This window comes from Equus caballus, chromosome 18, assembly GCF_041296265.1.
Source record: "Equus caballus isolate H_3958 breed thoroughbred chromosome 18, TB-T2T, whole genome shotgun sequence".
Classification (NCBI taxonomy): Eukaryota; Metazoa; Chordata; class Mammalia; order Perissodactyla; family Equidae; genus Equus; species Equus caballus.
In genome coordinates this window covers 69,397,478-69,460,327 of record NC_091701.1, presented here as the reverse complement: position 1 = coordinate 69,460,327, position 62,850 = coordinate 69,397,478, and the positions used below count along the sequence as shown (strand labels likewise).

At 35.5% G+C, this 62,850-nt stretch overlaps 1 long non-coding RNA gene across 1 annotated transcript; it reads left to right on the top strand.

Annotated features, from left to right (window-relative positions):
- The first annotated feature begins 3,067 nt into the window (after nt 1-3,067).
- Nucleotides 3,068-49,088, top strand: LOC111768844 (uncharacterized). Its single transcript, XR_002801430.2, has 4 exons — nt 3,068-3,211; nt 4,145-4,209; nt 44,847-44,936; nt 48,832-49,088. It is a non-coding gene; the product is annotated as an uncharacterized lncRNA (long non-coding RNA).
- The last annotated feature ends 13,762 nt before the right edge of the window (nt 49,089-62,850 follow it).

Genomic DNA, 62,850 nt, shown 5'->3' with positions numbered 1-62,850 from the left:
GGCCAGATGTCGCGAGATCTGGGACTTCCGGCTCGCCTGGCCCGAGCCCTTCGGAAGAGAGAAAGTGGGCAACCCTGATGGTCAGGGACTCCCGGGGCTCCTTATTGCAGGCTGCAGCAGGGCCACGTGGAGTCTGGCGCTCACACCCTCTCAGGGTTTGAGGAAGGATTTTCGTGACGGGGTCATAAAGCTCTATGTTGAAAACTATGTTTTCCATATGTTGAAAAATAGCTTAAATGACATTCTATATAGCATCTCCATGAGTTATTTTCTTCATAGAAAGGAAAGCAGAACTATGTCTGAGTACTCATTTTCGATAATATTCCTAAGGATATTTTCTTTGCTGGAACATGTCTATAACTGCTCTTGTCTTTGACAAATGCAGGCCCAGTTCAGGGACACTTTACATCTAGTGTGAAAACAGGTGCTAATGCCTTCACAATGGCTCATCAACCGTCTGGAACCCCCAAAGATTTCTTTCTCTGGATACTTCATTGAATAAAGTTTATTAAACCTGGTAAACTTGCCTGTCTCTAGAGTGCTTTTATAAGGTGCTTGAAAAATTCTTTGATTGCATTTTTAAACTGATTTGAAGAATAAAGAAAAACAAGCTAGTAAGAAATGAAAATCAATCAAACTACTTTGAGGGCAAGTTGGAAATAGGAGCCGCATATAATGAGAACAAAACTTGAGCCCTATTGACCAAAAGGATTAAAAGCACAATTGCAGGTCAGGAAATAATTATTTTGTGATTGCCACGGTTTAAGGGTTTTTTAATGATTACTAATTTAATCAAAGACATAAGAATCAACAAATCAAAATCAAACAACTTGCAATATATAAAGTTTTCATAATCCATTAGTGAAAAATTTACACACACATAAACACACACACATTTAATGGTTTAGAAATTATAACCGGTTCAGACTATAAAGAAAAAAATGTCTTCTCTGGTTAGAGAGTATTCTTAATTCTTTGGGGTCCATTTAGAAATATGATCAAATGTGCAAAAAAGAAATGCCAGTAAAATTTATTTGACTGAATTTTATCTTCAGCATGAAGCAGATGTTTAAGTTGCATATTTTCTGCCTTTTTTTTTCTGTGCCAAATGTGTGAGAATGGCTCTTGAGGGAAATCCATTTCCAAAGTGCATTTATTAGGGCTTTACTCAAGTGCAAGGAAAGAAGAGGAAGTGACAAATCAATTTTAATATAATATGCGTTTGAAAGGAATTTTTTCCACCTTGAATAACTATGGGACTAATTTACCAATGCTCTGCCTATTATTGTGCATAGAAAACTCCTGATTGCATATTAAAATAAAACAACAATATTTTTAGGAGCACAACATTCGAAGGCCTAATTTTGGATTGAGAAGCTTATGGATGTCTATGCACAAAGGCAAAATCTGATATGTATGGAGAGAGAGGAATGGACAGAGAAAGAACATACTCACTCATCACTGTGGTTAGGCAAAAAAACTGCTTCAAATACTCTATCTTCAACAAAAACTAGCTAAATTGTATTTGGAAACTGATTTAATCCTATCAACTTTTTCTCCACATATGTAAAATGAGATTATTAATGCTTAGCTTGTACAGTTGAAGTGATGAGTAAATGAAATAAGTGCAGAGCCTTGGCATCTATCTAAAAATAGACCCTCAGTAAATACCATTCCTCCCCTTAATCCTTTCCGTAACTTAAAAATTTAATGACAAGATTTTGTCTACTTCAACTGCTCACCAATATGACCATATCCCATTATCAAACAAAATATCTCTACCTGTATGATTCTCAAAGGCTGTAACTTCCCTCCCTGAACACAAGACTGTCCTTTCTCTCTGTCTTTTATTACCATTAAAATTGTTCTTTGGTTCTTGGTTTTTTAATCATACTTTGCAAACAGGACTAAGCATCAATTAGTGTCAGGCACTGGGCAGGCATTGACAGAAATAAAAGAACTCAGTGCATGAATTAGATGAGCTCACAGTTCATTTAAACATAAGCAAATTAAATATCTTAGAAGGAGACTATAATATAAAAATGTGGGCAATTATATTTTATCTTCCCATTTTTATACCCACAGATACACGTAGAAATATACACGCAAAGCCCACCGATTTCCTAGCAGCTCAAATCTTTCATGTCCTGCCTTCCAAAGCACCTCTCCTTCGGTCCCATTGAAGCATATCACTTCCTGACCTCTCCTCATTTTTCTAGTCAGGTGATTCACCTCGGATTATTCGACTCCTTGTGGCCTTTCACTTTAATGACACTGACTAGAAACGTCAGTTCCCTGGTTCTTCTGAATGAGCCTTGTAGTTCAAGATGGTAATCTTTATACCATATTTCGGATGGGTTGAATTTACTTCCCAGGCGTTATATGCCCATTTTTAAAGATAAGTATTTATTTAACATTTACTAGAAGCAGAATTTATTACAGATACAGGGAATACAAAGATAACAACATAGATTGTTTTACTAGTAACCTTGGACTGACTTAACCTGTCAAAAATTAACTTTTCTTAATTTTAAAATGGGACTAATCATACTTACTTGCTTGGCTTCCATGAAGATTAAAGCAGGGAATGGATGTAAAACATCTGGAATATACACAAATTTGATATTTTTGTTTCTGTTATTTTTAATACTAATTTAGGTATTTCAATTATAGAGGCAGCACAATCATCCTGATATGTATACTAAAAAGAAAACACAATAAGGCTATATTTACCCTCTATTTTAAGTGTTTACTGTCTACCTGCTCATCTACTTTTATCCTATCTCTCAATAAACCATTACAGATATGACCACATATGGTCGAATTATCTAACATTTTAACACTATTGTACATTTTCCAGAAGAACAATTTCTAGGAAGAGAATGTAAAGGTGCCGGAATACTAATGTTCTAGGGGGCTGGCATTTCTCCCAGAAGTGTTACAAATAAACACCTGAACACTTTCTCCTTCAGAACCAGAAGGTTTAAATAGAATTCTATTTAGGTTTTTGAATTGTGACATATGTTAATCCCAATGAGAGTCTCTGCGTGAAAGGAATGTTAGCAGAATTTTAACATGGTATTATGAGGATAATTTGCCACTTTGAGTAAAAATGCTATACATTTTCTGACCTTTGGGAGTTTAAACCTATAGGAAAGAAGTCAACAAACTATAGTTTGATGATCTGAGACCAACCATTATGCATTAAGAGGTGAATAACACCTAACATATTTTTGTAAATCATATTCAGATATAATATTATATATTATTATTATATTATAAAAATTTTATGATAAAATATTTTAATTTACCAGTACTCTTTTTATTCGCAAGTTGTATCAAATAACAAAAATTATTTGCCAATGAATGTGGTTTAAAATGTATTTGAAATTAAAAGTTCTACTAATTTTACAGTCAAGTTTTCTGTATGTTTGTCAAGTGTGTACAATTAGTTTTGATATTTGTTAAACACGTTTTAAATATAGGGAACGATGTAGAGACTTTTTTCCAATGAAAGTTCATCTCTTAGGGCTTCCGTGTTTAACAGTCATGCCCATACTTTTAGGCCCAGAGCCAGAATCAACAAGAAAGACTGAAATTCTGTCCATCTCAGTGGATAGGATGGAGGTGGCTTAAGCTCAGTGCTTCAGTCTTTAAATTAGGTTCCTCTTTCACACAAAAGGGGGAGAGAAAGAAGTAGAGACAAATAAGGAGGAAGGAAGAGGGTGAGAGAGAAAATGGGGAAAGGAGAGAAGGTAGACAAACGGAGAGAAAACCTGGTCAGCTACTTAGAGTGCCTTGCCTTTCCCTGACTGCAGTTTTAAAGAAAGAAACAGACTCAGTTACAAACACTGATCTCTTAAAACTAATGATGACCTGCTGTGTTCAAGACACTGTGCTTGATGTTACTGTTCTTTCTTTCTTAAGAGGAAAGCTCCTGATTTGAGTTGTCATGGAGGAGAATTGGCTACTGAGCATGAGTATGGCACCTCCTCCTGCATTATAGATATAGTCTCAGCCAGACCCATGGTAGTAATTCAAACGATGTCTTGAGATCCCTTCAATATCACTATTATAACTCATCTAAAATTATAAAATAACAAAAAGAAATAATTTTTATAACGTGTGGTTTCCATATTATCAGGAGTGGGAGAGATTAACATACACAGTGGATGTGTAACAATGACGTATGTGACAATTCAAATAAATGTAAGTAAAAGTTTTAACTGGATGCTCTTTGCAAAGTGGATTAGCCTCCATAAGACATGATCATAAGACAGTCATCACTGGTATTACAAATGTGAGTAGTATCAAAAAGTTCATTCTTGAACTTTTGCTACTAATATCTTTTGAATTAGGTACTTTAGGAAGGAAGAGATTATCGTGAGTTGGGGATGATACAATACACTCTTCCAAAATGTGATGTTGTTTAACCTTACAACAATTCTAGGAATTAGCTACAAATATTGTTTCCACTTAATAAATAAGGAAACTGAAGCAGAAAATTTTTAGAGGGTATTTTTTTCTAATGATTATGGGGCACAAGGAATAAAGAATTCTTTTGAAAACATAATCAGATGAAGAAAAAGATCTGAAGTTTAATTGCATATTATTATCATTATTATTATTATTATTATTACGGCTTAAAGATTCTTGCTCTCTTTTTGTTTTGGTGAGGAAGATTGGCCCTGAGCTAATATCTGTTGACAATCTTCCTCTTTTTGCTTGAGGAAGATTGTCACTGAGCTAACTTCTGTGCCAATCTTCCTCTATTTTGTATGTGGGATGCCACCACAGCATGGCTTGATGAGTGATGTGTAGGTCCACACCCAGGATCTGAACCCACAAAACCCAGCTAAGCAAAGTGCACAAACTTAACCACTATACCACCAGTGGGTCCCCTTGCTCTGATTTTTTTTTTAATGAGAAGGAGCAATAGGCCCTGCAGATTATTCAGCTCTTGTCTGACAAAGTTCTTCTTTTATAACCCACCCTTGTGATAAATACAGTGCAGGCAAAATGTATCTATGAGCGAAATTGAACTTGTCTACTGAAATTACAAAATAATTTTTAAATGAAATTAAATTTATTCACCTAAGTCACAAAACAAATTCACTGACTTGAGTTGAGATGTAAAGAAGAAAAGTTTTCTCCAAACCAGAGCCACAATACAAAGTAAAGTATATATACCTAGCCATTTTTGCATAAATATATTTGTGAAATATATTGACACATTTGTTTACATATATGTTCCAAATATGCCCAACACATCTCACATTCAAAGTGCCACTTTTTATTTTAGTTTCTAAGTAGTAATATACCTGTTCCAAATCTCATTTTGCTCAATTAGGCAGGAATGAATATGCTCCTGGTAAAAATTGCCCAACTCTAGCCTCAGCAGCTTCCTCACCAGGGTTTATGGGGCATCCAGAGATTTCTGTGTGCTCTCCGAAAGACGAATCCTCCCTTGGTGTCCACCCAGCCCCCTGAGATTGGAGGAATGATCACTGGGAAGGCCACCACTGTGTACGACACCACCGCAAGCTCCCTGCCTGGCCCCTCCAAAGTGTTCTCCAAAAATTTTGATCCAGAAGCCTACTAGGTGAAAGAAAAGAATAGGAATAGAAAATCACAGAAGAGAAACTGTTAATTATTAACACATGAGCAACATTTTTCTTACATTTATTTTCATTTTCTTCACTGATTATTCTCCTTAACCTTTGTAATTTAGTTTTCTTTTTCAGTATGCTTCCCAAATCACTGTATTGAAGGTCACTGAAGATCTTCTGAAGACTAAATCTGACCTTTCTTGAGATCTCTTGATCTTCCTGAAACTTTTAACCTTATGACTATACCTCTGTAATTTTTCTTCTCTGGACATTTGTTGCACAGGATTATCCTACTTTTAGTGAACTGTCCTTTTCTTTCTCTATCCTCTCACTCAGGAATCTGATTGATTTTACCAATTTTACCAATGTCTGTCTATTCTAATTTATTCCATAGCATTATCTCTAGACCTGAACTTTTTCTGAAAGATCAGTCACAAATTGCAAATTCTGATTGGCTTCTGGTGTCAATATGCAAATATGCTAGAGTCGTTTCGCTGGTAACAAATTAAACAAACAAAAAAAGACAAAAGTCATTCTGTGCATGGTGTTTCTGTGTGTGTGTAGTATACATAGCTGGTGAATTTGAGTGAAGGGTATATTGAAGTTCGCTGTGCTATTCTTGAAACATAAAAATTTACCAAAACAAACAAGTATCAATTGAATCTGTACTCCCTTTTCTCACACATCTGTAAGTGATTTTCCATATTTCTCATAATCTGGATTCGAGATTATACTTGTTAAGAGTCAAGGCTCTAACATTAGGTTATTTGTTTCAAATCCTAGTTGTTCCACTTACAACTATTATGACATTTGTTTATCTGTTTAACATCTCTAAATTGTATCCTTCCTGTAAAATAGGGGCAAAATTAGTGTTTATTTTATAGGGTTATTGTGAAGATTAAGAGAGAAGACTCATATAAAATGGTTAATTATAGTAAGAATATAAGCATCAGCTTATACAATTATTAATATTGTCACTATTTGTCCCATGGAAAATCAGTTGCCATGTTTATGGCTCCTACCTCTGCAATACCATTATTCCTTCTCTTGATCTATTCACATTATATGGTTTGACTCTGTGAGTATTATTGCAAAGAGTTTTTCATTACTCCCTGCTGCCAAACCATGTTATTTATAGTTGCTAGATTATTAGGCATGTACTACAATTCAAATTCTGTGTTTTCCTTTGCTGATAAGCCTTTGTTATTTCCCCATTACCTCCAAAATCATGTCAAGGGCTTCAGCTTGGCACTTGAAGCCTTCCAAAATATGGCCCCAATATACCTTATCCTATTACTATCTTCCATTAGTCCCTACAACTATCGGATAGTGCAGTCAGACTACCTGAGACTTTCTGATGAGTCTTGTGCTTTCTTACATCTGACCCATTCTCATGCTGTGCTGACCCCATCTTTGTCTTGACTCCTCTCCCAGTTCCTAACTTCCATGCTTACCATGCCCATCTGCGTCCAGTCAGGGGAGAGAAAAAGAATGTGGAAGATTTTATGGGCCAGATCTGGGGTTGCACATGTCATTTTTGTTCTCATTCCATTGTAAACAACTCAGTCACGTGGTTACACTTGACTTCACTGGAATCTAGCACTGTAACCTGGCTCTGTGCCAAGGACGAATAAATAGGTCTTGATCTATACTCTCTGCCACACTACATTCTGGGCACATTTCAAATAGTTTCTCTTCTATGAAGCTCTTCCTATACCTCCCAGGCAGATATCATGTATGGTACATAATACAAAGATGGGAGCACAGCAACAAATTTACACTTCTAAATTTGAAGTTACTTATTACAAGATGTCACTGGTGAAAATTTCGTGCTAAAATTGCTATTAAAGTAGATTGTAAAATAAGATCATGCATTCTCTTTATGGAATCTGTATAGAACAGAATATGTATTCACACCAGATGGTGAAAGGATGAGTTAATTAATCTCCTAAGGTCCCTTATGACCTTCTAATTCTCATGATTTAAATGCTTTTGAAAAGGTATTTCCAAGTGTCATTTTATTTTCTATTGTGGCAATTTACACAACTTGTATCAGGTTTTTAAGCATTCCAAATGTCAACACAAGTGACATTTCCATAGAGTAGATGTTTTAACCAATGTTCAGATTATTTTGCTGAATTAAAGGGAGCTAAATAAAATTGAAGAGCATGCTGTGCCTTTGTCTTATTATGGAGAACTAAATTCTACTGCAATTTAATAATCAAAATCTTATTGCACAGATTTTGAAATTATGCTATGAAAGCCATCTGTATTGCAAACTGAATCAGAAACTGTAGAATATAATGGGCCTTAGCAGACAATGCCGCACTTGGTGTTTTCACTAGCTTCACAGATAGCTTTCTCCAGATGTTGCCAGGCAACAATAGCTCATATCAAGAGATTTCTTGTTCATAAACTCAACCTCATTGGTAATACAATGAGACTCAAGATTGTTACCACCTGTACAGGTGGAATTGCCAGCAAAATAACTTTAGTCATACTCTCAAAGGAAAGAATCAATGCCTGGATTTTTATTAAAAAAATATGATTGTGAACTTAGTAGAGAGATCTGCAATCAGAATGAGAGCCAACATATTAGTTATATGCACACTGTCTATCAAGGGACAAAATAAGAGATTTCAAGAAGAATCTTTCAAATTATATAAATACATACATTATACGAATAGGAAATTGATAGGAGACAAATTGATATAGTGGCCTTTGTGAAGAATTATCAGACTTATAGTCACAATTTAATAGTAGTTGATGCTAAAGGATGTATGGTCTGATAGAATTTTGCATTTAAGAAGAGTGCAGTCACGTGAATGTTGGAGTACTTGGAAATGAAATACAATGCAAAATATAGAAAAATGGATGTATTAGTTCTCCATATATTGGGCAGTGGTAGCTGTGAATACATAACTGATATGTTATGGTGGATATTTTTCAAAATATCACATAATAGAATAATCATTTTTTAAAATGATCTCTAGGGCCAGCCCCAATGGCCTAGTGGTTAAGTTCAGTGCTCTCCGCTTTGGTGACCCAGGTTCAGTTCCCAGGTGGGGACCTACACCATTCGTCAGTGGCCATGCTGTGCTAGTGGCTCACACGCTTAAAAAATAGAGGAAGATTGGCATGGGTATTAGCTGAGGGTGAATCTTCCTCAGTATTAAAATGATCTCTAGCAATAATTAAAAATATAAATCTTTCCTATTCTCTCTCTCTGTGTATGTGTGTGTTCTGTTTGCATGAAAATTTGTTCAAAGGAAAACTTTGAATAGTTTGTTTATTTTACATATTTCTAGTTATAAGAAAATGTTACATGTCCTTGTTAGATACAGAACTACAAAAGGAAATAGATCAGCTGAGAGGAGAAAATAGGGATGTTCTTGAGTGTGTGTCAGGAAAACGCAAATATAATGTATTGAGTAAGATTCCAAGTAGAGAAAATTGTTTTTTAAATATTTACCATGACTACCGTGCATTTATAACTTTTAAAATTCCTGATATGTGTAAGCACTTTACACATATTTTATTATTTAGATGCAGGTTTGTTCATATCCTGCCTTTCATCTTTTCATATGCACATAATTTTGAATGCAACTATCTTTATCCCACAACCACTCATAAACTTATTCCTCTCAATTACAATCAGGTCTCTGTTATTTAGCTTGGCAGGGAACTGTTATGTTCTCGTTATTCTAACTTACTTGTTCTAGTATACATCGTACACGGATTACTAGTTTTCAAAGCACAATACTATAAAAATTACCTAGCATTAAAATTATGCTAAGTAAAATTACTGCTTTTTATATGTATAGAGTTTTACAGTTTTTCTTAATTTAATCATCATTTATTCAAAGCTTATAGTATGCATTGGCAATAATTTAGTGTGTTTAAAGTTACTTTTTCCTCAGGAAGCTATAGTGTATTGGTTTTACATAGTAAAATTCAAAGTAAAGTAAAATTGCAAATACAAAAGGTATACATGCTCAGTGTAGACACAGATCCATTCTCCAAAGAGATTTATCCCAATGACATCCTTTACATTATTGTGGAATCAGATCATATTATCTTTCTCCGATGTCCTGAAGGCTCCATAATATTTTATAGTATTCCTCGTGTTCTGTAGTTTCTCAGTTTTGTTTCCATCTATTCACAAACGTCTTTGGAGGACAATAAGTAGGCAGAAAGTTTTCATTTTACTGAGGCACGTTTTAATTTTCTAAACTTTAAAATAGGTATGTCACTTCACTGACAAGCCTTACTACAAAACTAACTTCTCAGCATTTATACCTCTGTGCTGCATCGTTGTTATAGTTCAATACTCAAATCCATGTAATCCACAGTGTCATCTAATGAGGTATCTAGTATTATCCTCATTTTGCATCTGAATAAAGTGGGGAAACTTACATTGCAAAGATTAGGGGATGAATCATTTGTGAATATTGACTCTATTTGAGACTTCCAGTGTGAAGGAGTAGATGGTATTTGGATAACCTTCTGCTGAGAACAACTAAAAGGTTGGATAAAGTAGAGAGAGAGAGAGAGAGAGAGAGAGGACAGAGAGAGATGAGCAGGACTTGAGGAGCCAAGATCCAGGAGAGAGTATGGATACATTTCCTATTGCTGCTGTAACAAATTACCACACATGCAGTAGCTTACAACATCCCAAATTTACCATGTCACAGTTCTGAAGATAAGAAGTCTAAAATGAGTCTCATGGGGTTAAAATCAAGGTGTTGGCAGAGTTGCCTTCATTCTGACAGCTATAGCGGAGAGTATGTTTCCTTGACTTTTCCAGCTTCTAGAGGCTGCCTGCCTTCCACAGGTAGTGATCCCCTTTCAGCAATCACATCACTCCGACTCCTGATTCTGTCCTTCACATCTCTGACTCTGATACCCCTGCCTCTCTCTTATAAGGACCCTTGTGATTACATTGAGCCCACCCGGACAGTCTGAGATAATCTCCCCATCCCAAGATCCTTAATTTATTCACATATGCAAGTCCCTGTTGTCCTAGAAGGAAACAGTCAGAAATTTCAGGAATTAGGAAATGAACATCATTGGCGAGCTTACCACAGAATGGAAGGAAAATGGCATCGAGATGAGGCTGCAGCCCCACTGCTTTTCCCTCTCTTGGAATTTGGGATTATGCAGCCTAAGACACAGTCAGAGTCTAAAGAGTCACAGTCAGCTGCATAGAGGATAAACAGAACGAGGCAACCTACAACTCCAGCACCATCTTTGGCTGGAGAGACAAACCAGGTTTCTGGACCACCAAGAAATGCAAGAATTGAGGGCCCGAGATCATAGAGAAAGGAGACTGCAGAGAAACCACCTCAATATTCTACACACAATTTTCCCTCAAGACATAAAATGATCCTTAATTTGTGTTTGTGTAAAATTAGGAACCAGTTAATTAGAGAGAAAACAAGTAGAAAGAAAGGGACAAAAGGTTAAAAACTCTTATAGACAAACCCTGAGGTTAACCCTCCCACTCCATGATCCCAGCTTTGGGGTTCATGATCTTGTAAAATCCCCTTCCTTGAATACAAGTGAGACATGATTTCCTACACAATGAAATAAGGCAAAGGTGACAGGATGCCATTGTTATAATCACTCTACATTATGAAAGACTTAGTCTGATTAGCAGACCTGCTCTGGAGACTCCCTTGTTGGCTTAATAATGTAAGTGGTCATGTTGGAAATTTCAACGTGATAAGGCCCTGTAGATGACTTCTGGGAACTGCCGGCAGACTCTGGAAGCTGAGAGAGTCCAACAGCCAACAGTCCTCAAGCAGCTGAGCTCTTAGTCATACATACTGCCACGTGGAAGTGAATTCTGTTAGCAATCTGAATAAAAATGGAAGAGGACGCTCCTCAGTCAAGCTTTCAAATAAGAATAGTCTGCTGACACCTCGAATGCAGCCTTGTGAGACCTGAAACAGGTCGCAAAGTTGTGCTCAGACTCCCAACCCACAGAAACTGAGAAATGATAAATGTGTTGTGTTTTTTTTTGAGCAGTTTTAGGTGTACAGAAAAATTTAGCAGAAAGGACAGAGAATTCCCATACACACTCTCACAGCCCCTCCCCCATTTTCCCCTATTATTAACTTCCTGCATTAGTATATGCATTTGCTACAATTGGTGACCCAGTATTGATGCATTATCATTAACTACGTAGTTTACATTAGGGTTCACTCTTTGTGTAATAAATTCTGTGGGTTTTGACAAATGTATAATAACATGTATCCACCATTACAGTAACAGACTGAATAATTTCACTGCTCTAAAATTCCGCTGTGCTTCATCTGTTCGTCCCTCCCTCCCCCAAACCCTGGAAATCACTCATCATTTTACTTTCTCCATAGTTTTGCCTTTTCCAGAATATCATATAGTTTGAATCGTATAGTATGTAATCTTTTCAGATTGTCTTGTTTCATCTAGCAATATTCATTTAAGTTTCCTCCATGTCTTTTTGTGGCTTGATAGCTCATTTCTTTTTATTGCTGAATAATATTATTCAGCATGCATGTACCACAGTTTATTAGTTGATCTATTAAAGGACGTTTTGGTTTTGACAATTATAACTAAAGTTGTTGTAAACATTCATACGCAGGTTTTCGTGTGAATGTAAAGTTTTCAATCAGTTGATTAAATACCAAGAAACACGACTGCTGGCTCATATAGTAAAGGTATGTTTAGTTTTGTAAGAGACTGCCAAACTATCTACCAAAGTGGCTGTACAATTTTTTATTCCTACCAGCAATATATGAGAATTCTGGTAGCTCCATATCCTTACCAACGTTTGTTGGCAGTGTTTTGGATTTTTGTCTTTCTTTCTTTCTTTTCCTGCAAAGGAAGATTCACCCTGAGCTAACATCTATCACCAATCTTCCTCTATTTTGTATGTGGGTCACTGCCACAATACGGCCACTGATGGGTGGTGTAGGACTGTGCCCAGGAACTGAACCTGGGCTGCCAAAGTGGAGCACACTGAACTTAACCACTAGCCCCCGAATTTTGCCTTTCTAATAAGTGTGTAGAGGTATCTCACAATTGTTTTATTTTATAATTCTCTAGTGACATATGACATCAAGCATCTTTTTATAGACTTACTTGCTATTGATATATCTTATTTGGTGTGTTGGCTCTTTAGATCTTTTGCCGATAATCATTTGGTTTCCTATTGTTGAATAGAAATGTATTATTTAAGCTGCCAATTTTGTGTTAACTTTTATGCAACCATAGAAAACTAACATAAAGATATAAACAGAGAATGCGATACTCTCAGGGTATTGTTGTAAAAAAAACTTGGATTTTCTGCAAAGTGGTGAGCCTTGGAACAAGCCAAGGAAGGCATCAGAAAAGTTACCCCCTAGAAGTAAGAGCAAACCAGAAATTAGAACAGCCTCTACTAGATCAGAATTATGAGTGAATAAACTGTTTGACTGCAGTAAGAAAATTAAATCCTTCTGGAAGAAAGTAATATTATCAAGAATCTTCAGAATTCTAATATATAATTTCCATCATTTAATTAAGAAAAATATTGAAAATTGGTTCAATCTAATCAATATTCACCAATGTGTATCTTACAACAATTTTAGATAGGTACATTTAATCATATGAAAATTTATAATATATAGTATACAGGAATTGCTTTTCTGTGTTTAAAAAAAAATATTTGTAATAACTTGTTTTATTTGTATATCTAAAATGGATGAACTGCCAGTTATGTTCATATAGATGTAGTGACCCAGGCTTACATCTAACGTAATTAATAATTAGTGTGGTAAGGCAGAACCCAGTTAGAACAGATCCTAGCACTAAGGAACTGACGTGGCTTACCAGTGAGTATAACTGAATACCAATCATGAATGTATCACATTTTTAATAGCTGCATAGTATTCCACAATCTATGTAACCTATTTTATTCAATCATTTTCCTGTAGAATTATTTTGTATATATTTGTGTTTTTTGTTTAGTCACATCAATATGAAATGTCTTTGTAACAGAGACTAATGAAATAAAAAGTTATGAATATATTTATAATAAAACAAAAGCAAAATTATAATATGGCTTAAGGTTTACAATATTTCCTTAAAGATTTGTAACTATGTGGTTGTCTTATACATAATTTGTACATATAAGGAAAATTGAATTAACATTTTTATTCACCCAAATGTCAAGTATTCTACCAGTGAAACAAGATGAAGAGAAAAAAAAAAGAAAATATTATTTGTTTCTAGCCCCATCCTTCAAGAAAAAGACACATTTTATATAGTAAAATGTGCAATGTGGAGCACTGCTTATGGGTGACATGGATTTTGTTTAGAGGGAAGGTGAAAAATTATTGAGTTCTTGGTTAAGATTGACAAAAGGAATTAATTTTGCCTTCAGAACAACCCTGTAATGTAATTATTATCGCCTTAATTTCATCCACAAGAAATATGAGAATCCAAAATTTTAAATAAATTTCCTATTAACCACACAACTATTAATTCAAGAACTAAGATTTTAATTCACCTCTTTCAGACTCCAGAGGCTGTATATTCAGGGATGTTTAAAAAATATATAATTTTATGTCCCTTTTGGAGATAATAGGAAATAATTTCTCTTTTTGTCTAAAAAAAGAAAAATACCACTGGGGGAGGCTTCAAGGCTCCTTATGACCTAGGCTTAAAAGTATGAATTTATTTCTGGAGTATTCTACTGATGAAGCTAATCACTAACACCAGTGCAGATTCGAAAGGATTGTAGGAATAGACTCCATCTCTTGATGGGGAAATTGAAAGTAAAAGGACAAACATATTGATGACATGCATCTTGAAGACAGGTTATCACATCCTGTAACTTCTGGTTGACTGTAGTCAATGGGAATTTGAGATTAAGGACAAGAGGAGAGAGGAGAGTAAGTTCTAGTATTTATTCACCTGTTCATTCCTGTTTGATCATGAGTTGCCAGTACCTTTCTTCTTCTGCCTTCTTTTACCAATAGATGTCATCTCTGTTAGATACCTCTTCCACATCAGCTATAAGTCTTCTGGGTTCTTTTAATGTCTCCCTATTCTTGACCCTTCAGTCTTAAGTACTACTAAAAGATTTCAACTATTGCTAAACCACAGGATTTGGGGCTGAGTTAGGGGAATCAATATTTTGTTGCTTTCCCTGCACCCATCCCACACGTTTGTAAATAACTCATTTTTTATATTCTTTTTAATCATCCTTTTTCAAAGTACCATCTGTTTACTGCAGACTTCAAGCAGTACACAAAGAAACTTCAATAGAAATCAATTTGAGAAAAAATCAAAGTAAGAATATATTATTATTTGTATTCAAAATTATTGAAATTTGTTCTGGAGCTTATATTTCTTTCATTGAGGTACACGTTACATGTGATAAAATGCACAAACTTTAAGTGTATAGTTAGAAGGCTTTTGAAATTATATACAACTCTAACCACCAATCCAATCAAAATATATAACTTTTATATCACACTAAAAAGTTCTCTTGTGTTCCTTTCCAGTCAACCTCACCTATTATTGTATTTTCTAAAGAAAATTTAGAATAGTACAATATAATGTATTGAACATCCATATAGGGACAACATGTTGGAGTCTCTGTCAGTTTAGAAAGTGAGAGTATTTTATAATATGAAAGAAGTATTATGACTTGGTGTAGCAGGAAATGGCAAAATAATAATAAATCAGAGAAAAAATACAATTCACTGTAGAAGAGCTATGTGCAGACAATAAAGGAAAAATTTTCATTAGATGAAGCACACCTCTGAAGTCAGTAAGTGACGCTACCTAAAAAGAAAAGAAATTTCTTCAATTCAACTAATCTAACTATTCATTCCATATGATGACGGTTTAGAGTTTTCATCAAAAGTGGACTCAGTCAATTTTGGAAACAGAATATCGTTAACTTTTTTATTAATTTAAACAACCACTGCATCTTTCAATTTTCTTACCTATTGGGGTTTTCTATTGACTGTGTGTGCACCATCATATAGAGTACAGATCAGATGGATAAAAAGTAACTGGAACAGCTTGAGTTAAAGACAAATTGTATCCACAGACAGATAAAGCTGCTAGAATGGGCCACTTGTTTGATTACTATTGCAGCAAAACAAATTACTTCAAAACTTAGCAGCTAAAAGCAACATGTCATCTTGGTCATTATTTTGTGAGTGAGAAGCCCTGGAATGGTTTAGTGAGTAGTTATTGCCTGGACTTCCACTTATCAGATGTTGGATGGGGCTGCAGACATCTGCAAGCTCAAGTGGTTTGGGCTCCAAGATGGTTTACTCAAGTGGCTGGCAGTTGAGGCTGTGACAGTGAGAACTTTACACATGGCCTCTCCAGCATGGTAATCTCCTAGTAATCATCATTCTTACATGGTTAATGCATTTTCCTAGAGAGAACATCACAAGAGAATCACAGAGAAACTACATGCCCTTTTAATGTCCTTGGAAGTCACAAAGCCTTACCTCCACCATGCTCTATTAGTTGAAATGCTCACAAGGGCAACCAGAGTCAAGGAAAGGGAATATAGACTCCCCTTGCCTTCTACAAAAGGAAGAATGTCACCTCACGGGTATGAGCTCAGGGGTAAAAGTCCAAAGATCATATGTGTTCAGATAATTCATCATGAGAATGTACTCCTTGATAAAGTCCACAGAAAATCACAGACTTTAGAACATGGATCTGTGAAGCTTGGGGTTTTAGAAAGTCATTGTAGATACCTTAGTTTTAAAAGGCCAGACTGCAATTGTATGGTGGTGTTAAGCTACTGAGTTTGGAAAAATGTCTTACTTTATCTAAAAACAAAATGACTTATTCGTGTTTTCCCTCCTATTTGTATATTAGTGATTATTGCAGAATAACAAATTACCTCAAAGCTTACTGGTTTAAAAAGATAATCTTTATTATCTCAGTTTCTGTAGATCAGGAACGTGGTTGTGGTTTAGTCAAGGCTTATGGTTCAGGATCCCTCACAAGGTATAAACCTGGGCGGAAGTCATCTCAAGGCTCACTAGGATGGGGCTCCCCTTCCCAGTTCCCTCATGCGGCTATATTTTATAGGCAGGATTCAGTTCCTTCAAGCCTTTGGATTGAGGGTCTCAGTTTCCTAATAGCTTTGGGCTGGAGGCTACCTTCAGTTCCTTGTCACATAGGTATCTCCACAGGGCAGCTCACAACGTGGCAGCTTATTTCATCAGTGCTAGGAAGCGAGAAGAGACAGAGATAGAGAAAGATGTCACAGTCTTTCATAACCTACATTAGAAAGTGACGGCTCATCACTTTTGCCATAATTGTTTATTTTTAATTAGAAGCAAGTCACTAGCTCTAGCCCACACTCCACAGGAAGAAATTGTACAAGGGCATGAATCCCAGGAGGCAGAGATCATCGGAAGTCATCCAGGAAGCTGCTATCAGAATTCATATTTGATTTCATTTGGGTAATATTTTCACATGTTATTTGTATGCTCTAAGCCATTGGTTCTAACTGTATGTTGTATCTGAATTGTTCTTACCTTGTTTTACTTTATTTCTTTTTTTATGTTACTTTCTTTTAGTTTTTTTTACTTTGCTTTTCTCACCATTCATTTAAAAATATCACATTTCTGTTAGAATTTTTGTAATTTGTTTTAATTATTCTTTGTATTACTTTTTTGTTTACTTCATCTTTTTTATTGACAACTAGTTATTTTTCTGCTGATCTTTTGTTCTGGTAACTTTTTAAAAGTCAGGCAAGGAGCACAGTGAAACACTGGACATTTAAGAACAGTCTGCCTAAGCAAAAAGATTGGACATATAAGGAGTATGTTAGTTCTACAACAATCTTTCGAGATTCCCTTATTTGGAGCTCCAACACATCTTCTAAATACAGTTATTCCTATTTTTTCTAGTATTGAATTGTCTTTTATTAGAATTTTAACTCATGAACATCTTCTGAATTCTACTAAAAATTTCATCTTTTATTACATTAATTCATCTTTTCTGCATGACTTATGTACTTTCACTCTGGTAAGAAAGAAGAAAAAAGGAATGAAAGCTCTGTTTCTGCACATTAAATTATAAAGATATTTCAAAACCCAAGGGCATCCTGTTGCGGGAATGGATTCATACACAAACTTTAGTATAGATGAACTAAACCCAAGGATGATATATATAGAGGGATAACATCTCATAAGAGAACATAAAAATCAAGTTTTGTAACAAAGATTACATACATTTGTGACTAAATTCTGCCCCTTCCACTTCCCAAGTCTTTCCTTCATTTCCATATCCACTATTAGATCAGAATATGAAAAAGCGGAGAGAATGCATATTTTCCAGCCCTCATCTCAAGGTTGAAGGGAAGAGAAAAACTGACTTCATGTTCAGTGAAAATAAAATCAAATCCTGCACATTATATCAGAGTAAACGTAATGTCAATAGAAAGCCTTGAAACATGAACAAAATTAAAAGAACTGGTAATGTAACTATGAACACATACTAGATTAAACACATATTCACAATCAGTGTGCAAAAGGTAAAGCTCAAAATCTAGAATAAATATATCTCATGGAATAATAGGAAACGTCATAACTTATTGATATAGAATAAATTAAAAAATAGTAAATTCAGTGTAACAAGAGGTATAGAAAACTAAAAGAGAAATTAAAGACCAAATTAAATAGACTAAACTATATCATTAACAAATTAATAAGTACATTAAAATCAGGAATGAACAGAATAGGCACCACTAAAAATCAGGTTTTTCAAAAAAAAATTACTTAGGCAATCATAATGAATAGGTCGGATAAAGACAGAGGTTAAAGCAATTAGAAAGGTACTAAAAGATGTGAAATAGAAAGCCACGTAGCATATGAATATTTGATGCCTCTAAATTTGAGAATAATAAAAAGTAATAGAACCCATAAAATTGAAAATATATACACTCATTGTTGTAATTCCAGAAGATTTCTCTAGCTGGAAAAAAAAAAGATATTTCAGAAAATTTTGATTTGAAAAATTCTCAAAAGAGTTATGTAACTTCGTTAATCTATTGAACCTTAAAGAAATAATTCTTCAATCATCATGACAGAAAAAGTCAGTGATGTAATAGGGAAAAAATAAGTGTGACCTCAAAATTATCTAAAACATTATTAATTCCAGAAGTCAGTGGAGCAATCTACAAAGTCCACAGGAAAATTCTGACCCACATGCATTACCAGAAGCCACGACTGTTGGCAAATATAAAGGCAACAGACAGACATTCCCAAACACAAAATAATTAGTATAATAAAAATCTTTGACATGATGGGATTTTTGGGTGGGCTGGGGGGTGGGTGAGGAAGGTTCACCCTGAACTAGCATCTGTGTCAATCTTCCTCTATTTTATACGTGGGATGCCTCCACAGCATAGCAGCCAATGAGTGGAGTATGTCTGCACCCGGGATCTGAACCCATGAGCCAAGGCTGGCAAAGCAGAGCTCATGGACTTTAACCACTCAGTCATGGGACTGGCCCCATGATGCGATATTTTTAAATACATATTTCAAAATCTATGTATTTCTAGTGAACAAAAATAAAGAAATGAGGAATGGAAAAGCAGGTAATAGAGCAATGGTGACTACTAATTCATTTAGAATATAATATGAATGCTAAACTCCTATAAGAATTATAGAAAACAATGCAAATACTAAAAAACCTAGACAGTATATAAATAATAATCTAACTGAAAAACAAGAAAGAATTGAGGATAAGTTTATAGGAGAAAAGCAGATGGCTTTAAAGCCCTCAGATTTCATAGCAGATACTTATTTGATTCTCCCTCGAAATAATTTCTCTATTTCAATATTATCTATATGCTTTCAAGTCATATTTTCATCTTTTTCTCTGTCCATGCATTCTACATTGGATGCATCTTATATACACAAGTAAAGATTCCTGCAAACATGCTTACCCAACATTAATGATGCTCGGGATGTTATGGCAGGATTTGTATTTTTTTTAATATCCTTTTCTGACTTGTTTGAAAACAACATTATTTGAATGTATGAATTTATAAAAAAGCAAAGAGGACTTGTTTTAAAGAAAATAAAGACTGAAGGCAAAAGATATTAAAAATATATTGATAATGGCTAAGTCCATCTAGTGGAGATGGATTATTTTCTTCTTTCCTTTTCTCCTGAATTTATGTCTCTATATGAATAATAATAATAAAATATTGTAAAAGAAAAACTGAACAGCATTGTGATATCCATTCTTTCAAAACTCTGCTCTTTGCAAGTCTCAGGTATTTATATTAAAATCCATTGTCGGTATTCCACGTAGGATCCATACATATTAAGAGGAATTTGAAAACGACTTCCTTCAGTGGCGATGAGGCAGTCCAGAGAGGCTGTCCTTCAGGAGCTGGATTATCTTTTTATAACCCTTAAATCAGACCTCATAGGTGACTACTCTATCTAAATATAAAGATGAGTTTTTATCTCTCAAGTGCTGTATGCAGCAGTGTTTTTTAATATGAAGGAAAACAATCTCCTCTTATGCATATTTATGTACTTGCTCCCTTTATGATTTTCCAGGAATCAGTTTTCTTTTTACTTTCTATCTTAAAATGCTTAAATATTTATTTGACTCAATTATCTTCAAGTCTTATGAACACATGACTTAGAACAATTGAATTCAGAGCAAGGAGAGAAATCCTCTTTAACATGCTATTTTACTAACTGATTTAATGTTGAGGTTTTTTTGCAGCAAAGAAAGGCACTATACAGGGAAAAAAAACACCAGGAATGGGATGTCCTCATACCATATGTGAAATTCATTGTGAATTAGAACTTGAGAAAGATTTAAAATGTATTTTAAATGGTGAACATTGACATTCTGAGCTATTTCATTCTTTTTTAATCTAGATTCTTAACAGCCTGTAGCAGCATTTCAGAAGCACTACAATTTCTGCCAATAACCTTTCACCAAAAAATAATTTCAGGCAGCATTATCACTCAATGCTACCAACAGAAACCAGAAATCCACTTCAAATGTCCTTCAAATAGCTAGAAGATGAATTTGAAGGGATACGAAATGTAAAACTCAGAAGATGAGGCCAGACTTTGATACTTAGTTGGTCTGATAGAGTAATTTTGTCTCTATATAGATCTCACTGTATGAGAAAAAGGAGGGGAAAAGGAAGCCGTAATGTGTCACCTTATCTAAATAAGGCACCTGTCATTTCTGGAATTCTGTTTAAACCATGATAGATGTTCTTATTCAACAGAAGAATCTCTTTTCTCGCTAGAAAACACATCTTTTAAAGAGAAAAAAGTAGAAGTAAACTATATTTTCTTGCTGGAGATGCTATGAACAATAGAAACTTAAGGCTTGTTTAAAGATAGCCCAGAGTTTAGAAGGAAAGATACAAACCATACACAGTGGATCCCCTAAGGGGGCAGTTTCCTTTAAAGTCAGTGTCACATTGGCATATCATTGGTTTTCCCCCACATGTTGTTACCTTTAACATATTATTATTATTATTATTATTTGTGAGGAAGATTGGCCTTGAGCTAACCTCTGTTGCCAATCTTCCTCTTTTTGCTTAAGGAAGATTGTCACTGTGTTAACATCTGTGCCAATCTTCCTCTATTTTTTGTGGGATGCTGCCGCAGCGTGGCTTGCTGAGCGGTGCTAGGTCCACTCCCAGGATCTGAACCTGCAAACCCTAGGCCGCAGAAATGGAGTGCTCAAACAACCAATACGGCACCGGGCCAGCCCCGTATATTATATTTTTTGTATATTGGTCTATGTGATATTATAATTCACAAGAAGAAATATATATTTGGTCTTCACCCTGTTTCCTGAGCTCCTAGAACTCTTGGAATTTCCTAAGTGATGAGAGACACAAAGGTGTCTTTTGTTAAGTTAATGAGGTGATTTGGGGAAAGCACCTAAGGCTGGGGGCTGGTTGCCAGGACAGCCAACAGAGTAATTAGAGGGTTGGAATATCTAGTCCCAATACCCTGACCTCCAGGGAGGGGAGAAGGGCTAGAGGTTGAGTTTAGTCACCAATGGCCAATAATTTGATCAAGCATGTCTATGTAATGAAGCCTCCATAAAAACCCAAAAGGCTGGGGTTCGAGAGCTTCCAAGGTTGATGAACAGGTGGAGGTACTGGGTGAGTGACGTGGTTAGAGAGGGCGTGGAAGCTCCACATTCTTTCCCCATGTCTTGCCCTATGCTTCTCTTCCATCTGGCTTGAGTCATATCCTTTTATAATAAACTGGTGATCTAGTAAGTAAAATGTTTCTGGAGTTCTGTAAGCCATTCCAGCAAATTAATTGAACCCAAGGAAAGAGAGGGTGGTGGGAACCTCTGATTTATAGTTGGTCAAAAGTACAGGTAACGTATTGGACTTGTGACTAGTATTTGAAAGGTGTTGGGGGAAGGAGGGGCAGTCTTGTAGGACTGATTCCTTAACTTGTGGACTCTGATGTTATCTCTGGGTGGAAAGCGTCGGAACTGAGTTAATTCTCAGACACCCTGCTGGTTTCTGAGAATTGCTTGTGTGGGAAGCGCCGTGACCCCCTCCCCCCTCCATTCACACACATTGAAATTGGGTGCAGGAACTCAACACAGTCTACTTTTTCTGTGATCATAAAATTTGGAGCATTTAATTTTTTACAGAAAAATATACTACACAGATTATAAAAGTATGATTTTCTCACCTGGCTAGAGCTGGAACAAAATGGAAGAATTCTCGTTAAATAAACCGAGAGATCTTTCGTTTTGTTTTATTTTGTTTCTTCTTCAGCTACTTCTCTTATTTCAGGTAACATCATCATATCCAAAGTGTGAGTTAGAGGTCCCTTTCCTCAGCCACATTCTTTTATAATGATGATTAAACTATAAACAAGTGATCCATAAATCACCAATCTTTATGCCTCACTTTCTTGCCTCTATCATGGTTGAAGGTTCATATATAAGACAAGCCAGGCCAAATAGTAACCTCCTCTGATTTTTCAAAATTGGAACATAGATTGGGGGCAGGAGAGTTGGCAAAGAATATGAGCCCATAGTTGTTGGTAGTCATGCTTTTATTAAAATCTCAATTTTGCCTAAGCAAGTTTAGGACAGATTTCAGCTACTTGCAACGAGATGCTTCTAGATTAATACATGTGTAAAGAAAATTAGATTTCTGATGCCTAACTTTAGTGACCAGGTGAAGCAATGGTAGGAATTGAAATAAATATTCCTGGTAAAGTAAAACGCTGAATCAATTTTTTTTTTACATGAAATGGCCACGTGAATGCAATAGGTAGAAAGATTGGTGTTAGTTTCAAAGATGTAAAATATTTTAATGATTGAGATATTATCTACCTTATTCTATTCCACACATACGAATGACATTCTTTGCAATGTTTTTCCATTTCTTTTGAGATATATAACATCAAAATCATTGTCTTTTTACATATATTTTTATGACTGATTAGTAATATGGAATAGGGCGGTGTAGACTTACTGGACATTCCTGGTAAGAGCTGGAATAGTGGACAGTGATACATTGAGAACTTAATTAACAAAAAGGAGACTATCATATATAGCTATATTCTAAGTACATGGAATTCATTTATACATTCCAGATTCTGATATGGTTTTAATCTTAGTGCTTAAATACCTTTTCCCTTCAGCTAAAGCCTTTAAACTATCTATGTTACATGATAGGACACAGAAAACTTACACGTAAATCAATTTTCCATCAAATCTCACAATTTCATGATCATTTTTACATTTCTTTTCTTCAATAACAAAACTAGATATATCTATGTATAAGATTTATATATCTATATATAAGATATAAGATTTAAGTTATTCCTTAAATATTATGACTTCAGTGTTTTAAAGAGATACAAGAATACAATCTAAGGTCTATTTTGCTGTAACTCACCTAATTACATTCTTTTTTCTTTTTTCTCTTCTCTTTTTTCCTCCTATCTCTTCTCTCTTCTTTACCTGTCTTATCTTCCCCTCCTCTTGCTCCTTCTCCTTCCTCTTCATCTTCCTCCTCCTCCTCTTGCTGCTTCTTCTGTCTCTCTCTCTCCCTCTCCCTTTTTCCCCTCTTCCTCTCTCCTTTTTTCCCTCTCTTCCTTCCCTTTCCTCTCTTTCTTATATATTTACATCAGTGGAGGACAATGTCAGGTGATGAAATAAAATAAATAAATAAAAAGCAGTAAATACAAACTAAAAATGTAGTAGTTTTACACAACATGCACATATGCCATGTCAGCAGAAACTTACATTCAACATATATCATGTTAAACTACTGACCTAAGACAAAATAAAAATAAAAGTATGACTTGAATACAAGATTAAAATTCCTTAATGAGTACAAATCAGTGTCAAGGACAAAAAAAATACAGTTGAGATATATTCATGAGATTCTTGAATTCTAAGATTAAAGAGAAAAACAAGAAAGAAAGAAACAAAAACCCCAGCTATCATACATTCCAGATCCAGAAACAGCAAGAAGCTTGTGTTGAACTAATCTTTCTGAAAACAAAAATTATAAACTCTGGACAAAATATAAAATAAAAACAAATATCAAAAACATTTGTATTTAGATCTCTTAAAGAATATTGTTTAAAGCAAAGATAATTGCAATGTATGCTGGGTTTTATGACATATAAAAATAATGTGTATCAAAACAATTGCACAAAGTCTAGGAGGGGGAAGTGGAAGCATATTCTTGTCAGGTTGTAACTTAATACATGAAGTGGTATAATATTGTTTGAATGCATATAGTAATAGGGGAAATATATACAAAATGAACCCTAAGGTCACCACAAAAAGAAAGGACAGAAAAGAAAAAACAGTAAAGAACTATAGCTAACATGCTAACAGAGGACATAAAATATATGAATAAAAATTACCCAATCAAAAATAAGACAGAAAAGGAAGAAGGGGGAATAAAAAGAACACATGAAGTAAATAGAAAACAAAAGAAAAGATGGTAGATTAGATCTAATCTTATCAATAGTCATATTAAATGTAAATGATCTCAATACACCAATTAAAAGGCAGAGACATTCTGATTGAATAAAAATTCAAGCAGCTAGCCTGGTGGTGTAGTGGTTAGGTTTGAATGCTCTGCTTCAGTGGCACAGGGTTTGCAGGTTTTGATCCTGGGTGTGGATCTTAGCACTGCTCATCAAGCCATGCTGTGATGACATTCCACATAAAGTAGGGGAAGATTGGCACAGATGTTAGCTCAGTGACAGTCTTCCTCAAGCAAAAAGAGGAGGATTGGCAACAGATATTAACTCAGGGCCAATCTTCCTGACAAGAAAAAAAAGAAAAGAAAAAAGAATTCAAAACCTAATTACATGCTTACTACAAGAAGCTGACTTTAAATACAAGCACCGTACTGAGATATATTATTATTGTAAATATTTACAGTACTATAAATTTATTTACTGTAAATACTATAAATAAATATTAGTACTATACTATATTTGAAACCTGAGTCAAAAGAAAAATTGGCAGGACTGATCTTGTGTTTATTTAAAATTTGATCATTTTGTTAATCATGGATTTTTAAATTAATTTTTATTTAAAAAATATTACATTAAAATATTATCTGTCATGATTACTGAGGTGTTTTCGGTGCCTCCTTGTATTCTGCATTCAAGGTGAGTGTCTCATTTCACTCTAATCCCTCTACTGTTAAATTAAACACATATATAGGCTCAAATTAAAAATACAGAAAGAAAGATATACCATGAAAGCATTAACCAAAAGAAATCTGGAGTGGTATGTGAACAAATATCAGTCAGAGCAGACTTCAGAGAAAAAAATATTACCATGGATAAAGAAGGTCATTTCAAAATAATATTGATGTCTATTCATCAAGAGGACATAACAATGTTAGATGCTTATGTACCTAATAAGAAAGCTTCAAAATACTGGAAACAAAAATTGATAAAACTTAGGGAGAAAAAGATTAATCCATATTTGTAATTGGAGATTAGAAAATCGGTTAGGATTTAAAAGAATTCTACCATTATCAACTAACTTAACCCTATTGACATTTATAGAACACTCAGTCAAAACCAGAAGAAACACATTCTCTGCTCATGCATGTGGGACATTTGCCACATCCTGGGCCTTAAAACAAGTGTCACGATATTTAAAAGAATTCACGTCATACGAACTATGTTCTCTGTCCCAATGGAATTAAATTAAAAATCAACAATAGAAAGCTATCCAGAAAAATCTCCAAATATTTGCAAACTGAATAACATACTTTTACATAACTCTGGGCCCAAGAAGAAATCAAAAGACAATTAGAAATATTTTTCACTGAATGAATATGAAAACACAACATATCAAAACTGAAAGCATTATTCTAAAATCTAGCCAGATTGATCACTTAAAAAAGAGAAAAGACACAGACTGCCAATATTAAGAATGAGGGATGTGGGGCCATCCCATGGCTGAGTGATTAAAATTCTGGGCACTGCACTCTGGTGGCCTGGGTTAATGAATTCAGATCCCTGGCATGGACCTACTCCACTCATCAGCCATGCTGTGGAGGCATGCCACATACAAAATAGGGGAAGATTGGCACAGATGTTAGCTCAAGGCTAATCTTCCCCAAGGAAAAGAAAAAGAGGAAGATTGGTAATGGATGTTAGCTTAGGGCAAATCTTCCTCACCAAAAAAAAAAGAATGAGGGATGTAACACTACTGCAGTTTCCATAGATGTTAAAAGGATAAAAAGGGACTATTATGAAAACCTTTTTGTCAATTGATTTGTCAACTTAAATGAAAAGCACAAACTACCAAAGCTTACTCAGGAGAAATAGACTACCTAACCAGCTCAAATTGAATTTATAATTTTTTAAATTAAAAAGTTCTTTCCACAAAGAAAAATCAGTGGTGAATTTCACCAAATGTTTAAGGGTGAAATGATATCAATTCTACACAAATCATTTCATAAAACTGAAAGGTATGAAATACTTCTGAATTCATTTTAATGAGGCCACTATTACTCTGATACTAAAATCAGACAAACGTATTAAAAAATAAGAAAACTACAGACCAGTCTCACTGGTGAACAAAATTCCCAAGAAAAGACATACGCTTAGCTCTGCTAAGAATGTTTCAGGAAATGCAGTTCTTATCTATTTTTAAATTTTCCGAATAGAATTCAACAATTTAGGTTCTGTTTACCGGCACACTTATAATTCAATAGGAATTTCAGTACAAATTAAAATTTGATACCTGATAAAACTTAGTACCATCTAATTTTGAGTCCCATATTTTCTTTGTAGAGTGGACTCTTCTCCCTTTGCCACTTGATTAGTTTTCTCAGAGTTCTCATAAAAGAATTATTGTTAGAGAAATCTGGCTAAAATGTTTGTAAAATTTGTTTGCTTTAATAAATGAACAAATGGTGCCTTACCTTTCATCGACAACATATTAAGTTCTAATATTCACACTCCAACTTAGTGGCAATGAAATGCACTGAAAATGAATAGTCATGGCATATGTTTGCATTACTCATTTGAGAAATGATATGAAGTAATATCATACGTTTAAAAGAGCTGAAGAAATGATGTGATGTAAAGATTTCTATAATAGCCATGTTTAGTGTAAATTGAATGCAAATAACATAATTTAAAAACTTTAACGACATTAATATAAGTAAAAAGAAATAGGTGACATTTAATAATGTATATTATTAATGCAATATTTCTAAAATAGTTTCATTTCAACATGTAATCAGTGTAAAAATAGTTGAAAAGATTTCTTTTGTGTGTGTGGTTATAATACTGGTCAGCAGAAATCTAAATAATTTGTAAATATAAATTCATAAAGATGCTTCTAGTAACAATCATTTTAAATAAAAAACTTGCACAACTCACTTGTCATACTTGAATAATTACATGTGGAGAGGTAATACAATCTAATGGCTAAGAGCCTGGGCCTATAGCTAAATTGTCAAGATTCAAATCCCATCTTCAGGGTCTACTAACTGATGCCCATAGGCCTCAACTTTCTTTCTATAAATCAAGATTAATAATAATACCTTACTCATAGGTCATGGTGTGGATTAAACAAGTTAATACATATATAAATCACTAGACCAACACTTGACTCATAATTAGCTTATGCTAGTATTAGTTATTATTGTATTTATTTATGAATACAAAGTGTTTCTCCACTGAGGACTCATTAATACAAACAACAATCAAAAAAACCCTCAAAAACTGATATAAAAAGCAACAAAACTATGCCTTCTTCAAATGTTGTACGTGAAGAAAATAAAATTGAAATGTACAGTGTATTACACATTTCTTTTATACATTCTGAGATTTTTCTAGTCCTTCAAACAATTCCAAAGCATATCTTGCTTATATCTTTTCTTATTTCTCTACTTCTTCTTGTTTCTCTTTTCCTTTCTGAGGAATGCTGAAAATGTTGCACAAACAGTCTGTTATTTCTGCCTTACTAAGTACAGAAAATTCTAACAGAATAGGTCCTTGAAAGTTCAGAGAAAAATTTGTTCAAATCTTGTTTGGACCCTTTGGCTCTGGGAAAAAATGACGTTGCACCAATTCTTTGAACGGTTTGTTCAGTTGTTTTCTGTGCTAGACTAAAACACAGCTAGCGTTTGTATTTAATGAGATGGTTTCTTATTTCAAAGTCTAGGTGCTGTAACTTTTAAAATATATTCAAAGGCTTCTTGGGCTCTCAAATAGAGGAGATGAATAGGAGTGAGGGAAGTCTTCCTTGCCTGTGTTGTTGGCATTTTAAGTTTTCTGAGTTTGGTAGCTTTTAGAATATGACACTTTGATGTTCACTTAGCTATTTGAAAAGGCAATTAGGAAATTCAAATTTTCAGCAAAGCGTGTTATTTAAATTTAATTATAATCCTCCTGTCTCAACTGATTATTAGAATAAAATATTCCTTAAAATATAAAGGGGGAAATACTTATTATTCTAATCTTCATATTCCCAACTTGTCTGTCTGTGGGAAGTGGAATTATTTGTAAGAGTGTTGGCTGAGTTAGGAACAGAAAAAGACTAGGAAAATTAAATTTTGGGTACATGACAATTAAGATGAGCAGTCATAGATAAGAATGTGATTTCAAATACTACTTCTTGCAAAGTAATTGTGTAAGTAAAACATTGCCCCTTAACAGAAAGATTAATTTTGTCCTTAGTTGTAATTTAGATTTATTCTAAAATATAGGGGCAATTTCTGCCAATCAGCATTAAAATCAGAGATAAAAAGTTTCAGAATGGTGTTACTAGTTACTATAGAAATACCTTTAAAAAGTGACAGTTTCTGCAAAAAATGAAAGGATGAAACTTTACTCCGCTGAAATTTCCACCTCCCTTCCCTTGACACTAAACTAGAAGATACTCCATCGAATTTCCGGACATATTTTGGAAAATCATAACCATCTTCTTAAGCGACAATGAATCTGGGATTTTCAAATGGCATTTCATTGTTGGAAAATAAATCTACTTCATAGTAAGTAAAACCTGATTCCATTAATTTGTTTAATCTCTAGAGGAGACACCACAAATATAAATTTTTAAAACAGCTTGTTAATAGTTCTTAGGATCTGGGATACTACCCAATTTTTGTTATATAAAGTGTCAAAAATTAGTGTATCTTATAGTAAGAAAAAACCAGTGGAAAAGAAAACTGCTAATTAAAGAAAGAAATGAGCAGCCAAAAAAATTATATTTTTATTTCCACACAATTTTTATCTAAAGAGTAGTTCTAATCTTTATAAAAATCATGGGTCCTTTTGATTCTCTCCCCAGAAAAATTCACCTGGATCTATGCATCCTAATTTTTGCATAAAATTTCAGAGGGCTCACAGTCCATCCATGGACTCCAGGCTGAAAATATTTGTTCTATTCAAATGAGCTAAAGGTGTGTTTGCACCTTCATCAGGGAAGATAAATGAGCCCAATTTTCTGAAGACAGAATGTGGTGACTGTATAAAAGCTAAATTCATTGTAATCTGCACTTTGTGATATTTCAGTTGATATATAATAGAGCAGTTAAAATGTCAACCTTCAGAGACCTGTGTGAGGCAGAAAATATTTAGACTTCTCATAAAACTACGGTTGCTAACAGTTGCTATAATTTGCCTTAGTTTAGTGGGAGTCTAGACAAAACAGCCATATCACAGGTTTTTAATGGACAGATTCCTTTCACACTGATATATACATTTTTTTTACTTTAATTCACTTACATAAAATGATCTGGCATATCATTCTGAGGGCAAAGCTATTGCTAGTGTAAGATCTGCTTCCCAGAAAGTACATAAATTTTTTATAGAGAACCATATGTTTCTTTTCTCCTTATATTAAAGTACCATGTGGCAATCTGAGAATGTGTGCTAATAGATAGTACTACATTTACTGGGTCTTCTATAGTCATCAGAAATTTTATCAAGTGTATCGTAATAAAAAAGTAAAGTTTTAAAATCAGTTAAGATACTTTTGAATGCAGCCTAGTCAGTATAATGTCTGATGTAGATTTTCTCATCTGGACTCTGGATTCTAGCCATATGATATTCTTTGTTATATGGTCTGAGGTAAAAATATAATCCTGACAAGTTCACAGAAATTACACCTGTGACACGCATAACATTCGACCAGAGCTCAACAGTCTAATTTTTAAAGTTTACTGTCCACACCTTCTTACTCTTCCATATCCCTTGCAGTGTCCTCTTCTCTAAATTCCTCAAGCCCATGGGTTCCTGAACTCTCTCGCCACTTCCTTTCCATGCAGTAGAAGAGGTCCCCACCAAACCTAATGCTGTCAATTGGTACCTGGATGAATGTGGATACATTACTTCAACTCTTTGAGAATCAGTCTGCTCTGTTGCAAAAAGGGTAAAATAATGCCAGGTTGTTAAGAAGATAAAATGAGACAATATATGGCAGAAAGTGCCTTGCACATATCAAGAGCTAGAACTGTGTTTCTGTTGGAAGAAACTGTCAGTCAATAAAACAGATGAATTAGAACTCATATTGGGTTATTTACATTTGAACAGAAACCTACTAAGACCAAAGAGATGGAGTTTCAGAAAGAAATGACTGAACTGCAGTACAGATTAAGGCCCTTCTCACTGTCCCTCAGATTATACCATGTTTGGCCGACTTTTCCAAAGGTCTACTCCAGAGATGGGCCTAAATAAATAACAGGTGAAATTTCATAAAAAATAGTTTAATAAAATATACAAATTTGGGGAACTTTTTCTCAGATTCAAATAATTTTTTTGACCTATCTATCGACAACATTCAAAGCTGCATCCTTTGAGAGATGGGAGAAATCATATTTGCAAAAATCTCAACTTATAAAAAACACAAGAAAATGGAACATATTTAACATATTGCATCAGGTTTTCAGGACTGACTTTTCAAAGAAGAAAGAGGTAACAATATAAAAGAGTTAAAAATGTACAGTCCTTGACAAATGTCACTCTATTACCAGCTAGTACGCTCACTCATCATGGCTGGGTCAACTTTGCTTTTCAAAATCTAAATTCTTACTCGTTTCATGCTAACAAAAGTACTTGTTTTTCCAGGAAACTCTGGAAGATATATGTGTTCAGGTAACATATGGACAAATGCATGTGAAATTAGTTACTTTCTGTAAACAACAGATTAAAGAATAAGAGCAAACCATGAAAAAGGCCTACAAGTTTTCCGTGAAATCTTATATAAAAAACTTCACCCAAGTACCTGAGTATTTTAAATCTGTCAAGGTATTAAATCCCACAGTGCTACGTCATAGATGGCATTATTTATTTCAGGTTTTACTATAATGAGGATGATGTAAAAAAATTAAAGAAAGGTACATTGAAACAGAAAATATATACGGTACATATATATTTACCTGCAAAATCTCTTTTCTAACACCTTTTCAGTCACTCTGTGAAATAGAAAAGGCAACAGCTCATGAGGCACATTTTCAATCATCTTGAAATGCCCTTTACCCTAGTAATTTACCTTCTAGCTCTGCATGCATTTTAAATGACTACTTTGCTAAAACGTGAAAGATGTTAAAAAGTGAAATGAACGTATCATGCACTAAAGCAGAATGTGAAGAGAAATTGAGGTCATTCAAATTATTGGTAAGAGGCTTATAACTCATAATGATGATCATGACAATGAAAAGATGGCAAGGAAACTGGCAAGCAACCATGGGCAAGTTGATCATATGAGAATGATGTCATTTCCTTGATTGGGCAGCACAGACCCTGTGGAAGCACTTCTCACTGCTATAAGTGACATTTCCCAATGTCAAGCCAGAACATAAACCAATCATAAATCATCAAAACAACAAGCGGTCGGTAATGGCAAATTGAGAAATATTACGAAAACTCATTGTTCCCAGATTTTTTTCTACATTGATCCTTTTTGGTCTCTAAGTACACAGCTCACATTTTCAGACTATTCTAATTTCCTGCATATGGTTTCTATACCTATTCAGATGAAATCTAATTTATCACGTCTACCCTAAATTATAGTGGAATTTCTACGTTTTCCCCCCTAAATTCTGCTGTTTCTATCTTTTCCTCAGTAGACTTACATAGTTTAATCTTATCACAGTAGTATTTGAGCTTAAAAGTTCTCTCTGCTTTTGTTGTGGACAATAAATTATAAAAATCATTGCAGGACACATTGCAAATAAGGATATTTTATTAATTTGAGTTAGAACAATTCTCATTGGAGTTCAAGCTACAGCATCAAAGAAGTACCCAGAAACATCTGCCTGAGATAAAATAACTCCAATAACTGTCATTGTACAGGCCAGTAAAATGAGGCTGAGAATGTTAAGTAGTTTTCCTAAGGTGTTAGAACAAAACACCAATAAAATCAGAAACAGAAAGTAGAGGAGGCATGAGGAACTTTCTTTCTGGATTTCCTGGCTTCATCATTATTTTATTTGTCTCTTCTGGTGAATAAGCATGGCTTGTCTGACTACAAAATCATATAACCTGGCATCTCAGAAGTGTGTTTTGGATAAGAGAAGGCTCAGAGGTAAATTTGATGCTTAATCACAAAAACTAGGGGCTGGCCCCCTGGCTGAGTGGTTAAGTTCTCGGGCTCCGCTTCAGGGGCCCAGGGTTTCACCAGTTCGGATCCTGGGCGCAGACATGGCACCGCTCACCAGGCCATGTTGAGGCGGCATCCCACGTGCCAAAACTAGACGGACCCACAACTAAAAAGTATACAACTATCTACTGGGGGGATTTGGGGAGAAAAAGCAAAAAACAAAAAACAAGAAAAGATTGGAAAGTTGTTAGCTCAGGTGCCAGTCTTTAAAAAGAAAAGAAGTTATATTAACTAAGATTTTGGTGTACCATATTTTGATATTGTATTTCTAATTTGTTTGGGTTTAATTCATATGTATGCTATAGAATGTGATTACATATCTTTTGGAAAGCAAACCTTGGAAATAAATATATCAAATGGCAGCATTTACATAACTTATTTTGTGCTATATTTAAAAACAATAATTGTTATCATCACCACCTACCCCAAGTTTAGACTCTTAAATATATGATTTTTCTGTCCACTTTTTAGGAACAGTAACTATATTTCATTAATTTTTTTCTATGTAATGTACTTTCCGGTATGGAGAAAAATTGCTTAGTTTTTAATATGATTTAGTATAGCTTGAAGTTTTCAAAGAGTTCTGAGTGCTGAAATAAATGTGAAAATCTTTTCAAAAAGTATTCCTATGCCTTTCATGGGTTTGGCGAATGCTGTCCTATTTTCCTCCACTTTCCTTTAGCCAAGATCTCTGCATTTATATCCTTTAATACTTCTTTGTAAATCAGTACCTCAGTTCCTTAATCATATTTGAGAATCTTTTTGTAACTCCCTCCAATTCGTCTCTGTGTTTGAAAACAATATCAAAATCAAGTAGAAAAAAATTCTTGTATCATAAATCCAGGATAATTTTTCCATTTGTTGGATTGGTTTTTTCCATTGCCTTTAAAAAGTATAATATACTGCCCACTATGATTGCTTAGGTCTCTTTTGATACTTTTACTATCAGGGATTTCCATTTACTATCTATGAGTGTTTCCCAAAAGGTGATTTTATTTCTGCCCTAAGTCTAATAATTTTAACTGCACTTTATATTGCTATCTGCCTATTTCTTAGTTTAGTAGTATTGCAGATTTTTTACTCTGATTATTCTTTCTAGTCTCTCTGCTCTTAAAGTGAAAAGCAATTTTTAAAATCCTATACACACTACTTTTTTAATCAATTGGAAAAGATTTTTTCTCAAAGCATATTACTATTTTTCGTGGGATTCTTTAAGTAATATTACTGAGAAATACGATTTGAACTTGTCCGGGCATCGTTCTGAGTGAAGGAGTTCCTGAAGGCAAATGAAAACACTGGATGACTTTTGGATGACTTCACTGGTCCTCTGACTCTTACTAAATTCAATTTAACATAGATAAGAGAAAGAGAAAAAAACACTTCATACATATCATTTAGCTTTTCCTGCATAGCAAACACCCCCAAAACTGGTGACTTACAACAATAAACATTATGTCATGATCCCGTGGGTGAAAGGCTTGACCTGGGCTCAGCTGGGCCATCGTTTGCTCCTCTCGTCTTGGCTCCAATCTGCTGATAGATAGGCTGGTAGTTGCTTGGGCGTTGGGACAACTGGGCCACATGTACCCAACATCTAACACTCCACTGTGGACTTCACATCACGGTTGTGTTCCAAAAGCAACAAAAACGTTGGTGCACTAATGGCTGTCTTCCAGAAGCAATAAGAAAAAGCACACACCAATGAGCAAGCATTTCCCAAGTCTCTGCTTATGTCACATTCTCAAATGTCTCATCAGCCAAAGCAAGGCCAGATTGCATGATCAAGCAATTACATGATCAAGCCAAGGTTACAGTGAAGATTTAGACTCCACCTCTTGACAAAAGAGTGACAAAGTCACGTTATGAAGAGTTAAGTCATAATAAATGATAATCTATCAAACTCTCTTTTCCTGTAGCTTTCTCTTGTTTGCTTCCCCATATTCATCCCCATCCATTTAGGTGATACCTTTCATTAGTGATTCAGTGGAATTCTTCCTCAGACTCGTCTTTGAACATGAATTTTTTTAATTTATGAAAAGCTAAGAGAGTTCCTTAATTGGGAGTAACCCAATTAAGAAATTCTTTGTGTACACCAAAAGTACTCTGCTTGCAAAGATTGTCTGAAATTGTGGCCCTGAAAATGTTTTAAATATTTAATTCACGGCCTCCCAATAGGATCATCAAATCAGAGCACTGCTTTCTATTTTCATCACAGAGAGACTAAAACACAGTGATGCTCTTCATCCTTTAAACATAATTTTGACTTTCACGATTATGGTATTATTCTTATATGACTAGTTAATTGGGACTGATCACAACTATCACATATCAAAATCCAAAGGGAAGAAATAGAGAGTAACTGTCTGTCTTGGAAGGTTTGTCAAGTATTTAATTATAAACTGACATATCATATGAGGAGGTGGGGGTAAGGGATACGGCACAGAAGCAAAAGTCTAGAGAAAACCAGGCATCCAGATTAGGGAGACCCACATAAATAATATGGCTTTTACAATAAAAGAAAATGTAATTTCTTCTCAAAGAAGTAACTATATGGGATGCTTTTATCATATTTTTAAAAACTCATTTAAACAAACACATAAGGAAAAAATCTAAAGTGAAATTTTGAAAGCATTGTTATTAGATTAGGGTGTGACAGTTCGTTTTCCAGTGAAAATCATCTCACTGACTTGTTATAATAAAAATGCAGTAGGTTTATCTAAAGCTGTCTAAATATATATAGACAAAATGGCCTATACACAATAGATAATACTGATAGCTATTGGGATAATCATTTGAAAGATTTTTCATATGCTTTTATCGCCCCCAGTTAAATTCTCTACCATTTACTATCAACTCAGGGAACAGAGAAAGAATGTGTTTATAGTATAAATCTTGGCAGTATTTACCTCAGGTATTAGTCAGAGTTCTCCAGAGAAACAGAACCAAGAGGATATACATATAGGAAGAGATTTATTATAAGAAATTGACTCATGCAATTATGGAAACTGAGATGTCCCACAATCTGTCGTCTGCAAACTGGAGACCTAGGAAAGCTGGTTGGTCTGATGTAGTCTGAGTCTGAAGGCCTGAGAGCCAAGAACATGAAGGACAAGGGAAGAGCCAGGTCACAGTCAAGCAATCAGGCAGGAAGGGCCAAATCCTTGCTTCCTTGGCCTCTTTGTTCTCTTCAAGCCCTTTATGGATTGGATGATGCCCACCATGCTGGGGAGGGCAAACTGGTTTATTGAGTCCACCAATTAAAATGCTAATTCCATCCAGAAATACCCTCACAGACACACCCAGAAGTATTGTTTGCCAAATATCTCTATGTTGTGATCCAATCAAATTGACATATAAAATTAACCATTACATCTCACTTTCACAAAGATCTCTTAGAAAGAATCCAAGGAGTGAGATATACGGATACTGTACAATTATTCATTTGTTAACACATTTTTCTTTTCTGTGCTCATCTGACTTCCAGAAGACTATTTCTGAGATTATGTAGCACAATGTCTTTCCTCAAAATAATTAAGTTCATGATAATACAAGTATAGAGTACAAATCGTAATATATTTCCTTATTTTTCCCATGATATAAAAATATTTTACATTACCGTGGGTGTGAATTCTTTCTGTAAAAATTTTATAAAGTGACTTCAATGCCGCTTTTATCTTGTCAGTGAATATACGATTCTAGCATCCTTATAAAAAATACAATCAATTGCACCCATTTTGAGGGTGTTTTAAACCACATATATTTCCTGAACTAAATACTTTTACAGTCCAGAATACTGACAGGCTAATTTAGAATTATCACTAATGTCCGTAGTCGTCCAAGAAGTTGTCAAATTTTTTTCCTAAAGTGTGTCAATAAACACTCCTAAAATTACGTAGATACATTCTTAAGTATGTAAGGAACTTGCACATGCAACTCATCAATTAAAGTGCATCCATACACAATTATAAAAGAATGGAAATGCATATCAATAGTAAATCACGAAACACAATGAATTCCTCTCTATTGTTATTGGAATACTACAAGCTCTTACTCCAGAAAGCCCTAGACAGTAGTGTGAGTATAACTTTCACATCAGAAGAGAATAATAGGACCACTTTTGATGTGATATATATTTTAACAGGGATTCAAAATGATGTTTATCACAGAGTCTTTACATCCTTAAGTACTTCATTCCTCCATGCTACTCATTAAAAATGTATTTCTTATGACCAGAAGCAATTTTAAATAACCTCACAAAACTAAGGTTGTGTGGTTCAGTGGCATAATTTTAATTGCCTTAATTCAGAGATAAGCCCTATTTCTCAGGAGGGTACTTGTTTCCATTACTTGATAGGAATGATAAATCTATTCTATTAATTTGTATCATTGCAAACAGCAATTCTATCAGATAATGCATCAACATATTATATGCTGTGCAACAAAATCCTGAAGGCAAAACAGAGTGAAAATCTTTATATAGCAGATTTTGTTGTTACACTGACTTTTACATTAATATGCAACTTTAATCTTTTTTATCCTCAAAACCCTTTGGCAAAACAGTAACTAAATCTCAATACCTTCACAAAGAAGGTTTCTATCTATCATATATAAAGAAAATAAGAATGAAATCAGAGTAACATATTTGAAATATAGAACTCTTGGCAGTGAAAGGAGATGCTTAGGAGAATAAGTTTCTGGTACTGTTAAAAGCTACATGTGAAATCATAAGGCGTTGGGAAGAATCTTCAATAAGAATCTGTTTGAATCCTGTCTGCATAATAAAAATGTAAGTTCCAATAAAAGAGAAAGAATGTAAACAACTCTAGAAAATTTCAAGGAGAGAGAGGGTAAGCATTTTCGTCTAAAAAGAAAAGAGCACTGGAATATGGGAAAATGCAGATGTGACCTTCTGTTATGTAAGATCTTGGGTGACATCTTATGACTTTCCAAGGTGATGGCCACACCTCAAATACCTAAAGGACCAGCGAAAGGGCTTAAATGAATGAGTCCAGCCAGGTATAAGATGGAACGTGACAACTGGCTCAGAATCAACACACTAGAGATTTACGAGAACAAACTGGAAAAATAACCCCCTACAAGACAGAGGCAATTGTTACACCTCGAAAACTTGTACTCATTGTAGTCATATCTTCTGACTTGCCTAGGGAATTTTAAAATCTAGATTTTTATGTAAAATATCCTTTTACATTAAACATCCAACTTTTCAAATGTTGGTAAAAATTTACTGTGCGTAGCAATACAAAACAGACCTTATGGTGAACGGTCTTGACTTCTGATCTGCACGCTAAAAGTGGTGTGGGAATGATTCTATGTTTTACTATAAGAGTTTCAAGAATTTATTCTGATGGATTTTGGATAGCATACTGTCTGAAAGTTATCCAACTCTTTTGGCTATAAGAAGAGGTGTTGGTTCAACTAAAGTAGACACGTCAGGTCCTTTGTGGTCTCCAAAGTAAATTTAGTTAGTGATTGTGTGTATGTGTGAGTGGTGATAGAGAAGAAAAATAGTTTGGGAATTATACATATTTCTTTTATAAATATGCTTATTTGTTGAATTCCTGGTGATAGTCATGATTCTGGGTTTTTTTTTTTAGAGAATCAGCAGTAGACAAGAGGGGCTGGCCCCATGGCCGAGTGGTTAAGTTCCCAGGCTCTGCTGCGGCGGCCCAGGGTTTCACCGGTTCGGATCCTGGGCGCAGACATGGCACCACTCATCAGACCACGTTGAGGCGGCGTCCCACATGCCACAACTAGAAGGACCTGCAACTAAGATACACAACTATGTACCAGGGGGATTTGGGGAGATAAAGCAGGAAAGAAAAAAAAAAAGCTTGGCAACAGTTGTTAGCTCAGGTGCCAATCTCTAAAAAAAAAAAAAAAAAAAAGACAAGAAATCACAATTCCTCGGAAATATCAATAAGCAATACAATATTACCTGTTCTAATGAAACAGGGCAGAATTGCACTTAAAATAGGTGACTGGGGACAAGTTGATGATGCTTTTTTCTTCTTGGGATTAATATTCTAGAAAACTTTATTCTATTTGAAAAACAACAAAATATAGTTTCCTGGAGAGAACTGTACTGCATTCTTTATAATCTATGAAACTCAGACATGGTTGGACTCCCATGGTGAGTTGTTATTCAGAACTCTGCCTGATGCCAAGTCAATATTCAATGAAGACATCTACACAAAGGGTAGGGATATGTGTTAGCTGATATTCACTGAAAGTGAAGCTCCATCAAAGCAGAGATCCGTTCCGTCAAGCCACTGCCTTAGCTCCTGCATCCTGACAGAACTGCAGAATCCTCTTATAGACTGTCATAATGACACCTCAATCATGCTTCTTATTGGAAGATAAAATTGACATTTATAGCTTATAGTTAGGGTCCTAAATGACACTAACTAATAAGATTTGCAGTATTATATTTAACAGGAATTAAATAGTTTTTAATATTCTTGCTACCCATACTAGAGGATAGAAAGCTCTTGCCAACAGAATATGTTTTATTCATATTTTATTCTAGCAGTGTCTCCCCAGCACAGTGGCCGCAAGGTTGTGTATGTTCAGATGTGTGTAGATGGAACAAAGGGATGAGCCTGACTGAAGGACTAAGTCAGCAGAATCCAGGATACACCAATGCTCAATATCTTTAAATCATTCCAGACACTCCCATCCTTTATCAGACTTCAGGGTGTTACAGCCTGATGCTGTTTAGAGATTCTGCAGGAAGAGTCCGTTATGCAACATAAAATGTTCAGAATGCATTCCAGATTTTGTCTGTCATAGCAGTTCACATTTTCCTTGAGGAGGTTGTTTTTGTTTGTTTTTATTTTCATTTTTGTTGTCATCAGCCAGGGAAGCTGAGAAATTCAGTTATAGTTAGAGGGCCCATAATAACAGAATAACTAAGTGAGTAATGAAGTATGCCCCATGGAGGAGAGAACTGGAAACCTCCTAACTCTCCTCTCGGCATCATGAGGCCATCAACATCTGAGTATTTGGGGAGAGAAAAGCAAAACAACAACAACAAAAAGGGAAGCAAAATTAAAAAGCAGTGACAACAACAAAGATAGAACAAAAAACCTGAGAAACTAACAAAATATTGCCAAGGTGAATATTATATGTAAATTATAAGCACTGTATCATTTTAAAACAAATCTTAGTGGGAGGGATTGTATTTGTCATTAGTTACGAAAATGAATGATATTTGGAGACAAAGCTGTTTGTGACATAGATTTAGGAAGGAGAATTACAGGGGAGCAATTTTCTGCCAATGACTAGTTGAACAATTTCACCCACATTTTTGCTCCAATGGTTTATAAACCAATAGATCTGTCCTTGGAAGGGCACAATCCCCCCGACTTTGCTCATTTAACTAATACTTCTAAATTTTAGAAGGCTGATGTAGAGAACCTTGTTTACCCAATTATCAAAATTCTTTTCTTTGAGTTGGAGCTTTATTCTTACAGAATTTCTCATAACTTGGGATTATTGTTATTATTTTTTTTCTCTGTAACTGCCACTCTGGACCTCTTTATCCAAAACCTTGCAGGGCTATAGACTCATCATATTCATTCCTAATGATAATTGCTGCATTGTACTTCCTCATATTGAGAAACTAGAAAGATCCCACAACATTTCATAGTATTTATTGACCTGTCATTAGCCTTTGAATCAGTTGGCAAAAGCACATGTAGAAAAGCCCTTCTGATGATACCTCGGTATCCTTATCATAGTATCACATAATGCCTGGATGCTACAAATTAAAGCCCAACAGAGAAAACTGTACCTTTATGTGTCCTAAAGAAGGATAAAAGCTTTTTTTTTTTTTTAACTTAAAAATCAATAGCTCTATAGAGATTTACAATGAACAGGACAAAGGCAAGGCCTACATTCTTTCGGGTACCCTGGATGGATAATAACAAAATCAGTTTTCAAGTGAATTGGAGGTATCTGGAGAACATTGAATCTCTCTCTCAAAACCCAGAATAATACAATTCTGATTTTTAAAACCCCTCAAACTCAAGCTCATACCTTTCAAGTTTTATGCTGAAGAATCTGTGCACTTAAATAAAACATGTGTTTAAACACATTTGAATGCATTTGAGCAGATTAAATGCTGTTGCTTGAGGAAGACTTGGTCCTGCCCAAAGAAATTCTGATGGCCGACCCCAGTGGAGAAGTACATGGGCCACATAATTATGTCAGACCCTTTGAATTCTAAAACAAAGTGTCAAGCTTGCCACTACATTCCTGATATTTAGATACATCCAGTATAAATAATATAGAATTTTATTTGCATTTCAGGACCAAACCATAATAGGTTCATTTTAAATTATTTACCTTCTAGTTCCCAACCAAAGAGGTAATGACACACTTGACAGTTAAAGAAAACATGCTAATTATTCATTCACCAGCTGTTCCAACACCCACTCTTAACCTTTCAACCTTAAATTAAAAAAAAATGTCATCTGAAAACTACCTGGATTATATATTATACAAATCTACCATATAAGAACTTTATAGTATATGAAAACTGTCTTCAAAAAATAAAAATATAGCATTCTACCTTTAAGGGGATGCCTTAAAAATAGCAATATAAATGTCTGATCTTTTCGAAAAGTACTATTGAAGCAACTTTCCAATAAACTGTATAATGTCATATATATATAGATTCATCAAATGAAAACCCTTATGATTTGCATCAGAGTTTTCTGCATTGTATTTTTCTGATCCACTTCTGTAAATTAATAATGAGGGTGACATAACACATCATATTCCCTTGTGTGCCTCAATTTCCAGGAGGCCCAAAGCTTTGATTTATATTCAGATGAGTAGTCAAGTCTTAGCCTGTCTCTGACTTATTACCTGGCTCTTATTCTTTTTTCTTGTTTTAACTATATGTAATAAATTTGTGACTTTTGGGAAAATTTACTTTAATTGTTTAGGGAGTAAAAAAGAAGAATAAAGCAACCTATAGACAAACCTCATGTGCCCGGAAATGACCGTAGTTTTAACATAATGTGAACACTGGACATGGCTATATCAATAGAAGGTAAAACTGCATTCCAAAATATTTTATCAAGACTATTTGTGAATTGTCTTGAGTTATTTAAAATTTAAAAGTAGGTAAATTCAACAATCACTTATTGAATACTCATTATGTGGAAATTACTGTGTAAGACAGTTTGGTAAAGAGCCCAGAATCAGAAATGAGGAAAAGTAGTTTCCATTCTGACCCCACCAGCTCTTTGGCTTGGGAGAAATGAATTCTTGAGGCTTGGGTCAACCAGTTGTAGAAGGTGGGGCCCTAAGTTCCCTGTTAGGTCAAAAGGTTTATCATTGAGACATAACTTTTGTTTTTTGTAGGCTTATAAAGATGATTAAGACATAGATACCAATCACTGTTACATGAAGCAAAACTTGTTTTAATTCTTAAAATAAAAAATTTAAATAATAAAAGATTTTGGCACACAACACTCCTTACCTAATAATTTTGACTCGGGAGTTCTTTCGGTAAGGGATTTACCTGCATTTTCAAAGATAGTTAGAATTTCAATGAAAGAATATGCAAGGGAGGGCGTTACGTGAAGAATAAATGACATGACACTGAGTACAGGGTAGCAAAAGTTACTTAACATATTTGCAGGATTATAATAAGAAATGCAAAGTCCTAAGCTCTGAACACATTAAATTGCCTCCAAATTCTAATCAAAAATAAAATAAAATACTAACCTTAAAATAAAGCTAAAAATGTCCAAAAAATTCTTGGAATAAACCTGATGCCTCTTTTCAAGTGTATGATTATTATGTGCTGTGATGGTGTCCTAAACAAATGCTTAGTTTGAATATTTGATAATTCAGAACTGCATATTTGTGAAGCAATGACCACATAGTTGAAGCTGCTGGATGAATATTATAAATATACATTACGGATCTCACATAGATAAGATTCCACTTATTATGACAAGGAAGTGGACCAAAAGCTTCAGGGAAAGAAATAGACACACAGAATTAGAAATTGATGTCCAAAGCATCCTTACATCAGAAGCGTTCCACTCTCAGAAGCTATTGATTTATTTTTCAAAGCTCTGGTAGATTAAAAGTGTCACTGTCTCTGAATTCACCCATTAAAACATTTCACATTTGAGTTTGGAAATGTACCATTTGAACAGAGGGGAAAAACTGGAAGAAATATATACATTTAATTCAATAACTTGCCCTTAATTTTGTTGTATAATCAATTGTGCTTATATTAAAACAATGCTTAGGGGCTGGCCGGGTGGCTCAGTGGTTAAGTTCACACATTCCGCTTCTCGGTGGCCCAGGGTTTGCCAGTTCGGATCCCAAGTGGGGACATGGCACCGCTTGGCAAAAGCCATGCTGTGGTAGGCATCCCACGTATAAAGTAGAGGAAGATGAGCATGGATGTTAGCTCAGGGCCAGTCTTTCTCAACAAAGAGAGGAGGATTGGCAGTAGTGAGCTCAGGGCTAATCTTCCTCAGGGGAAAAAAAAAATGCAATGCTTAAGTAAGACCCTAATGATGGCAAATACATTATAAGTCACTAAAGCAGAAGTCCTAATCATTTCCTGAGATTAATCAATCCATTGTTTCTTATTGGGATGCTGATGTCATGTTAAATGTGAACTTATTCATATTTAGCTACAGTTGATGATTAATGCTGCTGCAACTGGCTTACACACTTATGGTCTGCTGTCCTTCAGTGCATTAAGAATTTCCTTGTTCCTTTAGAAAACAACAATGGTTCTTGCAGTGCTTTTCTAGAAGTCCATGTGTGATGGCTTATTTCAAAGGCATCTTCACGATGTGAATTCAAATATAGGATGCACTCGTATAAAAACAGCAAGAAAAACTTCATTCTTTATTCATATGAAGTATCTGCATTTATTTATCACTAATTTTGATAAGCACTTCTTGAATGTCTATACCATTTATCTGGGCTATAAGACAAAAAGGGAGAAACTGTCTGCACAAAGCTTATGAGCAATTGAGAAAAAGTAATATTTTTTTAAGCTTTCACTCATTATTCATTTAATACATGGCTCTAGTGTTGGTACATACAACTATGTGATTCAATTAAAATTTGTTGAATGGGTAGATACATAAACAGATGAAGGAACAAATAATATTATTTGAGTAGATATTATGACCCTAGCATTATGCTAATCTTTGATGATAAAATGTGACTCACCTGAGCCCTTCCTTTGAGATGCTTGCACTTACTGCAGGGAGCATGAACATAAGCAAGCATTTTCAGTACAACTTGATAAGCATTATAAATGAGTTGACATGGGAGCCCTGAGCACACTTAGCTCCATCTAAAGGAGGACAAGCTGAGTAGCAAAGACATAGTGAGAAAAAAATCACTAAGATGAATCTTGAAACATCAGTGGAAGAAGGCTGAAGTGAGGAAAACATGATCCAAGTAGAGGAAAAGCAGGAACAAAGGTGGTAGGCAGTGTACATTAACGGAAAGTACCAAATAGCTTAGTACTGTGGGAGTTGAAGGAAGGACGATAAACTTTCAGGAAAATATAATGAGCTATGATTTACCCAACTGTAACATCTCCAATAAGGGATGGCTTCCATTTCAGTTGAGTTTAAGGAATTTATAAAAAGTTAGGAATAGAGATAAAAGTATTTGTAATCACGCATAATCCCAACATGAAAAATTAATCTCTATTAGCATTTTGACATACTTTCAGTGTTTTGTGAGGCATAATATGTTCATATTATGAGTATCTTTGGACATATGTATAAATGTACATATACAAATATTTTTTACCTATTTTGAAGCAAAACTATATATAGTTTATCATTCTGCTTATCTTACAAAATTAAACAGCATCTAGTTTCATTAAATACTATTCAAAACAAATTTTTAATGGCTGCATGAACTTCTATATGTGGAAAGATTATTTATTTTAATAACATTTGTTTTTTAAAAATAAAATGTGTTTTAGAAAAGTTACCAAATATAGTTATAATAATTTCCTGTAGAGTGTGTGAGAGGTCAACAATAAAACTTTCTGACTTTCAGCCCAAGAGTCTTCTTTGAAGTCTTTAATATGAACCATCAAGGCATAAAGTTAAGGTCACAGAGCTGTTGTCCTTATATCCCAGAGTGGAGGTAAGGAGAGGACACACTCTCACATTGTACTGTAGCTGGCATTATTTATTTCAGAAAAATATTGAGCATTCTCCAGAACCAGAAAATTAATAAGACAAAAATTACTCGGTTTCTGAATCTGCTAAAGTGGACTCACTTGGTTTTTCTAAGACCAGGTAAGATTTGGAGACAATTTTTACAATATGCATCCTTGCTAGTGGAAGATTATGCCAAGGAATTAGGGAAGAGGGCTATGTGTATCAGAGTGCAGTATTTAATGTTAATTTTATTTCCTTTATGTTAGTTCTCCTGACTTGCTGTGGCTGCTGGCTGAACTATTCTACAGGCGCTAAGAGGGGTTGTCTTCTAAAACCAAGCTTATTTCCTGACTCATCTCTTACTGCTACTCTCCAATACTATAGAGAGAGCAGGGGATATCCTATCATATTTTATTTTACTGAAGGTTCAAACAAGTATAAGGCAAAATATTGATGTGTGAAATATTTGTTTCTGCTAGCTTTTTGAGAATGGAAAAATCACATTCATTTCATAAATATAATTTCTGACTGCAAAAATCTTAATTTAACATTATGGTCAGTTAAGCAAAGTCTTTTCAGAGGAAAGGAAGATGGTAGACCCTAACCTCCCTCTCTGGCATTTTATCAGTTAGCATTTGCTGTATTAAAAATCACTCCAAACACTTAACCGCTTAAAACAATAGCCATTTCATTAGCTCATGATACTGTGGGTCATCTGGGCAGCTTTGTTCTGGTCCAGGCTCAGCTGGTGTCAATTCTACTTACTCATGAATACGCCATCAACTGTGAATCAGGAGAAAGGTGTGCTGATCTTGGCTGGGCTCTCTCACTTCTCCGAGACCTTGGCTGCAGCAAATGTGCTGACTCTGCCCTCCGCTGTGCCTCTCAACCTACAGCGAGCTAATCTGGGCTTGCTATTTACATAGTAGCTGAGGAGGGTCTCATGAGAACAGGCCATCCACAGGCCCAGCCAAACTTTTACGGATAGGAAAATAGACTCTACCTTTTGATGTGAGGGGCTACACAGTAACATGGCAATGTGTTGATGGGGGGGCATTTTTGCTATTTGCCAGTAGCAACGAATCATATCCATATTTTATATAAGTATCACTGTTAATTCTTTTTTTTAAATTGCAGTCACATTGGATTATAACATTATATAGCTTTCGGATGTACATCATAATATATTTTGAATTCTGTCTAGATTACTATTAATTCTTAAGGACAATAACCATTTTTAAAATTTCTCTTTTGTCCAATTACCATGATCAATGCCCTGTATATTGCAGGCATTCTTTTTGATGAGGACAATATAATAACTTATACAGTTAATGTATTTCCTTTCGAAAGAAAGAGTGTGAACCATTTGGACTACTATTGCATAACCAGCAGCCTATCTCGTATATCTCCTTTATACAGTGCACTAGAGAGGATCACAGATATAACTAATCCATTGTTTTTACCTCTCAGGGTAGAGTCAGTTATAGAGACATTATCCATAAGGAAGACATAGAAGTAACTTATCACCAAGGAGTCCAGAGTTTCACCAATTAAGCTTGGGTAACTCCACCAATGGCAACCACCTTTACAAATGTGTCTGAAGCTATTCTGCTAATGGCTTCTCGCTTTTCCCTCTTCTAATTCTTGCCTGTTGTCTGTATATAAACCTAAATGCTTCCTTCTTGGTAATATCGTTTTCTGTCTCTTGTAATCACTCATATTCCCAACATGGAAAAATAATCTTTATTAGCATTTTGACACACTTTCAGTGTTTCGTGAGGTATATGTTCATATTATGAGTATCTCTGGATGTATGCATAAATGTACATATACGAATATTTTTTTACCTATTTTGAAGCATACTATTATTTTAGTTGATGCTATCTTTCCTTTATTTCCTTGATTTATTTTATTTTTACTTATTTCATTTTAAGTCTAATTGTTTTACAAATAAAAAGTGAAAGACCTTTAAGAAGAAAAAAAGTTACGTTTTGAAATTAAACTATACACACTGAAAATAGGTGACACAAATCTCTGAAGCTCTTGAAAATTTCCATATTCAGAAGCTCCAGAAAGTATCCAGCTGACTCTCCATTCTCCTCTGATGAAGGCTCCCTTCCCTCAGGCAGAGAATCAGAGCCAATTAACATTTATAATTCAGTTTCTCTTAAATGCATACAAGTGTTACAGCCCATTTTCCCATTTTTCATAGGGATTATATATGAGTTTTTGGAAAGCTTGGTAAACTATTATTTTATAGCATTGTTTCTAAAAGATTAATATATTCACATTTCCAATCATGATATCTACAGCTGAACATTTAATCTACAATTGGGTTTTAATTTGGGGGCTTACAATAGCAAATACATCTTTCATTCTAAGTATTATTAAGTTTTTCTTGGCATTACAATCTAGTGCCTTCAAAGGTTAAATAATCACTGGCAAGAGACATTGGCAAATGAGATGGTGAAAATCTTTTTCCCTGACATTTAGATATAACAAGCAAAACTCAGTTTCAGTAATCGTGATTCATTTAATACCATATTTAGAAGATTGATACTTAGTGGTTTGTCAACTGACATTTGCAAGCAGTCCAAAAGTTTTCTTTCCCTTTTTTTAGCTCCAGGTTGAAGAAATCAAATTTAATTAAGATGAAACAACAAGAATGTAAAATAGGAAAATAATTTACTGATAATTGAGAAAAATATGTTTCCATGGGATAATTTGGATTTTTGTAGGCAGCTAAGTTTTGTAATAAATATATTAGTTGAACTTACTGCTGTCAAATTTTTTTGCTACAACATATATGTTGCCTAAATTACTATAGACATCCGTGAAAAATTTTCAAACAAAATATTATGGTAGTTTACTTGGTACAATATTTATTGTTGTTTTTGTGGTTGTTATTCAATTCTACTGAATAGAACAAGATGGTAGAAGAGAAGTAAAAATAAAGTACTGGTTCTGACCCTGGCATCAAATAGCTATGAGCTTTTAGCTGAGATTTTAGAGAAATTTCTATCACATAAGAATGTTCTGAATCATGTGAGAAAAGTATCTATTATAGATGGTGAATACTCAAGGTATGAGATAAATAATATTAGGCTATACTCTCAGTGCTCATCACTGTCAGTGAGTTTTCCCCTTTTCTATGACTTTAGGCAAACTTTGTAAGTCTGGTCAATTGTCTCACATATGTGTCATTGGCAGTTACAGGGAAAACGACAAGAAATGTTAGGTTTAAGGAAATCTGTGACCACTACAGGAGAAATATAAAAGTATTTTGTATTGAAAATTGATATTTATAGTTACTATATTTTTTCTTTTTGTCAGTATATGACATATTTTCAATTACAAATCCTGGCAATATATTATTCCTGAATATACCTCATTGCCTCTGCTCCCTGCATGCATTTTAATGCTGCCCCCCCCCCCCGCTTTTTTTTTTTTGGTTAGGAAGATTGGCCCTGAACTACCATCTGTTGCCAAACTTCCCCTTTTTTCTTGAGGAAGATTGTCACTGAGGTAACATCTATCCCAATCTTCCTCTATTTTATTTAAGGGATGCTACCACCACCTGGATTGATGAGTAGTGTACAGGTCTGCTCCCAGGATCCGAACCTGTGAACCGTGGGGCTGCAGAAGCAGAGCATATGAACTTAACCACTACACCACTGGGCCAGCCCCCCCCCCCCCGTTGCATTTTTAGCAACTTTAATCTGATAACAACTTCCACATTTGAAGGAAATATTACCATGGGGATTATTGTCTCTTAGTCATAAAATTTTTCTAAAACATTTCTACAAAATGGCCAGAATGCTGTATCTGTTTTCTGATGTTACTTCCCAGTATTTCACAGTTGTCTCCTCTTTCTCTAGGTGCAGAATTCTCACTCTGGTGAAGACTGACAGGGTCATCTACTAAATACAAAGGAGTTAAAATTCTCAGAAAGAAAAATGGAATTTTTTTGGAATTCAGCTAGAGACATGGATTTGGAAAGAGAAAGAAAAAATTAGTCTTTGTTTGTTTGTAATGGCCAGTTGATAAGAGAAAAGTGATCCTAGAAATTATAGTCCCTGCTACTCAGTCCTGGAGCCACTGAGGGAAAAATACAACCGAAACTTTCAATACCTAATGAATTTTCTCCAACTTACGTGAGTGCGTGTATAACGGCATTAAGATTTACACTTGGAATGTCCCCTTACATATTTAATTCTAATTAGTTCAAATACGTTCACTTCAGCAAACATTAATTGAGGGATTCTGAATTTCTAGGCACTGATTTGAGGATTTTAAGTTAAAAAATAATTTTGTTGCTACTCTCAAAACTTCCCATCTCTTCAGGTGAGCCAGACCCCAGAGCAACGCCAACAAAGTAAGAAAAAAAAATGAAAGTCGCCTTTGAATTGGACAGGTGGATATACACAAGAAGTGTACTTCACAAGTATATTTCAGAAAGAAAAAAGTTTTCTGAAACAAAGGCACATGAGTGTGAGGTTCCATGGCATATTGAGAGACGAATAAACAGTCAGGAAGGCCAGTGTTGCAGACAATTAACAGGGGAAAGACCATCCAAAATATACATCTGGAAATATAGAGTGGTGTAACCTTGTACACCATGGTGAGAGTTTTTAATTTATTCTATATTTAATGGAAAAGCATAAAAGTCTTGTAAAATGGGGATTAGATAACTATGACTGAGTTTAGAAAAAAATTTTACAGGTCACCTTGATACAATACAGAAAAATGAATTTTAAACAGAGATATGAGCTAAGAACGCCACTCAGGAGGCTATTGCAATAGCCAAAATGAGATATTACTGGATCAGGGGCATCAATAAGTCTCATCCAGAAAAATGGTTTTAAAGTCAGTGTGCTCATCAGGATATCCTAGGGGGGTTTTAGAAAATATGTTCAGTTCCTACCACAAAAGAGACTAAGTCGACGATGGGTCTCTGCAATTTGTATTCGTGAAAGTTGCCCAGGGGATTCTAATGCAACCAGCCAGACACCAGTCTTTAGGCCAGAAATTGACAACCAATGAGCTAGCATCAAAGTAACCAATTAGTAATGCTTGTCCACACTGCTAAATTGAGAAAGATTATGAGGCTGAATCTGGGCTCTGTGGAATAGAGAGAGACAGTCAATCAGTGCCCTCTGCTGTAAACTTGGGACCATGCACTTGCCTTCTCTGGCCTACACTAGCACAGTGACTATGGAGATGCAGAAGGGTTGAATTTGAGAGTTAATTAAGAGAGAAAATCACAAAGTCTTAATCAGTAGTTAGAAATAAAACCTCTGAAAAAGAGAAGTCAAGAAGACTCCTGGTTTCCTCGTTACTGGCTTAGACAATTAGTTAGAGGGTGATGTTAACTATGAAATAGAAGGCAGAAGGCATGCCGTGACAACATCTGTAAGCAAAATCAGAGCTGGTGTATATGCTAAGTTTGTAGAGGTGAGAGGAAGATGGAGGTAGGGTGGTGAGAGAAGGGATTCATGGAGGAAAGTACTGGAGGAGATGCAAAGATACAGGATTAAGGGACCAATGAAGAGGTTAACCTTACAAAGGCACACAAATATCTCATCTGAAACGCAACGAAAAGATACAGAACAATATTGTGTAGATACATTCAGAAATAAACAGAAAGGAAATTGGGTGATTTTCTCAGTGAAGTAACAGTAACTGCTTTCCTTGGAGCAACGGTTCTCAAACTTAAACATGCTTCCGAACCTCTAGGAGGGCTTGTTAAAACACACACACTGCCAGGCCACACCCCAGAGGTTTTCATTCAGTATGTCCGAGGCAGAGTGTGAGAATTTGCGTTTCTAAGATGTTCCCAGGTAAGGCCAACTCTGCTACTACAGGGCCCACGCTTTGAGAACCACTGCCTGAGACTATGGGGGAATCAAAGCTCCTTCTCCTTTCCTGTATCTTTAGATCTTTTAGGGTAGAATAAATCTTTCAAAACCCGCCTCATAAGAATCCCCTGGGCTATTAAAAGAGACGTTCACACACCTTCCTTCTGGAAATACTGGTTGCTAGTAACGATTCTTAGGATTTGTGACTTTGGGAAACTGTAGAACAGGGATCTACAAGCCTTTTCTATAAGAGGCAGACAGCAAATATTTTTCGCTTTGTGGTCTCAGTTGCAACTACTCACTTTGCCCTCAGGGAAAGTCATAGACAATATGCAAACAAGTGGGCATGGATGGATTCCATTAAAACTTTATTTACAAAAACAAAAAGAGGCCAGAGTTGGGCTGTGGACTATTGTTTTCCTCCTTTCCTTCTGGAGCAGAGAAGGTTAAAAGATCTTCTTAGGTTAGTGTGTCTAATAAGTTTCTCAGTATGATTGCTGAAGCGGACATACTTTTCAAAACAGTTTATGGAAGGCAGAAACCAGGGCTAAAGTAAGCAGTGAATATGGGCTAATAGAAAACAAAATGGAAAGAGAGTGTCACAGCTATATTTAGCAGTTTCAACAGAGGAGAAGCTGAAAAGAGACATAACAAAATGGAGTCAAGAGGAGGCCAATTCTGGCAAAACATGCCCCAGGAGTAGAGGAGATTTAGAGGAAAATGTGTTACTGCTTTTAGACAGGTTTTTGGAAACCAAGGCAAGGAGGTGGAGAACCATTCTCTTTATGTAATTTATTGTGAGTTCTAGTGACATGTCGCCCGAAATAAAGAGTCTAGGTAAAGTTTAAATGAAGGAGTTTATTTGATCATCAAAGCAAGGAATCTGAGTCCTGAGAAACAGTCCGACAGGGTATCCTGAGGAACTACTCGGAGGTCTACAGATTTGAATACAGTTTATACTTTTTAACAAAACAGGGCAAGTGCAGGAAAGGGCTTACACATCTAATAGTCATCCACTTCAAGGATAACATGGACAAGAGCCTTTTGCTTATATGTCAAACAAGGATTGTAACGGTGTTCTCTCTGTGTGGAGGGAGGCAAGGACCAGGGTCATTACTTTTTTCCTCATTCTCTAAGAAACGCAGCTGGGAAATGTGAGAGCAAGGTACCCATTATCTCTCCCAGTTGCTGATTCATGCTGCTGGTGTCTTCAGTCCTGAGACACGAGGGCTTGCAAGGTCATTTAGACACAGGCTGAGGAGGCCTACACGGCGCTTCACAGTAAAGCGGGGATTTTTATTGTGCTGACTTTAAGCCTATGCAGCTCACTTGCTAGATTGCCTGTTAGACCAGGGGAGCGTTCTCAGTTTCATTCACAATCACAAGGAATGAGTTTAGAATGGAGATTAGCAAACGTGGGAAAAGGGCCAGCGAGGGGTGAGCGTGCCCTGGATTGAATTGAGCAATGGGAGAGTGAAAAACACAGCTGGAAGCAAGTTTGCTCTCTTTGAAGGGAAATTAAGAATCCTGGGCCCAGTGGAATAGGCAATTGAGAATCAGACAGGAGAGAGAGGATATTGCAAGACAACTGAATACACACACCAGTCTCTAATAACATGTTTGTTTTCTGTTCTCTTTAAGGAATTTGTTAATGTTAGACGTCACTCAAGTCTGTGATCCCTGGGTGGGTAATCTGAACAAGAGTATGGAAAGTGTATTCTACTAGATTTTGGCAGAGAAATTACAGTGTCTCTAAATGAGAGAATAATCCAGGCAGAGCAAAACCAAATTTAATTTAGAAATTGTACGTATCTAAACTAGTTAAATTAAAAGGACATTGATATTTTGAGGAGATGACACTGAGCATCTGTCATATACTGATAAAATATGACAGTAGGAAACTGACTAGACTCCTTATTAAGGGATTATATCTCAAAACAAAATGGTTTATCATAAATTTTATTTTTAATATGATAGTATTCACTTTGCATTATATACACATTTGTGATTTTTATGAACATGCCGCTTTTATTGTATAAGCATTGCTTCCTTTCTTTTTTAAGTATGCTTTTTTTTGGTGAGGAAGATTGGCCCTGAGCTAACATCTGTTGCCAATGTTCCTCTTTTGTTTTCTCTTTTTCTTCCTAAAGCCCCAGTTCATAGTTGTGTATCCCAGTTGTAGGTCATTCTAGCTCCTCTATGTGGGATGCTGCCACAGCATGTCTTGACGAGCAGTGTGTAGGTCCCCACTCAGGATCCGAATCTGCCAACCCCAGGCCACCAAAGCAGAGCACACGAACTTAACCACTCAGCCACAGGGCCAGCCCCCATAAGCCCAGCTTCTGAAGTTATTATTTTATAGGTTTTTCTTCCTAAGTGAGACGATTCATTGCCTGCGGTTGTTTGACTGCAGCTCTTCATGACCTGAAAACCAGCCATGTTAGATAATGAAGTTATTTTTTTTCTGAGAACTTAAATATCTCGTTAAAAACTACCTTAAACTTTTAAGTTGTTATGATAAATAACAAAACTCTATCACCCCTGATAACTTTTCTGCACTTTACTGTCAGAATAATGTATTGGCATAGAGCAAAACATAATCCCAAATAGCTCTTTTTATCACCTTCTGTTCTTAATTGTTATTTTGTGTGAATAACAAAGTCCTTCAGTTGGCGAGTTAGTCATCATATTTGGCATGGGTCCAAGGATGATAAAAAGATTACCTGAAAGGATGCATGTGAGCTCCTGTTTAGACACACTCATGCTTCTCTTTTTGTTTTTATGCATCTTACAAAAGGAATCAACAGGGCTGATATTTTATTTTTGCTTCAGCTGTGTTGACCAGCAATGATCAATTACATTCTGATAAATCCTTTTTAATATAGATTACATTGTGTAAATCAACTAGCAATCACTCAGTTTCGTGATATCCCATAGGCAGTCCATTACAGATAAGCTTAGGAATGGAAATAATAGTAGGAAATGTGTATCTTTGCTTACACATCACCAGCTGTGTGTCTCTGTTCTTCTTTCCTTCCTTCCTTTCTCCTTTCCTTCTTCCCTTTATATTTTCTTTCTTTTCTTCTTTTTGGTGTAATAATCAGTGATAAAACTACGAACTGGTGCAGTATTGTCACAATAATTTTTGTAGAAGTCAATTACGGACTTAGACTCATGGCAAGTAACAGAGAAAGTGAGTTTGACTGCCATTTGTCTGTCAGGGTATCTGGGTCAAGTTAAAGCAACCTTAGTTTGTTTGCTAAAAATTATCATTGCTCTCAGTAGAGCTAGAAATATAATTAATTTAAGATATGGAAAGCTGTGTTTCTAGAGTCAAAGCTCTCTTAATACCCTGAATATTGAGAAAATATACACATTCATCCATATCAGAAGATTTCTACCTCTCTGCTTATTAGTGCACTGATAAGCTACTGTGATATTGAGAATTTTACTGTAGGATTGCAAAGGTCATGGATATACGAGGATGCCCCAAATTGCTATCATATCTCTATTCATCTAAGCAGCCAAATACAACTTTATTCATATTTTCTAATCCTTGTCTTCCTTATTTAAAATTTACTTTTGATTGACATTCTGGGACTTGAGGGAAAGGGAAGAGGATACAAACAATGGTTCAGAAGCTTTTCAGTTATTTGAGAGAAGCCTAAATTTCTAAAAACTATTTAGGAATAGAAAAACATTGAGAGCAATTCATGATTTTATTAGAAAAAAAATGCAGCTCCCTTGTCAATGTTTTTGTCTCCTTTTTAAAGCAGTAATAAATAATTAAGCAACATATTTAAATATTCTATTGTGTGTCATTGGTAGATTTTGGCATATGTTGCATAATCAACATCATATACATCCGAGATGCCTAAATGGCATAAGAAAAGAATCTACCAATAGTTCCACTGCCTGCTTGGAAAAGCATAGAACTCGAGGCACATAAAGAGAAGGGGGTAAAAAACCCTGATAATCAAAATCAGAGAGAAAATATTTGTTCCCTGCTTTCCTCACTACTTCCTCCCTCTCTCCCTTCTGGTCCTTCTTCCTCCTACTAAATAGTTAGGTCCATGCCTTTGGTGGCAGAAGGAGAGGGGAAGAGTTGAGTGTATAAGATTCAGATGAGCTAGAAAACAGCCAAGACAGCCAGATAGAACAGATAAGGAGTATAGACTCTAGAGAGGCAGAAGGCACAGCACCATGAATGACAGAACCAGCACCAGGAATGATACACAGAGGCAGTTGGAGCTCAGGAAAGTTTTTCAGCTCTTTCCAATGACTCCCATACACCGTCAGTCTTCCCAGAACATAGCTTCTTGCCTCAGCTGAAAATGTGACTGTCTCCTAAGAATACTACATCCCTGGTGCAGCCTCTCCAGGAGAGACTGCCGATTCTCAAACACTCTTGATACATCAGGATTGGGTAGTAAGTTGATTATGTTTCCTGTACGGTAATCAATGTAACTTCCATTCCAAAATTCTACCTCTCTTATTTTGAAAAATAAGCTGAAAAAAAACCCAATTTTCCTTTGAGACTTGGGGAATCTGACTCCATTCCCCTCTTTCCTTCCCTGTTCTTGATGTTACCAACCTTGTGGATACTTCTCCTCATTTATTAATAACTTCAGCAAATGTATTTCATTCTTCCACTCCTCTGAACCTACTGTGTCATTCACATTGCCCCTACCATCCCCATGAATGATCCATCCCTCTTCATGAATGATCAGTTGCTTGGGCTCCTTATTTTCAATTATTTTTCTTAAACCATTCTACAGCCAAATCTAGAATTTGCCATTAGTGAGAACTGCACCATCCATGAAATCATAGTTTCAAAGATCCACCCGACAACCGCTGACTTTCCTTCTAATTGACTCAGTTAGCTTCACTGATGAATTTCTTCTATCTTATTGAGGTCCTTGACCTCACCACTTTTGTACCACCTGTAAGTTCCTTCCTGAATTTACTTTCTTATTTGAATAGCCTTGATTTTGTGTTGTATCATTCCTATCTTTTCAAATCCTTTTAATTCCTTGACTCTCTCTCCTTCCATTTTACTTGCACTAAATGGAACTCATTATGCACTTCGATATTCACAGAAACACAGTTGAACTTCGCTGGAGAAAATCATAGAACAAATATGTCTAATTTCATTTTTCTAAGTCAGGTTTATTGAGCTACAATTTACATAAAATATAATTCATCCTTTTTAGGAGTACTATTCTACGATTTTAACACATGCATATGTATTTGGCAACCACCACCACATCAAGATATGGAAATTTCCCTCCTGCTCCTTTGTAGTCAATTATCTTCCCCCACCTTCAACCTTAGTAAGCGCTTGAGAGATAGAATATACTAAGGGACAAGACCCAGATCATATACAAAAACAGAACTCTGACCCACAATCTACAACAGTCAGGGAAGCCAATCATAACCTCTGTAGCAATCGGTCTAGAACGGCCAGGACTTGATCAATAAACCTCTGTAGCAATCAGTCTAGAACAGCCAGGACTTGATCAATAAACCTCTGTAGCAATCAGTCTAGAACAGCCAGGACTTGATCAGTAACTACCAGCTTCCCTAATTTTTGCCTCTGCTTTCAACTTAGGGCCAACCAGAGAACCAAATATGCTCTCACAATCAATCACATAAGTTTCCAGCTTCTAGTTAGCCCACTCCCAGCTTCTGCCACAAATCTCCAATCAGGGCATACCTGAAGCCTTCTCTTTTTCCCACTACACTGCTCTCCAACTTCCCTGTCTGCCTTTGAGTCTCTGCCAAATGCAAGTAGTGATGGCTGATTCCCTTGCCATCACAAGCTCTGAATAAACGGCTTCACTTGTTCTCCTTTGGGTGGTCTTATTTATTTCCAGTTTTCCTGGAGGTCCCATCAAGACACTGTGGCAGCAGACCCCAGCCTTCAACCAGATGTGGTACTTACAGAGACCCTTGTTCCTTGCTGCTTGAGGCTCATCGAGTATGTGCTGACATTGTAAGGTAGCACGAATTCTGAACTCTGTTCTCTTTGCATTGAGTTCCTTGGCTATTTATTCTCAGTTTGGTACCTGGGTTTTATTATTGCTTTCCATTTGCTAGGCATCCTTGCTGGAATCAGGCCATTCCTTTTCACCTCTTTTGGTGTCTTTTCCATTACTTTTTTGTGTTGTGCTGTCTAAAAGTGTTGTTTGTCGTAAGATGGAAAATCATAGAGTAGAACATGAGCTTAGGCCATACGAACCTTATTATTCCAGCAGGCCTCATAGACCAATGAGTGTGCAGTTCTCACTAGACTGGCATCCACTTGGACAAGCTTTTCTGTGGGTCACCAATAAAACTGGAAATGTTACCATTCATCTAGACTTTGTGTCCCCAGAACCCAACTTTCAGCCACAGAGAGCATTCTTTCTGGTTTTGTACCTGCCAAAAGGCACAGATGTTCAGGTCTGCATTCAGGGGTGTCAAATGTCAGGTTGGGGGCCCAAGACACTGGGTGCTCAAGCATTATATTCCTACTGACTACTGCCAGCTCTCATGGGTTTTCTAAGTCTAAAACCATTCCTCTTCCAGAAAAAACACTGCTTCTTATGTACACTTTCATCACAAACATTATTCTTATGCCTCTCTTTCTAAATGCTAAAGATTCACGAAGATGATTTGGGCTTTCAGTGGCAACTCTGGGGAACATTTGATTTGAACAATGTTGTTCATTTCAAAGACTCCTTAGAAAAAATGAGAATAAGATTTCTCAGGCCCAATTTTTGATTGATGTGTAGAGGCCTCCAAATAAAACTCTGAGTCAAGATTTGCTTCACTAAAAGATTTCTTGGCCAAAGCCAATGAGCAATTTGATCATCTTAAGCCACAACAAACTGGGCTCACTTTTGTAGCGAGTCCTCGCACTCCTTGTCCTCCAGGGGCTTCTCTACACTCAGCGCTCCCTCTTCCCCTGTATCTTCCTGATCTCTCTTCTTCTGGGCCTTGTTGTCTCCTCTTCTTCTCCTTTTCAGACCCCTTACCTTTTCCCCAAAACCCCCAAATAATAATTGCCTATAAAGAGTCATCCCTCTCCTGAGTAAAATAGGCAGGTGACAATAGAATTTAAATCTTCCCTAAGGGGCCTGAGTTGAATTATGAGCTATAATTAAAGATTTTCCTAAACCCAAACAAGATCAGTAAATATTCATGGAAGAATTCTGAGTTTTCTTGGGTGCATATGACTCAAGTTTCCATGACCTACATCAACTTGCACACCCACATTGGTGAGAACCTCAGAGGCTAATTCCTGGATGGCAGAAACCGATTGGACGAACCCAGAAAGGGACCTTCAGTATCCCTCTTTCCACAGTAAACCCAAGGGTCTAAAAAAAAGGCCCCCAAACTAAGGCAAAGCTCTTAAAGGCCATACCAAAAACCTTTCCAATAAAAATTAATTATACCTAATTCAAATGGATTAATTGATTCAAATAATTTGATTGAAATGATTGATAACAGAGAAAACATTAAGCTATAGGAAATTTTCAGGATTGACTGGAAAATACTGTCTGACATCATTTGAGAGTTGAAGAAACTGCTGATGTAATAGCATCTCTTTCATCTCCTTTTGTCAGTGGAGCTATTCCTGAATTAGAATGGGTAATAGCCTTTTTATCTTAACTATGGCACTTGCAGAACATTATGAAAGGACTTTAGAGCAAAATGAGACAGGTATTAAAGTAAACTTAGCCCTACTGATCAAAGAGCTATGTGGCCCACTTTCCAATCAACCATCTACTGACAAGAACACTTGTAAATATTGTAAAACTAAGGGACACTGGAAAAAAATTGTCCCATTCTTACAAAAGAATAACAAAGACAAAGAAAAGTCCTTCAGTTCAAATTAGCTAGGGTGCCTCCAGAAAGGGAAACTCGCCCAATAGCCTGCCTCACCTTTAAACATAAAAGGTGAATTAACTGTAAATCTAGATGGCCGTTCTCATAAAGTCCTGTTAGATACAGGCATTACTCTTTTTCCATTAAACCCTACCACCTTCGCTCAACTTCTGCTTCTGTATATGTGTTGCAAATAACCCACAGATTTTCCCTATCTTCTAGCCCTGAACTGTAATGCTTGGAATCTTGACTGAAAAACATTTCCTCCTGCTTTGTGCTGCCTCCCTGGAAATTTAATAAGGAGAGACATACTTTGCAAATGGAATTGTAATATTAAATGCACACAAGAGGGATTGTTTCTTGAGGTTCCATAGGATTCCTCTATTTATAATCAAGTACCTATGTCTGCTCTGGATAAACCTTTGTCTCCTCCATTGTATTTGATACATACTCCGGGTAAGGATACTGACACCATTCCTGACGTTCTGTGGGCTGAAAATTCCACTGACATAGGAAAGATAATTGGAGCAAAACCTATAAAAGTTCAGATAGATCCTATAAAACCATTACTCAAACTTCCTTAATATCTCTTGAAGCAGAAGTAAAGAAAGGGCTCAAACCTATAGTTGAATGTATTATACCAAAGGTCTTCTAATACCCTGCACTAACACTTGTAACACTTCCATGCTGCCAGGAAAGAAACCAAATGGATGAGGAGATCGATTTGTTCAAGACCTTAGGGGCATCAACAAAAGTGTTCTCCTCCACTTCCAGGAAGTATCTAACTCAAATACCATGCCGTCATTAATTCCCCGTAAAGTGACCCGCTTCACTGCCGTGGATCTCTGCTGCACCTCTTTCAGAGTGTCTCTATACCAAAAGAATAAATACCTTTAACCTTCACCTTAAGGACATGGATAGTCATGTCCCATGGGTTCACTGAAGTCCCCTCCTATTTTCTCCAGGTCTTCAATCGAGACTTCAAAGATCTAAATTTCCCTTGAGATCTAGTTCTGACATAATGTGTGGATGGACTCCTACTTTGGGGAACAAGGAAGCCTATAAAGAGATTTCATGTACTTGTTCTCAATCCTAGCAGAAAAGAGCCAGAAAGTTTCAAAAGATAAATTACAATTTTGCCAGGATACAATCCATTATTCAGGCATGACCTATGCAACGACGGAAGAACATTCTCTCCTGATAAAGAGTATCCAAACTTAACCTAGATCCCTCACAATACGATAATTAAGAGGATGTGCAGGTTAAGGGAATACTGCAGATGAATGACAAAGTTTTCTGAGATTGCAATGTCTCTTTACGAATTTACTAAGTCCTTTGTAAGAGACCCTCCCCTTTTGGAGCCCAAGTAGGAAAAGGTCTTCTATAACCTGAAGAAATCTCTTCAACAGCCTCCTTTCAATTGGATCCCTAACAACAAGAAACCATTTCATCTCTTTGTACACGAGTTATCTAGACAGGCCCTTGGGGTTTAACCCAACTTCATGGGAACCATCAAAAACCCTTTTCTTACTATAGCCTCATCCTTGACCCAGTTGCAAAGGCTTAATCCCTTTGTCTCAGAGCAATAGCTGATGATGCAAAACTTGTTTATGCTTCTGCTGAACTAGTTCTAGGCTCCTCACTTGGTCTCAATGTTCCTCATGAAGTACAGACATTACTACTACCTGAGAATACAGTACTTCTCAGACTCTTGATTGCCCTCTCATGAATAGTCACTTTCTCCCTTTCACATTACTGTTTATCACTTCAACACTCTGAATCTTGAAAGATGAACATTATAATTGTCTTATCTCAGTTAAGGAAATATCTGTACCTTGCTCAGATTTACTGGGGACTCCCATTAAGACCTCTGACCTAATATTATCTACAGATGGGTCATATCTCAAAACAAAAAGTGAATTTTATCAAGCACTGATAGAGATATCAATAATCTAAGATCTTCTTTGAAATATACTCCTCTATATGAAACAAAATTCACAGATGATAGCTTGTAATCACAGCCTCTTTCTCTCGGCGTGATATACTTGAAATTTATGCAAAGTTTTTCATGTATCAGGAATTAGTTTATTTTTATCACTGAGTAGTATTCCATTGTATGCATGTAAAACAATTTGTTTGTCCATTCACCAATCAATGACCATTTGGGTTATTTTCAGTTTAGGGTAATAATGAAACCTTTCTATAAACATCTGTATAGTTTTTTACTAGAACTTACATTTTCATTCACCAAGATACATATGTAGGCATGAGATTCCTCTTTTGTATCATAAGCATGTGTTCAATTTTGTAAGAAGTTGTCAAACTGTTTTCAAAATGGCTTACTGTCTTGCATTTCTACCAGCAATGTATGAGAGTTCCACTTGTTCTGCCCTTTTATCAGCACTTGGCGCTAGTACATGTTATTTTCTTATTTGTTTCTTAGTCCTGTTAATACATATGTAGTGCTATCTAAGTGTGGTTTTGTTTTGTATTTCCCTAATTATAAATGACATAGAACATATTGCCATATTTTTACATAATAGCTCTACTTTTAGTGAGACGTCTATTCAAATCTGCTGCCCATTTCTTTTAAATTGAGCTGTGAAAGTTCTTTATATATTCTACGTACCTGTCTTTCATCAGATAAATGATTTGCAACTATTTTTTCCTAGTATTTGATTTGTCCTTGCATTTTCTTAACCGTCTTAAGAAGAACAGAAGTTTTTAAATTTTTACCACATTTAAATTACTATTCCTTTTCTCTTGAAGTCTTCTTTTTTGTCTCTTAAGATACATTTGCCCAAACCAAAGTCACAAAGATATCTTGTCTTGGTTTCTTCCAGAAGTTTCATAGCTTTAGATTTAACATTTAGCTTTATAATTCAGTTCAAATAATTTTTATAGAAGGTGTTAGTCATGAGTCAAGTTTCATTTATTTGAAAATGGAAGTCCAATAGTTCCAGCATAATTTCTTGAAAAGACTAACCATTTTCCATTGAATGTCTTTAGTACTTTTGTCAAAAATTAGTTGTCCGTACATATTTGCATTAACTTTTGATATTTTTATCGCGTTACTTGATATATATGTCTATCCCTTCACTAATACTACACTATCTTGGCTTTTGTAGCTTTATAAGACAGAAAGATTATGGTAAAATTAGAAATCAGGTACTGTACATCCCCCAGCTTTGTTCTTTTTCAAAATCATTTTGGATATTCTAGCTCTTTGGCCTTTCCAAAAAATATTGGAGTCAGTTTATCAATTACTTAAACAGAAACACTAGGATTTTGATGCAGACTGCATGAATCTGTACATTGATTTGGGAAGAATTGATACCTTAACAATATTGATTCTTCCAATCATGACATCAATTCTACCTTAAGTGATCTGTCTTGATTCCTATCAAAATTCCAATGGAAGTTTATTTAGATATAGGCAAGCAGTTCTTAAAATTTTCTGGAAAGGCAAGGAAACTGGAATAGCCCAAACAACTTTGAGATGGAATAAAGTTGAAAGTCTCTTGCCTGATTTTTATACTTATATAGCTCTAGTTATCCAGTGTGTTATTATTGGGTAGATAAGTACATATATCAATGAAAGAGAATGTGGAATCCAGAACTAGACTCACGCGATTATCGCTAACTGATTTTTGACAAAGACACAAAAGTAATCCAATGGAATAAGGATAGACTTTTCAACAAATGATGCTGGAACAACAACTGGACATTCATGGGGATAAAAAGAAAGGGAGAAAAAGAATCTCAACTTGAACTTCACAACTTGCACAAAAATTAACTCAAAATGGATCATGGGAGAAAATCTTTGTAAACTAGAGTCAGGTGAAGAGTTCTTAGACTTGATATGAAAGGCACATTGCATAAAAGAAAAAATAAAGGGGTAAATTAGACTTCATCAAAATTAAGACCCTGTTAAAAGAATGAAAAGAAAATCCATACTGGGAGAAAATATTTGCAAAGAACATGTACGGCAAAGGACTTGTATCCAGAATATATTTTAGAAATTCTCTAAACTCAGCAGTAAGAAAACGAAGAGCCTGATTAAAAAATGGACAAAATATTTGAAGACTTTTCACCAAAGAAGATATATAGATGGCAAATAAGTCAATGAAAAGAGCTCAATATCTTTAGCCATGAAGGAAATACCAA